The sequence below is a fragment of the Aquila chrysaetos genome, chromosome 13 (genome assembly GCF_900496995.4).
Source record: "Aquila chrysaetos chrysaetos chromosome 13, bAquChr1.4, whole genome shotgun sequence".
Classification (NCBI taxonomy): domain Eukaryota; kingdom Metazoa; phylum Chordata; class Aves; order Accipitriformes; family Accipitridae; genus Aquila; species Aquila chrysaetos.
In genome coordinates, this window is record NC_044016.1 from 17710439 (window position 1) to 17771386 (window position 60948).

The following is a 60948-nucleotide window of genomic DNA, read 5'->3' on the forward strand; positions in this document are numbered from 1 at the left end:
AATCATCAGGCAAGCTTCAAATGAGACTTTCATGTTCACTAAAAGGTTGATTGCATGCAGTAGTAGATAAACCTTGAGCCCAAATAGGCAGCTTTTGTACAGTATGAGAAGGAACCTTTGCCCTCCTGGCTTTTTGGCTACTACTTGTTAATGATTCATGCAGGATTCTGGCCAGAAAGCTGACTCACTAGGCTGGCCTGCCTCAAAATATGACCATCACAGCACTGAAAGCTTCACACTGGAAATGGTTAACATTGAAAATGAGCATTCTTCAGCGCCCAGGGCACTTTGTGCAGCATTCATCTCTATATAGCTACTTTTTCAAGGTTTTCCATGTCCCTTCAACAGTATACTTGCTGTGGTAGGGATCAAGAGGAGTTCACAACTTATCTTTACTGCCATTCCTTTTCATGGAAGTGAGATTGATTCCTCATAACTGCAAGACTGCTGTGCCTGGGGCTTCTGAAATGAACTGGACATGTATGTTCCATCTACTTAAAAAGTAATTACAGGGATCAACATAAGCTCCTTGCTTTTTATGGAACAACATTTGCTCTTATTAGTGAAATAGCATTTCAAGAGAGTCAATAACTACAGAAATACATTGGTTGTGGATACTGCTATATTCTGTAACTACATGAAAGTTTTATGAATTTGAAATCAACAAACAATTAATATGCCTGACAAATTACAAAATTTTGCTCTGAAATATCTGCTATAACAGTAATGGTTTGAGTTAAAGTAGCATGTGATAGAGAAATCTCCTTCTAGTGCAAGATATCACTTGCTTAAAAAAAGAAAATCAATACACTGATGCTTCATCAACAAACAGTTGAATCTTTCTACCCATTATACATGGGATATTGACACAAGGGATATTCAAGAACATGCTTGTATGCCCAAGAGGTAACAACATATGGTGCATGACTGCAGTTAATGTTCTAATCTATGACAGTTTGGAGTTCTTGGGGGGGGGGGGGGGGGAGACAGTCTTGCATTCCCACATCATAAATAGGGTGAGAACCATTACAATAGAAGCATGAGGTGGTAACATCTTAAGAGTTCAACTTTTCAGAACAGGAAGTCAAGGAAGTTTTGAAATATGCTAGATTCAGGATACATAGACTGAACTATTTAGGTGTTTAGGCTTGTGACTCAATCCTCTGTTCTCAATGCAGCATCTCCATAGTTCTTAAGATAACCCTAGGAGGAAGAAAATAGTGTTTGATATGCAGATGACCTGCCACTGAAAACAGACATGTTTTTTTCTGTTTCCAGACATTCTTATGCAAGTGACTATTTCTGAAGGACAGCTGAATTCTTGGGAAATACTAATTGTTAATAGAAGAGGTCAGCATTTTGCCAGATTAAGTTTTTCTTGGCAGAGAATGGAGAAAGAGGCCTGATATAAATTCTATCAATATCTTTGCTACAGATTACAGAACTCAACTGAAGAATTCCTTTTAGGCAGCAGCAGAAACTTCTATATGCTATTTTCCTAAATTATTGCAGCTCAAATTTAAGTAAAGGTGTATTTCTAACTCTTCATATGAAAGGCCACTTTGTGTCTACTCTTTTGGCCAGTAGCATCATGCATTTCAAAGATGTATTTGTTCTTGGGGTTGTTCACACCAAGTTGTACTGTTTACAAAACAGTATTACCAATCATAACCACCTCCAGCTGAATAGCTTTAAAACAGGTAGCCTGGATACCAGAAAAACACTTGCTAAAGCAGCACAGAACATGCAAACACCTCAGCAGGGTAGGTTACCTTTACCTTTACTTTACGCTACTGCAATTAAACTGCTTCTTTTAACTCTATTTTTAATGAGCTTGGGTGTCTAGTGGGATTTGGGAGTGACTGACTCAAACTGGCCACCCCAATTTTCCACTTCAAAGAAACAAGTCAGAAGATATATTTGAAAATGTATATATATACACACATAAACACACCTACCTGTAAGAAAGAATGCCAGCAGAAGCCACAAACTAATAAACATGGAGCAGAGGTAATAGAAATAAAGGCAGATTTTCAGGCTGAAGAAAGTGGATACATAAAAATAAAAAAGACCACCATAAGTGGGGAAGGAACTACACAAGCAGCTTATTTCCCACCAGGCCTACAGTGCTTAGTACTCCCAGAATGGAAATACTAAAGCTGGTTGCAGTCTTACATGGACAATTTTCTTGCAAAAAAAGTCAGTCTTACTGAAACAAAAGGTAAGCATCAACTGCAGCACGCAACTTTCATTTTTCCTATAGGGCAATTTATAAAAACAACTGACTTTCAAATGTTGTTTCAGAGTGGAATTTCGAGTGGTTTCCAGTAAAAGCTAGCAGTAGGCTCAGATACCTATTTCAAAGAAGCATGTGTATCATTCCAAAGCTCTCCACTTTGAAGTTGTTGTTTCTCTTCTAAGTTGTACAGGGCAATGTGTGCTATCTCCTACATGGACAGATGTACAATGACTTAATATCACAGGCTAATGCAATGTAAATTCAAGTATACATACTGCTTTCCTAAGAAATGGGGACATATGCAAAACAAATGCAAAAACTGGGTTTAGAGAATTACAGTCACTTGAAGTTTGTTGACAGGAACAGCAAGAAGCATCTCGTGAAGTTTCATAAGTCCAACTACTACCTCATGGAGAACACGTTGACATGGGATGTTCCACAGCTGCTAGCCACCACAGGATACTAACAAATGGCTCCAAGTGAGAATGCAGACAGATGCTTTCATCCCCAGTCTTTGTAGAAATCATCTGTCAAAGCCACATGCAAGATCACTGCAGCATACCAAGCAATCATCCCAGCATAGCATAGGTCATCCTCTGGTATGCGCTAGGAATAAAGCTGAGCAAGGATCGTTATTTTTTTCTTGTCTCACAGTGGTACTGCTTCTTCCTCTGTTGAACCAATTCTAAGAACTGCAGGCATCAGTTCAAAGTACAAACAGAAAAGGTTAACATCTAGTAGCAATCAATGTAGGAAGTTGAGCAGCCAACAATCTAGGGCAATTAAAACATTGCACATTAATCCTGCAGAAGGTCAATGCTACTGTCAATACGACAACAGCATTGTGGAGGGATTGCAGTGTTTTCTTCAGCTACTGCTTAGAAGTGTTATTTGTGGGTCAGCAAAAACATTAGAAAAAAGCGGTATCTCTGCTCATTCTTTGCAACCCCATTCTTTGAAAAGGTTAAAACGAAGGAAGAAATAAAAAAGAAATTAGGATAAAACAAAGACTGAGGAAGAACCAAAGTTTTGGAAGAGTTCCAAGCAAAAAAAATAGAACCCCTTATTAGGAAATGGTGGCCAGTGCTGCCACTATTGTACACAGGACACACAATTACTGTCTTTAAGTAGGAATCTAACCCTGACTACAGGCCTGAGGCAGGAACTCTGGCATCTTGTCCTCACAAGCACTTCATTGTCAAAGCATCCTTTGATATTTTTGTTTTCTACCATCATACTTATCTACCTTAAAAGACTGTGAGGCAGATTTATTGCTTGGATACTTGTGGATTATAAGATACTATAACATGAAAGGGGCATAGGAATGTATTATATTTGCAGCATAGAGCAAATATTTGTTGTTCATAAAGCATTAACATTATAAACTTCAGCCACCCAAGTTTCCTTCAGTTTGAAGACTAGGACACTAAAACCAGTGACTGAGGAGATCAGTGATCTGTAAAAAAAACCTACACGCATAAACTGGTAACCACACAAATACAGTCTGAGTAACTGTGTACAAAAGTTACCACATCCAATCACCCTAAAAAATATCTGACCATAACTGCCTGCAAATAATTAGTTCGTGATTTAGATAAATTACATAAAAATACTGCACTTCACCTACCTAACAAAGCCTACTTGTACAGACATGGGTGACTAAGCAAGCACTGAAAAAATGTTCACAGTAAACCCGCCTGCTTTAAGTGCCACTTCGAGGCTCAAATTATTTGTGGTACACTGATGCCACCTCCTGGCCATTTTGATAACTCGCACACAAACTTTTGTATCTAGTGCTGAATTTTTTTTTTTTTTTTTTTTTAAAGGGAGAGACAGCAGTTCGTCTGAGTGCAAAAATACTTAGCGCCATTAAAATTTCTCTATCACCAACTAAAAATAGAATATGCAGCACTGTATGGGAACAAACTCATGCCTGGCAACTGTAAGTATGCGACAGCCAAACCCTTGCATGATTCCCAGAGGTGCCCAACAAGGTATGCTCAATCCCGTCTCCACAAGCTGGCTACAAGCTTCAGAGCGTCTCAGTTTCCTCCCAGCCTGCTTCATAGCCTCAGGTCAACATCTCAGAGCCCTGAGGGCATAGGCTATTATTTGTTCTCAACTACCAGATACTATTATAAGAGCTAAACATATGTTTTACAACCAAAACAGATACATGCTACTCATCCCCTGCAGATGTTTGAGCCAATAATTCAGCAGAAGGCTGAAGGCATCCATTTATTCTGAGCCTAGTCTTTGCTGAAGCACCCTTTTCAGAGTTATCACACCCTTCCAGCTTTACAATGGCTCAGGCTGTACCCTAGAAAACCACGTCAGGAAGTCACGTAATTTGAGGTGGAAACCCCAAAATCTGAGTGGTCAGAATACCCAAGTTGAACTGGAATGGCTCAGCAAAGTGTCTAAAGTGTACTCCCTGAGAAGTGGCCCATAATCCCTATGTGGAAGAGCAGAGACAGGGCCCTGGGGGAGCCAGTGGGGCCTAGAATTTCAGGGATGGGGAAAGAGATAGGAATGAGTGGGCTAATACAAATTTCTCCTAGGAGTCGAACATGGCCCACTAGGGTCTAATAGCCCAAACTTAACAGTGTGGCCTAACCAAAGGGGCAACTATCACACCCCCAGTTTTGAGGAAGGCTAGGGGACCAGTAAGCACTCTGTATAGAGCCTACTTCCATGCCACATTACCTCATGCTCAATTACGTGAGTGGAGAGGGTACCTGATGACCAGCTGTATACAAAAGCTGCTAGAATAATCAAGCCGACCTTCGCCTTCCTCTCTTCCTGCAGTTGGCCCATGACTCACTACCGACGAGCATGATGTGCGAACTCTGGAGGGAAATCAAATGCCTCCTAAACACACTGGTCTTCCCACTACCTTTGCAGAGTCTCCTGCTCCTGAGCTTTAGTATGTCTGGCATGCAGGCTGCCCAAGAACTGCTGTCAGGCCTGCTACAAGTTCTAGGTAACTCTGACCATAGCTGTCTCCAAGCTCTTCCTTCTCTATTCTCTTCTCACTTTTGCCTTAGACCACAGTTGTGAACAGCGTGCCTTCCAGCATGGCCTCCCCTTTAGTAACCAACCACCTGAAATTCTTGTGACGCAAGCTTGCCTACCTCCCACTAGACTGCTATATATTTGGAACAAAATCAAGCCAACAAGCAGGACAGCACATCCTTTTTCTCCTGCCACCCTGGGGGCACTTGGCCCACAACGAATCCATGACTGCAGGTTGCCTACTGAACTAGCAGCTCTATACCTGACAACCAAGCCTCTGATACTGAAGTGACTACACAGTGGTATGAGGTACCTTCTCTAGGACAAACTTCATGCTGCTGCTCCCAGGGCCTGACTAAGGAAGGGCAGCCATAAAACCTTTCAGGCTTGCTAGAATGTGCAGGGGAGAAAACATTACTGCAGTGTCAGCAGGTAACTGCCTTTCATTCCAAGTAAACTGACACCTCAACCAGTATTTGTCATCGCTACTATTCACAGGGTTGTGTGTAGTGTCATTAGCTCATACCCTACAGCATTTATGGAAGGGAAGAGGCTGTATTGCCTCTTGAAGTTGAGGAAGGTTACACACAAGCACATGTAACCTCACATGGCAGGAAATCAGCACTTTGAGACAAAATTATTTCATGGTAGATTTCTCCTACAGCTCACAGCCATATGGAATTGCTTTTAAAGGCCTAAAACAGCCCTCCTGCTCAGACTAGCAACTCACTGCCTCTCCACACACTTGCACCCATGCCCTAATTCCAACCAAAGCCTCACATGCCTATCCTTCCCCTCCACCCTAACATGTATAGGAAAGCAGTACATTCACCTGTGTTGAATCTCAGTTGCTAAGAGCACGGGAGGCTGTATGCTCGAGATCTCTTCAGTACCATTGTATTAAGGACACATGCTATGACACCTCAAAATCTGGTTGTTGCCCTCGTCTTCAAGACAACTTCTTCTACCTTCTTAACTGTACACATACCCCAATTGCTAGTCTTCTGGTAGTCAGTGACTATTGAGGTACACAGCCTCCCCCTACTGCTGGTAGGTTATCCAGCCACCAAAGGTTTCAGCCCTCTCATGACAGATTGAAAATGAGTATTTCCTTGCAGCCTAAGGTGCCACCACATTGGAACACCTAGGAAGCCAAAGAGACCTTACCAACACTGGGTAGAAAAGCAGTCAGAAAAGAGACACAATAAAAAAAAAATCAGAGCAACATAAAGTACCACAAAGAAAGGCAAGGATACCGAGGAAAATGTCGGGTAGATTGTGGAACAGTAGAGTAACAGATTTCAGCGTGACTCTTGACAATGTCAGAAGTGTAGATGCCAGTTTGACTTCACACACCATGGGAAGCACTTCAGTGTCACATAAGCTCGTCATGTTTTGATTCCATTCTATTTATCGGTGCACCCATGTGTCACCCATCCTTGCTGGGGGACTTCACAGTGGCGTGTCCCACTCAGTAGTTTGGATCGTTGACACCACAGGCATACACTAGGAGCAATTTTTTTTTGCATGAAACTAAACCAAAAGATCCAATTTGCATACAACAGCATGAGCTCTGCAATCCAAACCTGTACGTGAGGACAATCAGGAGGATTCACTTCAAAAAAACCATATAATTGCTCCAAACTAACACTAGCGCAGATAGAGTGTTTCAAGAGCAACTCATTGTAGACAACTAGTGGAACCTGGCTAAGTATCAAGCAATTCCCTCAAATCAGATCTAAACTCTACAAATCTCTTTTCAACAGTATATGCCTGTGATAGCAAGCCCATGGGTGGAGCAGAGGAAGAACTGCTTAATTAAAAGCAACACAAATTATGTAGTATTTGGGTAGATAAGGTATTAATATTTAATACCAGCTCTATTGTGATAGCATCTCCCAATCAGCTCTCCACACCTAAGCCAGAACAAATTCTTTTTTTTTTTTCCTTCCTATATAGTTATATCAGTTTATATTAGACCTAAAAATACTATTTTCCACCAGTCCTCCTCCAATCACTGGAAAATTATACAAAGAATCCCACCTTACTTGGGATTCCAGAGTGGGGAAGAAACCTGGAAACCTTTGCCCAAGACAAAGCCTAACTTTTCTATGCTTTTCAAGGCAGCTCTGATTTCCCCCCGCCGCCCCTTCAGAATCCTCAGATAATTTTAAGAGACCTCATGAAGTCTGTGAAATTTAAGGGAGAAATCTGTATGTCTAACTGAGGTAAGCCTAGTTTCAATGCAGCAAGATCTGAATTATTATGCAGCCATGCATTCTGGATATATTTCAGTAGTGATCAAGGGATAAGATTTCCACATCAGACAAGTACAAGATAAACATGCAATAAAATGCCAGTTCTGCAGTAACAGCTTTTCATCCACTGGCCTTCAACCACTAGATGGCATCCGCATGCTGGACCAATTCTAACATGAAGAAAATTGTTATGTCAACTGGATTTGGTCTTTTTCATTAAGCAACTGTGTTAAATTCTTGTATAGCATTAGCATAAACAAGACAAACCAAGAAAAAGAATATGTCTTCTTACTCCACCTGGTAAAGGCAAGGCAAATGCCTCTAAGACTAGCATGTCATTTGTTTGTTGTTGTACCTTTAGGTAAGAGCCTTCAGTAGGAAAGAATTAAATAGGGTGTTTGTTCTCCATCACTGTTACAACAGAATGGGACCTTGTGCATTCTCTTAACCCAGCCTCCTGGCAACTAGATGCAATTAACATGCAGTTAAGATGCGCATTAAAATGTAATTCTCATAACATGTTCCCTCTCCCGGCATTTCACAGAAATGATACATGTTCTGTCTTTGTGGAAGATGCAAGAAGCCACTCAGGAATAGCAACCTGAAATGTAAACATAAAATATTCTGGGGTAGCTGGTGGAAAATTACTAATTTATACATGCTCAGAAATTCAATGGGACAATGAAGGACTTATATGAGGAACCATAGAAATGCTTCTAGGAAGTAGCCAGAGGGAACAATGTGAAATAGTTGTAACTATTTTCACATTACAAAACACTTGTTGGGACTTCAAAGCAATGGAGAAAAACATCACATTGGAATATATTTACTTGCCAAGATTGTCCTCTGCATTCATCAATGTTGTGTGCTCCTCTGCTTCATGGTCATGAGCTGCACCAGTTTGTCCGCAATATACCAGTTTTTTTCTGGCTAAGCCTTTTTAATAACTAATTGGATCCATCTACAGCATTCCCTCTTACACCTTGAAGATTCAAACCTTTAAAGCAACATGAGCAGGCAGAACTCTCTACCAAGGAGAAAATCAGTGACTTAATTATTTTGCTCTCTGCAAATATTATTTACTATTTTTGAATATCAGCTATCTGTAAGAGTAGAAAAACTGTAATCCTGCCTGTTTGTTTTACTTCCTCCATTTAACAGTAACTCAGGTCAAATTAAGTTTCAGTGTTTTAACATCTGGGCATGTCTACCCTATTTCAAGAGGATTTTTCAAGTGGTGCTTGTTTCTAGAGCTCTGCTTGAGAGCTTTTCTCATCTTTAACATAAAACTTACATCTCCACCTGAAGATACAGAATAGTTTTTGCTGATCTGTATTAGCAGCGGGATCTAGTTAGCACCTGCTTTCTGATATGGTTGCTTCTAAGACCGAGTCTGCAGTAGGCTAAACAGGAAGCTTGGGCTGCAGATCCTAAGGCAGCAGAACACAGGAAAGGGGCTGCGCTAGGCCACATGCAGTGCATATACACTGTTTAAAGCTCCTCCTGTTCAGACTGTTTCAGGCAGCAGTAAGAGTTTTCCTTGGAAAAAGATTACTATAGCCATGTATTGGCAAGGGCTTGTGGCAAGTGGTTATTTTGAATTATGTTTTTGGGACATAGAGGTGCAGAGATTGCTACGAGTTCAAACAGGACACCGGGAAACAGAATGAAATTTTGTCCTTATTACCAATTAACATGCTGAGATCATTCCTATTTATTTTAACAAGGCACACCAAGATACAGAACAAGTAACCAGACAATTTTGCTGGTTTCCAAACAACTATGGGGATCTGCAAGGAAGATGCTTGGGCACTACCAGTTCCAGAAATCCACGGAAGACGAGAACCTGGCAGACCCATAACAAAACAAAGTAGCCAAACTTGTGTCTTGTCTTGTTAACTTATTTACTGTCCCAACACTGACCTACTGTCACATGGTTTTCCAGTGTGCAGTCCAACACAGACTGAGGTTCCTTCAGCTTTCATCATCTGATGCATGCAGTGAGAAGAATGCTTGATTATAAGCCCATGAGTTGCATGCAGCCACCTGGCTAGATGCTGTCATCAAAACCTTGATCAACCTTTGGAATAAAGCAAGCAAAATCAATGTATGATCCAGGAGAAAATAAGTATACAGCTGCACTGAGAGGGAGCTTGAAAGCTGCTACTGCTAATTAGCAGAAGCAAACAGATGACAGCACAGAAAAAAACATATCCAGGGCTATACCTAAATATCCCAAGCCTGGTACTGATTCATTGAGTTCCTTTTTATTGACAAGAATGACTATGTGCATGAACTTCATCGCAACTCTGTTTTATATTAAAAAACCCACACTGCTCTTTAAAGCTTATTATTAGCCCATGTGGACTCAGAGACAAAGAGACATCTTACTGCGCTGTAGTCATCTCTGCTCCAGCATAAGGAGACATTCTCTCACCCTTGCTTTTTCACCAGTTCATTTGAAGTCAAATATTCACATTTATCCTCACATACATTACAAAGCAGACAGATGCCAATCATGAATCAAGTTACAATTCAAACAAGTTCAAAAGCAATACAATATTGACAGTATCACACCATCTCTGCTCTTTGCTAAGCTGTAATGTTACCTGCCAGGTTTGTATAAAGTATCTTCATCTCCAACAAATGTGACAGCAAGGGAAGTTCCAGAAACACCAGTCATGGATACAACATTGACAGTTTGCCAGGAAGAATTTCAACACCCAGTTAAAGACTAGGTTTTTACAACTATTATCTACATAAGCCTCTACAAAGCAGGTCCCCTTTTCTGTTTACCTTTGAGCTTTACACCAAAGGCCAAGCATGGGATATTTGTGTTTGTCATCTACATATTCTGAAAATTCCAGCTATCCAAAACAGTTACTCTCAGGTCACCTTCAGTTCAAACATATTTGATAGCAGTAGTGTCTTTTATATTTCCATTACTACAGAGCAAAAAACATGTTTGCCAACCCCAAACTAATCACACACAGCTCCAGTAATTTAATCTGACACCTTCCACAGTATGATGGCAATATCCTCTTGGACTTAGCAAAAGATAAGCCACAGACAGGAATACTTCATATAAAAGATACCTTGCTGCTCAGCAACTCCTACTTCTATCTTTTGGCAGAAACACAGCAGAGAGGATCTCTTATCTACCAACAACCTTAAAACAGGGATCTAGGCTACTAACAATAAAAGCAACTTTCTTCCAAAGATCTGAAGAATTTCCCAGGCAAGTAAGTACACAGCAATGCACTGCACTAGGATACTACAAGCTGTGTCATACATACTTATGAGCTCCTCTCTCAACAGAGAATACAGTACAACTGCAAATTGTCTTCGTAACAGGATCATGAAGCTTCATGACACCTAGCAGCAGTACACTTGCAGTTAATCACACTAAATTAGAAGCAAGACCACCAACTCAGATTTCAGTGGCCACAAGTACTCTTATGTGTCCAGATGTAGCAAACTGAATACAATCCACTAGTGTAAGACCCATTACAGTGTTTTCAGTAAGTCTATTTCTACAGCATTTTTTGGAAAGGTATCAGATCACTAAACAACTCTACCTAAACAGAAACAGTGTCAAGGTATTAGAGCAGCACAATAACCACAACTATATGAAACACTATTTTTTTCCCTCATTTAAAGCAGCACTTATGAATATTCCATCCATAGAAAACACTGACCACTATGAAGCATTAAAAAAAAGTGATGTAAAACAAGAATCTCATATCAATCAACACAAAAGACACCAAAGCAGCACTCCTTGCCACTATATTTTAAATTAGATTAAAGCAGGTATTTCTCTAGTGTTTGGTAATCACAATATGCCTGTCAACCAAAGAGGAACAAGACAAGAGGTTACGTGCCATGTTGTACTCTACTATGAAATCAGGAATGGATATTACTGTCAGATAAAAGGTGTGGGGGAAGAATATGTAAAAATATCCCTCAAATGCTGTAATGTTTTATACCCCTCTTAACAGCTCGTTTGAGAATCCTGTTACTTCCCAGTACACTAACACTGTGCTATTTAGTAGCATTTTAGGCTTGTATGGACAAGATGTTTACATGGAAAAAACTTATTAGCAATTAGACCACTAGCGATTTCCATGAAAGAAAGAATTAATTTTATAGGATGATGAGGGATGTTAGCAGACATCTCAACTCGCCAGAAGTCAAAACAGCACTCAAATCCTTTGCAGGTGATTGCTGCTATATAAAAATAGCAGTTCTTCAGAATACCACCACTATATCTGGTTTTCCAGTGCTACAAAATAAACTAAGAATTTCCTATTTCTTTAGGACACATAAGAAGGCCTGAAGACTTTATTTTTCTTTTGACATAGCATCTGTAATACAAGCGAGCATGTTAGGTACTCACATAACATACAGCTTTACACCTGGACATTTCATGATACAGAGGACATTGTTCCAGAAACTAAGGAAAAAATGGAGAAGTGTTAATCCCGATGTTTGGTAACGTGATGCTGCTTATTATGGAGGCTGGCACTTGGTGAAACCCAGCATTTTCAAAACTTGTAAAACTAAACCTCAAGTAAGCAATGACTTAGAGCAGGAAGTTATCCTGTCAAGGCTTACAGAATAGATTTCAACAGTTAGCTTGCTACAAACTGAAGTTACTCTCACTTACACAGCTCTCATCAGTGACTTTCAAGAACAAGTGTCTTTGTGAGCAATACCAGAAGAAATCTACATTTTATTCTATGTATTGAAACTCTGGTGCTTCCTTCAAGGTGGGGTAAATTAAACCACTGTTCAAAACCAAAGAATCCAATATAAATCAATAACACATATATATGCTGTAAGTTTTGTTTGTTTGGGGTTTTTTTGTTGGGTGGTTTGTTTTGTTTTTTTTTTTAAATAAAACCAAGCTCCACACGTCTGGAGTAACAGTAAGGTATGTTAAAATAACCAGTCAGACTTCATTCAAATGAATTAGACAACTTTTACTAAATGAAAAAACCTACATTTAAAATATGCATTTAAAACAAAATGGAATTAGAAAAAAGACTTAAATCCATTTTAAAGAACTTGCTCACTGTGTCAGAAATCAATATATCTCTTGCATTATATAATATGTGCCAGTTCATAAAACGTAAGTTACCAGAATCCTCAATTTAACATTTTCAAAGACAATACTGAAGTCAAGAGTTTTACATCTACTGATGCACGTTTAGAATGGTATAAATCTGAAGCCTTCCCCCAAAGAATTTTACAAATTTGACGATATTCAATAAAAGCTTTTGTAGTTATATCCAATAAGTATCGCACCTTAAAGCATCACAAATCTGTGCCTTTCATTTATCCTACTATAATTTATGTATCTTCTCTGTATCTTGCCATTTGCCAATGTTAACTCTTAAGAAAGGAGAGAACTGAAAAGAAATACTGCATAACTCTTGATCATGTACAGAAATTATTGCTACTAAAGTACACTACAAAGCAGAGTCTATACAACAGTATATGAAATTTGATCATGAAAATCCAAAGGATATAATCTTTAGTGACATAAGCCTTATAATCATGTTGGACATTCCTCTAGCATTTTCTGCTCACCACTTGTCAGCTAGCCTACTGTCCGTTGATGAACATCCATTTAAACACCCTCTTATGAAAAAGAATGTCAGCTTTCAAAGGCTTAGCAAATAAGGATCTTCATGTTCTGTGGAACTATGCAAGATGAATTTTGATGCAGGTAGAGAGTTACCTGGAAGCTAAGCATGCCAAAGGTGTTTCATGCTAATAAAACTAAAGCCAAGGTACCACATAATCAAGTTACCAACTAATAGGCAATACCATTTTTGTCCTAAGTTAAATGAAGTGCCATAGCACAGTGTAACATCAATAATTTAAAATAGTGTAGTGCACAAATTCATTGTGTGGCAGTTTAAGTTAAAAAGTCAAGACAGGTTTTTCTGTCTCAATTTATGTGGGCTGTCAAGCTGTCCAGTCTGGGCTTTTTGGACTTAGTTTGCCTTTTAATCACTACCATACTATAAATTTTGCATTATAATGGGGCACACATTTGAGCAGCATTATTATGAACAACAAGGGGCTAGGGGGAGGATACGAGATCAGGAGCTGTTCTAAAAAGCCCCTTCCTTATTTCAATTTCAAAGAGACAGCTGGGAAATAAAGACTAGATACCGTATTTGCATCATTCTAGCTACAAAATAACCAAAGTAAAAGCAATCAAGCTACAATAAGACCACATTACACAAATGGAACATCATGCTCTCATCTGGTTTAACTATTACATCAAGTTTTAACTGGGATGTTGGTCAACTTTAAAAACCGTGGTAAATGTGAATATGTAGTTGCAATAGTTTTTTCCTAATATTTTTTTTACTCTATGCTGGATATTAGAACTTGGAGCTATACTTGTTACAATACAGTGTCGCACATCTTTCTACTAGAAAAAATTAATAAAGAACCTTTACCCGTCTCTTTAAGTTAAACGTGTGACATCATAAAGGGTGTCAAATGGCTGGATGGTTTTACAGTGCACACTTATTATATACTGTAATATGGAGTTTTGTCCTTGACAGATCTGATGGTGTTTCTACATTTTTCCTTTCTTCACCTCTTCTTCGGTGGATTAGCTGTGCGAGGTGGAGTGACTGGACGCCCAGAATTCAGTCCACCATACTGGTACTTGGCTTTCTTTTCAGATGGTTTCAATATCTTAGAGAAAATAAAGAAGTTCTTTTGAGTCAGTGACAGCTAAGAACATTTCAAATACTGTTAAGCCAACATGAAATCTCATTCAGCAGCAATAAGAGGGGTGAGGGGGGAATCAGATCACAATCCTACATATTTCTTAACCCTACATAAAACAGTAAGCCTACTTCTAAATCCTTCTAGTTCTACCACTATGTTGGGGTGGGAAGGGGAAAGAAAAGGGGCTTAAAACATGTCCAGGAAGGAGTAGGGATTAAAATCTGATCAGAGTAACCACACGAAAAGGGTCTCAGTAGTCCAATTAGTCTGCATAATTAGCTACTCTGATCACTAGGTTATGACTAAAAACAATCACCCAATTAAACTTTGAAATGAGCATCTGAATAGAGGGAATAACTTAATATGCAGGAGTTTGGAATATAGCAAATCCCACACAGTTCTCTGGAGAACAGTTAGTTTGCAGTTTTAATTGTCCAGAAACACCAGCCTGCTGTGCAGTACTTTCTGTAGCTGAAGTATATTGCCCTAGACTAACCATAAGCATGTCAACAAGCAGCCTAACTCAGTCCATATAGCCCAACACCTAAAGTAATACTTAATGTACAAATGTATCATACCTGAAAGGAACACATCAGAGTTTCATCCACACTCATCATGCCCCCTGCATTGTCAAACTCTCCACAATAATTTGGAGCTGAGAATAGGGTGACCAACTGCCGTTTAGCAAAGAATTCATATCCATCTTCAACCACCTGTCAACACCAGAGAAATCAATACAGCTCACACACACACGAAAAAAAAATAATATAAATTTTGAAGAAAAAAAGCCAGTCTTGAGGCAAATAGGACTTACATTAAAGAGATGACAAGAACTCTTCAAAAAGGTACTTTATGTCTTGGCTTTCAGATAGGACAGGTTCGGTCATTTTGTCTTATCTGGACACTGAATGCCGAATCAGGTAGCTTAACCTGTCTGACGCTTCTAATGTTAAATATACATCAGCTTTATTGTTCAATATTTTCATAGTTGAAGTCTGATTACGCGCTGCCAGTTTAAGGATTCTCAGCATTTACAGCTTAGACACAGAATTCAGATGTTTGACCTATTAGTTTGGAGCATACAAGGTCTGGGCACCATCTTCATTGCAATTGTAAACATTAGGTTTCAGTTACACTGGTGTTGATCGTACAAACCTCAAGTGTAGGCTTTTTTGTAATTTTGATGCTCTAAAAAGCAAAGTGGTTCTGCTGTATTTTCTCTAAGAGTATAATTCACCTTTAAAATAGTGCAAGTAGTATGATACATCAGCTATGGTTGTTCCCTCTTCCCCAAAATAGAAGCCTCATGTTATAATGTAGTGAAACTAGTGCACCAACTGCTCACTTCAGTCCAATCACCATGGTCTTTTAAAAGATGTCATACTTCTTTTATAGAGAACTGAAGTGACTACATGAATACAGGAAATTGGTAGCAATCCTGATCAGCAGTTAAGAAATCTTAATATCCCTTCCACACACTGACTAATCTTCTCCAACGTTTTAGCAGTAAAATTGCAACGAGAAATGTTCTGACAGTGTATCCAAGCCTAACAGTGACACAGAATAAAAAGCCTATTTTTGTTTCACAGCAAGAGAGTGCTTTTAAAATTGACTAAATAATGAAACTGAAATGCTATACAGGAAATTGAAACCTGATGTCCACCTAACTAGGACACTTGCTTCAAGTAACAATAAAAACTGCAAAAAAAAAGTGTACTTCAAGAGTGACAATGCCAAAAATAACCTTGCTTTCTGCACATTTCAGTAGGTCAAACAATCTATGCTGAAGTACTCTAGATAGCTGAACAAAAATGAAGGCAACAGTGAAAGCTTTTGTGACTTGTTTGTAGAAACATTCAAAATGCATTTAATACTTCCATGAAGTGAAGCAGAAATAGTCTAAGCCACAACTACCAGAGAACTGACTACTACTAAAATGGAAGAACTCTGAAACTTCAGTGTAAATCTCAAATTCCAGTCACTTTGCCACTTTAAACCTCAATACTTTACCTCTGATGTTCATATACAACAGTCTAACAGTAAACAGACAATACTAAAGAAAGAGGTCAATGGGGAAATCTAGCGTTAGTATTTTACTTTGCCAACATTAGACACTCAGTTCAACATGAGTCAATAGAAGGACACAGCCTTCTAGTCCCTTTATTAGGAAGATTTTTTTTTTCCTAGAAGAAACACAATGTGAAGTAAGTTTCAAATATATCCTACTGATAAGCAGCACCAAAGAGGCAGAAAGTCTAGGAGGAGAGGTTTTAAGAAGCAACAACAGCATAATTCATACCTGGTGAGCTCGACAGATCAAATCCAGATCATGACGATTCAGAAATTTACTGACCACATCAGCACCAAAAGTGAAAGAGACCCCACGATCATTTTCACCCCAACCTTGCACATCTTTGTCTGGGTCAGACCACAGCAGGTCACACAGCAAGCCTTTGAAAGATAATACAAGTGAAAATGCTAGTCTTAGGAGATATCACTCTATAATGTAAAACAATTTTATTGTAATTACCAGAGCAGCTCTCCTAAAGAAAATAAGCCTTAGCAACAAATTCAGCAATACTTAAACTGCGACTCAGACAAAAGATGTTCTGTGTAAGTCTGGAGATTTTTTCCCCCCTCACCACTAATAGTACCTTGAGATTAAACAAGTCAGAGCCAAATAGTTCTCCAAAACAGTATTTAATTGCTCACTGTAAACACAAAAACTACATCTGAGGAGTTTGAAAATACTGCAGCGGGTGCATTTTAAAAGGCAACCATCAATTTCACAGCTCACCAAGAAAGCTTAGGTTGAAAGCTGCAGTAAATTTTAAAATCCTATGCAAGGCCAGTCATAAATACACCAAATAAACTTGTACCACAAGCTTCTGAACATGGAACAGCTTTGATTCTTACCTTTCTTACCATACATGAAGAACCTTATGTGACTAAATCAAAATTTAACATGGCAAAATTCTGATATATTGTTTCAGGTAGCACTTTCGGTTTGCTTGGACTGCTGTTGACTTTTCAAAAAGCCTCGTGCCAACCAGTCTGGAATCTAAATTAAAACAATAAACCTCTCTGGCATTTTAGCACTGGTCAAGATTTTTTTCTGCTGCCAACAAAAGGTCACCTAACTCTGGAGTTAAAACTGGGTACTAAAAAAAAACCCAACTCAACTTTTCTAGATCAACTGCAACGCCTTTATACACAGAACTTTCAAAGCGTTTTCACATAAGAACCAGGCCAACTCAACTACAACACAAACAAAAGAAACAGTATTCAAAATATATTTCATCATAGTTTTCTGTGAAAATTGTACTTTCTTCACCTGTGATGACTAACCTGTAGGCATTTAAATACTTAAGAGCATTGTTTCACAATCTGAAAGAGATGCCAGCAGGCTCCTTTATCTGGCACTCAGAAGTTTGATTTACAATTACATCTAGTTAGTTGCTAAACAAAATATTGAAGATGCTATTTCTTAAATAACAGATCCTTCAAGTTGTAATCAAGCAAAACTAATGTCTGAAACCTATTGTGCAACTAAACCATTTTGTATTTACATACAGCTATCAAATGGTCTTTGGTGCCGGTCAGAGTTCCTCTCTAGCAGAGGCTAAGATTTTATTTGTTTTTAGAAGACAAAGAACAGAGCAAGCACAACTGCATTTTAGATAAAATACCTATCTAGAAATAAACTACTGAATACAGGCAGCATATGACAAAAAAACTTACTTTACTGAAATTTACTTCTATATTGAATAACATGTTTTTCAAAACAGAATAGTTGCACTGCAATCCCTAACAGTTTCTTATCATGAATTTCCAACAAGTGACAGAAGCTGCTTGTCTCAGCTGCTTAGGAAGCGTTTCCTTCTCTATTCTCTCCCCCAAATCAAATAATCTTTCAGGTTATACACAGCAATAGGCAAATCTGTCCTATAATCTTTAGCTGTGGTGTAACAGAACCCTGCAACAAGTTTGTCTAAACTAAACTATGCTGCCCAAGTAGGTTTATATTTTAACATGCAACATCTACCATTGCAATAGCTTAGGTTGACCAGGAGCACACCATAAAACAGCTGATACAAGGCATTGAAGATTACACAAAAGAGGGAGTTACAGTTTCCTAATAAGCAAATGGTTGGCAATGCTAACCTAAACACATCATTTATACCTTGGCCTCACAAAATGCAAGTACTTTTAACAGTTACTAAAGGCAAGTGATTTAAGTTGGAATAGAGAGTCATATTTGAGCAAAGAGCTTCCAAACCCCATAAAAATGTCACCAAAATAAGAGGTCTTTAAATTGCAGTTGAGGTTGAAAAGGCTTTTTTTTCCATCAGGCTAGAAGAAAGCATCATAATGATCTAACCTTCTTGGCACAAGCCACACTAACATCTACCAAGAATTTCTGTATCAACACAGACATTCACCAAGTGACATCCCTCCACAAAGAGATAGCTTTTAAGGACTTGCAACTTTCACAGAAGCGAGACCACTTCAGTTTATTTTTCATTTTTCCAAAAGATTTACTTCCATTCTGTAATATCGGTTGCCAAGACCTTTTATGTCACTGTAGCATACACAGACATGCCTCGGATGGGACATTTCATTTTACCTCTGCTGGTAAACATCCAGCTATTGCTTCTGAAAGCAAAATTAAGACTGCAAACCACTTCGTCAAAACACCACTCTTAAAATCTCTATACTTATTTTTAGGAAGTCCTAAGAATATGTATGATTTCAGCGGAGTGTCCATGGAAACCAGAAGTACATTCTGCAAGGGCATTCCTGAAGTGGGGGTGGCTCAAGCAGTAGTATTAGCCTGTTGAATAGAACTACCTTCCCTGAGAGCTCTGATAAATGTAAAGATTGAGTCGCTTGTACTGACATTTATTTGGTTATGCATTGAGTGAATAAGTAGCATAAAAGGAAGAATAATGTAGTAATTTGTACTACAGAAACACTCATTCACCAGTCTAGTAATGCTTCTCAGCGTCAAGTGCATATATATCAGCTTGCACGGAAATGTTGCTGTTTAAGGGACAGTAGATATATTGATATTAGTCCCTGAATCACTCCTATGCATCAGCACTGAGGAACATCACAGGAAGCAGAATTCTCCTATTCCAAGGTTTAACTGTAATTGTATCTGTCTTTCAAAAAAAGGTTTAGATGTGATATCTCCTTTGAAAGTTAATTTTAGACCACTTTGAAATCAATACTTTAAAAAATATCCAATTGTACTGCTTGACAGTCTTTTCAATCCACTAGTAACCAAATTTGGAATAAATGGGACACTGAGGAAGATAATTAAACCATTCAAAAGAATATTGTACAGAAAGCACTGGCAATTTGCATCCAACACCTCTGTACAAAGTATACATGTATTAGTAAAAGAAAAATTCACAACTAGTATATTGATGCAAGCAATTGAAATCCCAGCTGCAATGAAGTAGGAGCTGTACTCGACAAATTCAAAGAGGAAGGAGACATGGCTCCAAGAAGAGAGAAGCCCAAATACTTTAAATAACACTCAGCAAGCTTTAAACAATTATGTTCTTCAATAGACTGAAAGGTCTTGCCTAATCAAGGCAAGAAAAAGAACTAGCTGTTTAGTTTCATTTGATCTTTCATCAGATTTCTAAGTTTGTTTTAAGGCAAACTTGTGGATAATGTATCCAAAATTGGATAATGTATCCTACTCTTATGACAAACAATAACAACATGGGCAATAGCCCCTAACATATCAGATAACAGCTGTCAGGAGGAACAAGACTCATGCCCTACACAGACATCACAGAATACTGTACTGTAAACAGAGGTTGTGTTAAGTCACTGCATTGCCTGTACAGAAATTGATTAAACCTCTTTCATCATTAAGACCTATTTAGAGTAAATTCCATGTCACTCACCTGTGTCTGGAACATCTGTAGGTCTCATAATTCTCCGGATCTGCTCCATTGACTGGAGGTCTGGAGACAGTCCTGTAAGTACAAGAAAACAAGTGACTTATCTACATATTTTACCTGTAAAAAGGGTTCCAGAGAACACACAATTAGAGGTTCAAAGTCATACAGCATCCATTGTTTCCACTGTAATATAAACAAAAGACAGTTTGCTATACGACAATTAAGTTCCTGAACAGAGGGAGAGAGAATAACAAAAGTGAAATTAGCAAGGGGTTTTAATTGTTTTCCTACCATCCTTTTAGCCACACAGCACAAAACTCTACAGTTAAGTATGTTCACTTGAACAGCTTACTAGAGAGAACCAGTGAAGGACAGCATTCCCATTATCTAACACAATTATACTGGGTGCAGGTGACCTTCTTTACACCCATCTTACTTTATAAAAGCTGAAGGAAACTCCCCTACCCAGCTTTAAAAGACCACAAGCCAAAGCAGCCTGCAGGTGTGACTGGAATCTTAAGTCACATCACTGTATTTCAGTGTTTTACCACAAATCAGCTGAGCAGCAGTCACTGGAATGCTGTGAACGAATACTAGACCGTGCAACTGCAATAGATAAGGAGCACACAGGTAGTCATCTACTATAGCTCAGGTGCTTAGTCATTTATAAAACCACAGTACTTGATTACTAAAAAAATCATTTATCACAAAGACACAGCTCTTTTTGTATAGTTTTACCATATTAACATGTAATTACAGCCAAAGCATGGGATTCCAAAGGCCACCATTTGAACAGTTTAAGCACACACTCCAGAACTTTTCTACTTGAGGCATACAGGCATGAAAGAGAGCCTACTAGATGCTCTAGCACCTTAACATGTCCTTAAATAAGGGTCCTGGAGTGACTTAAATGACTTAGGCCAAGATTACCTAATTAAGAAAGTTGCAAGTTTGGAAATACAGCATGAAGACCTAATTTGTGATGAAACATATTTCATATTAACAAGCCATATATCCATTTCACTCGGTCCAGAACTTTGAACATGAAAGAACCGAACAGAAGAAAACCTATCATTGGAAAGGAGTTACCATGTAAAATAATTCCAGCTGACACCAGAGTTTGCACAGTGGCAACGTATGTGTTACAGGAACAATGACTCCAGTGCATCTGATGTAAAGACTTGTGGAACTTTTCTTCAAGTATTAAGATTTTAGATTATTTTGAAGCAGTCTTAGGATAAAAGCCTTCTATCCTCATTAGCTTGTTAAACCTGTCTTCACAATATTACCTTGAGGTTGTGAAGGATGGCAGAAATCTTACATACAATAGCGTATCAAAGGAGTTTTAGTTAAGTCTACTTACAGAACAATACAGGGATACTAATACAAATTCAAGGAGATAATCAGCTTTTAAACCCTGACCAACCTACCACTCCCCCAGATCTGATGTATTTGCATGCAGAATACATTAGCACAAAGGCATGTGGATTCTACTCGTGATTCCACTCACCACCACACCCCAAGATAGTAATGGACAATATCAGTGAAATAAGCACCACCAGTTTGTGACCTTCTGCGAGGTTACAGCTCTCAGTGTTTCAGGTTGCACCCAAAACATGAATTTCTTTAGAAGAAAAAACGTCATTACATGGTTTGCATGTCTCAACCCTGTAACTGTTAATTTTTGTGCTATTTTACACCACTGTAAATAGCAAAAGCCCACAAAACTGCCTGCATGTTTGTAGCCTTCTTTGTACCACACAAGAGGTTGTCTTTTCCCAAGTATCCTCCTAACTCCCCCTGCACAAAAAGAAATAGCTAATGTCTCAAATTCAGATCTACAAGTTGTAGATGATCAGCATTAATGAAGGAAATAAGAATGCAAACACAGGCTACTAAAGCTTACTGTCAAGCTGTCGCCACTACAGTGATTGCGGCAACCTACTGTGTACTGAAAGAAAACTGAAAAGTACACAATTGAATTAAGTTACCTTGTCACATAATGACAGCTAAGCACAGAAAAAGTATCTTTCAGTATACTATCTTCTTGAGGCATAAAAGCACCCCTTCCCTAAGGGAAAACAGAAAATGACTTGTCATTAGTCCTGGTAGACTCATCAAATCCAGGCTCTAGATTTGAACCACTCCCTGATCAGGTGGAATTGATGGTTACTTATTTTCATAGTGTAATCCAGGAAGCTCTTCAAGTCTCTTTGGATACTATCTAAGATTATCAACTAGATTTTGCCTTCAACATACATTTCATTGTCATTAATGTCAAGAAAAACAGAACTCCAGAGGCTTGAAAATATTACGTAAATGCAGTAGTCTACTAAACTAACATGACTCCCATCTCAGAGCTTAAATCCAAGGTGATAAGACCAATGCATTCCACCAACATGACACTCCAACATGGACTTAATTTATAGAAACTTGAAAGTAATCACATAAGGTCTCTGAAGATTAGAACTAGAGAGTAGTGTCAGATAAGAGGACAATACCACACAGAATACAAGGCAGAGCAAAAGGGAGAAGTCGGAAATGGTTATGGAATAAGCTTTAATGAAGCAAGATAAAGAGCAAAGTCAGAAGTAAGTCGAGAGGACAGCCTTAAGGAAAGGCCAAAATACAACTTGTATGAGCAATGTGGAAAGACAGGGAAGAGAGGGGAAAGTGACGGGAAGGATACAATGGAAGATCCTTTCAGCAGCATGAGCATTTATTGGGAGACAGGGATGGCAAGAGAAGTTTGATTTATATTGTGAGATTGAGAATTCAAAACAGCAGATGCCCAGAAAAGTCTAGGTAAAAAAGCTGACTCAAGCTTTTAAGCTATTGTAGATAGCCTACTGGGTTAAGTTAGGTGCCTTTTGTTTTACTATGTTATGCGGTTTTGCAAAGTTTTATATATATCCCAGAGGACAGTATTTTTAAAATAAACTATGCAAAAATGCGCAATATAGTAAAAAAGGCACCTACCTTGTATCTACAGCCTAGCTTCAACCTCCAGCAGAGTTGAATGGTTTGTGTTGCGGCCTCAGTGTTTATTAAAGTAGTAACATCATGAAAAGGCGTTGACAGTCCATGACTTCATGGGATCTGGAATGCAGTTTGGATAGGATTGGAGAAGAGTGGAAAAAGGGCAAAACTTATTTATGTGCTGAATGTCCACTTTCATTTATTAGAAACACACAGCACATTTAGTAATCTTTTCACTTTATTTCACAGCCGCAAATCAGTTGTGAGTCATGGTAATTTCAGTTACAGATGAAGCCTGTAGAAGTTTAAGGGACCATTAGCATTCAATAGATGTAAATATTGCTGTTCATAATAGGATCCTTAAAGTATGTATGCACAAAATAAAAGTTTTCCTACTTGACTAAACAAGAGGTTAATCCCCCCAGTACATTTATAATAAAGCTTTAGGGTTTTTTTTCCTTGAAAAATAGCTTTCTAGACTTCTTGTTCATAATTCAGGTCTTAAGTGCATATACACACAAAACTAACAGTTTTGTCATAGAATATACCATTCTTCCTGCTAAGCTTCCTTGATTACCTTCTACCACCTACCTAAGCTTAATTGTTTGCCTGAAACACCACAGTATTTTGTCACCATTCATTCTCTACTGTTTCCCAAATAAAACAAAATTCAAAAAAGTATAATGATAGTAAGAGTAATTCCTTTGCCAGCTTTTTTCGAAACAAATTTATTACATTATTTCAGCCACTGATAATTGGCTACCTCAGTGCAGAAGTGATTTTGTATCTCACATTCTTAAAATTCTGAGACCTAGCTCAGTTCTTAAAAAGGAAAAAAAGACACACCACCACACTGATTGAGAACCAGATGAAAAGATGACCTGTGAGAAAACAAGTACTTTCTTTAACATGTCAATGCTACCTAGAGACCGGCAGACTCAACTGTCTATCACTGCATTAATTCTGTATTCAGATACATGACAATACCTCAGAGCGTATTATGCATAAGACACTGGTAGCTTATACTAGCAGGCACTGAAGGAAGAAGCTTTCAATACAAGATGCAAGAAGAGCCAGGATCATTTTTACAGCACATTCCATACAGGCAGAGCTCTTGCAGAGATACCTGTAATTAATAAAGGCAGGATGGCAGCTATCAGTACAACCTCACAAAGTCTGGAAGTGTCTGCTCAGGAATTTTGGGTGCATGCTATTTCTAATTCCAAATGGCGCTGTTCAGTCAAACTAGAGGCTTCTGGAGTGCTCTCACTTCCACTAATCTCTAATTATCTCACTGACAATCCCGGTGTGACACCTACCAGACCATCTCTGGATCACTCAGTGCAAGGCATCAAGTTGCTTATCAATGGAGGTAGTTGCAAAGACAGCTGCAAAAAGGCAAGATGACTCTTACAAGTAATTTGAAATTGTTGTCAATTGTTTGACTCTGCAAGGTCCTGAAAACCTGTAAGCATCGTTGCCTGTAAAAACATGGGGAGTCCCCTTCTACAAAGAAGAGTGTCCAAGTAAATTCCAATATTCAGACAAGTCACAAGCTTCCATCAGATCAACACCAAACTTTTTTCACTACAAGAACAGTGCAGTGCTGGGATAGGTGCCCACAGAATGTAGATTTTTCCAATAGCAAAGGTTTTACGGAGTCAGAGCAAGCCATCGCTGACCTGCTTTGATGGTAACAAATGTCTTACTTGAAGCAGCAGGCTTGACTATGTGATCTTAGAGGTCCCTTCTACCAACTACAATGAAACCAGCTGAAGGGGCCAAGACTATAGAGCTGGGGTTACTTGTGAAAGCTATTCTTTCACTTCACTGCTAAGGACGCCAATGTCAGCTAAGGCTGCACTGATAGATGGCAACAGCAACAAGTCATGTGGCAAATTAGGCAAGAATTCTGGCACAGTACCCTTCAGAGAGGAACATACTGATGGGAACATACTTATAGACGCACTTGCCCCTCAGGCAGAGGGCCATGTGTATCAGGTAAGAATGATATCTGTCTGCTGCCAGGTGCACAGGAAAGCACAAGGCATAACAGCAACTTTTACAGACAATATAAGGTTAAACGTCTCCAGCTAAGTATCAGGTATGCACATCCACACTCCATTTGGTAGAGCATTAACCCAAAGATCAGTTTAGATACAGCCTCTAAAAGCAGTCACCAGCTTACCTCCATGACAACAGAAGATCTTCTCATCCACAATGGCTGCAATAGGCAGACAGTTAAAACAGTCTGTGAAGGTCTTCCACAGCTTAATGTTGAATCTCCGCTTGCCTACAAGAACAGTGTGTGCAACATTAGGAAGAGAAGGCTTTTGTTTTCTTAAAGCCAACCTGCAATACATACCACAACCTGACCAAAAATGTTAGCAAACTGTCTTCACAGGGCTTTATTTCTGTCAGTGTACTTAGGTTTCAATCTCCTGCAACAGCATTTCAAGGACAGCAGAAGAGCAAATAATAATTCTCTAGAGTGACTTTAGCCTTGGTTTGAAATGTACTTTTAGAAAGTTTCACAGGAGGTTCACAGAATATTGAAATCCTTGCAGTACAAGAGTCACTACCTAGAAGTGTCTCCAAAACACAGTATCAGTCTGTCACAGTCTTTCAAAAGAAATATGTTTTGCTTACATTCATCATAGAATCCATAGATCCGATTGATGCTAGCACACTCGTGATTTCCTCTTAAGAGAAAGAAGTTTTCCGGGTACTTGATTTTATATGCCAGTAATAGGCAAATTGTTTCCAGAGACTGTTTGCCTCTGTCTACATAATCTCCAAGGAAAAGATAATTAGCTTCCGGTGGGAATCCTCCATATTCAAATAATCGAAGCAAGTCTGTATACTGACCATGAATATCACCTATATAAGAAAATGTTTACCAAGGATTAGTGCAACAACAAAGAGTACACAAATCAAGAACTTAAGTCAGCTAATCACTTTTTTATTAATTGATCTTAAAAAAAAGCATTAATATTTCCTTTAAAAATAGACTGGCAATAGGTATCAGAAAGGTGAGAACTGTGTTAATTTTACAAACTGAAGTACTCACTAAATGTAAACAACCCACAGTATTTGCAGAACTGTTGTGTCAGTTATGAAACCAATCTGAAAACCAAAAGCTACAGAAGTCTTTGCAACTAAGCATAAGCTTTCCAACCATGCTCTAATTTGTTCAAATTAAAACAAGGTCAGAAAGACAACCTCTCATTGAACAGTTACATGTCCAGAAAGCCAATGTATTAAGAAAACGTTAAGTCACATTATTTACTGCAAAACCAGATCAGTAAAGTATCTAGATAGACTGGAGAGAAACTGAACATTATGAGGGCAGAGAGCACTTAACTTCAAAGGTCAATTGCTTGTCCTCCCACAACACTGCTGTATTAAGACTCCCATCCCTCAGCATTTAGGGTAACTCCTCCTGTGGTGCAATTATTCATACAAAACCAGTACAGAGACTCAAAGACTGATAATCCGTACAAGATACTCAATCCGGCAGGTATATCTTCGGAAAAATAACCATCATATTACTCATCGCACTGTCAGCTTTAATTTTAAAAAGGCTTTCCATGAAACAGCTCTGTGTGGCAATTACAACACCACAGTGTATCATATCAGACTAGCCAAAGCTAACTCTGAGCTGCCCATAAGGTCAAAGAAGATACCAAAGCTGCTCTACAGTAACTTGTAGAATACATGCAATGTATTCCAGCTGATTGTAGAATTCCTTACCAAAGTAAATGAATGCAAAAAAGCTATGCAAGAAGCCTTCAGTACAAGCTGTATGCTGGTCCCTTACACTGAGCATTCCATAAATGCATTTTCACTTTTGCTGCTTGTTCAGTAGCAAAACCCCAACTTTGCCAAGCACAGCTGTTCTCCAGTAGAATACTAGCTACTATGGCCTTAAAGAAAAAAACCCAACCCACACCTCTCTACAACTTTTTCCATAATCTTAAAAAAGGTTCCCAAACCTGTATGCTCTCCCATCCAATTCTTAAAGCATACACTGATAAGAAGAGTACATAGCTATATTCCTCTCTACTCTTTCCACGAGAAATGCAACACTTCCTCCTTTAGGTAGCATTCTTCCGCAACTATTTCTCACTCAAGAAGAGGAATTGCTTCCCAATTTTCTTCTAATCATGGGGAACATTATCCACTACCCAATTCCAGACACAATCTGAACTTTCACCAGCTAAAATAATTTTCACATATGTTGCAACAAGAACAATTCCTATTCTACTTGATATTTACAGATCTCCAGGTCACAACTGGAAGAAAACATGGAAGACTCCTCAACAAGTCATTGCTATGCTGAGTCTAGTACTCCAGAACAACATTATCAATACACTCCTCAGGCTTTGCCACCACCAGAATCAGCTACCAAGTAAACATACTACAGAAAGAATATAATAGCATTCATTGTCTAGAACTACTTTCAGTTACACACGAGCCAGAGGGACCAAAACACTTAAAGGTAAAGGAACATTTTATAGAAACAATTTTGTAAAGGGATCAAAGCCTTTACAATTCCACAAGTTGAATTGAAGTCTCCCAGATACAAAGCCTTACAGTAAAAACCGCATCTATTTCAAATTGGACGTTTACATAAGAATATCTTTCGTCTTTCATTAAAACACAACCATTCAACATGTAAAAGCTTATTTTGAACTGACTCGATTACAAGACAAGACAATCCTATAATGGTTCCTCAGGCATTGCCTGAACATACTAAAATAGTAGTTCAAAGCAGTACAGCTGCATATTTTGCTTTTGGTGAAAGCGATCATCTTTCTTTCACTTTTATCTAAATGCATCTTTGACAATTGCTCTAATATTAAATTTAGATGCATCTGATACTTCCTGGTGCTATCACTGTGTTTGGAATCCAATTTAAAAATAACAAATGCCTTATTTAACTGCATTTGCTACCCTATTATTGTGCACCTAACAGTCCTTTCAACTGTCTCAATTTAAGCAAATGAGAAACCAACTTTGAAGGAAACTAATTATACTTTGTACACATTGACTTATGTACAATCTAAATATTTGAGTTTTCATTTTTTCTTTATCTAGGAATAAGATGAGACTAGTGTAGTCTTTCCAGTGTAGCATAAACACAACATGGTAAAGCTGGATTTTGCCTTCAACTTTGTCATTAGGCAAGCTGGTCTGGTTTTTCCTCCCCACCCTACCAAGCAATTAGTCATTTAAGAATGACTTTACCATTAGTGGTTTGGGTTTTTTGTTTGGTTTTTGGGTTTTTTTAATTGGTAATATCCTTTCTTAATGTAAGAAACATTGCTACATTAGGTCTGTCAGGAGTAAGGCTAGGAAGAAGCTAATCTATCTTTGAGCATGTTAGTAATAACAAATTCAAAGACTGCTTCCATTTTAATACTATGACACTTCAAGAAGCCCAATTCAAGAAATTTTATGCTTTCTAAGACTGTGTCTGCTGTAATAACTTGAAGGATGATTACAAGCCAGTATATACAATACTTTTGTAACAGTTTTTTTACAAGCTTGCATACCTATTAACAACAGCATACTTTTGAAGAAGTCTAGCATCTTATAAAGGCTTAGAGAGGTAAAGAACACACGTTTTAGTTTTATCCATATTTGACAGTAATAATGAAGTTTGTTAAAGCTTGCTGTAAAGCTCAAGGAATTTATTACATGGTAACTAAACCTAATTTAACAGCCTGCATCCAGTTATTTTTTCAATTGAAAGACTTAACAATGCCTTCTTCAACACTATTTTTGAAGTGTTCCATTTCACAACATGTAAAGAACTTTGTTTTGCTTATGCTTTGAAGAGACCAACTACAACATTAAACATTTGCTTTTTTTTTAAAGCAGCTAACTGCTTTTTGAAGTAGTGATCAAAAGAGTAGCAGCTCTGTGCAAGCAGTCCCTAGTTAAGTACAAGGGACAGGTTGCAAAATTTGCACTAGACAAGGGCACAAGCAGCTCTTATTGCCAATGGAACTTGCTCCTACATAGTACCGGCAGCATCAGCAATCTACCAACTGTTAGCTGCCTTTTCTCGACTTAATCCAATCTAAGCTGAAAATTACATCTAAGATTGCAAAGACCTCTAATCCATATCACTCAAGTCAAGGTCATTTGCCTATCTCAGTACCCTTCCAACCCACCTAGCATACAACTAGATTAAAACACCTACATGAAACACATACATATGAAGTCTACATACCACAAATTTTCAGAGGTGCCTCTAGTTCCAGGAGAATAGGCTGGCTAAGAAATATTTCACGTGATTTTATGCACAAGCCCCGAACTTCTGCTTCGGTCATCTGAACAATCTTTCCAGGACGACATCCTCGTACTGAAATGAGATGTTTAACAATTGAAGGTAACTATCACACAGATACACAGCAATAGGTAAGTGCAAATGAGCTGTATTTGAAATCTACATTTGACAAAAAGCCAGCAGCACATTCCAATATACTTACCAAATGTGTTGGAATTATGTATTCCAACGAATTCCAAAGTTAATCTCTGATACTGTGGTAACCTGTGCTTAAAAGTCTGTATGCAATCCTGTTAAATCAGACCCTCAGAAGAGAACAATTCAAGCCTTGCTTTCATCCACATTTGGATAAATAGCAACTTCAAAAAATTACTTCTGTTAAATTAACAATCCCATTATGCTAGAGTATTCACAACAGGCAAAAAAATCCTGAGAATCAAAATCCTGAAAACACTTTCACATTAGCACAAAATAAACTTCTTTAAGACTGTTGAGTTCAACAGTGCTAGCTAAATACAAAGAAAAAACTACAAGCATGTTTACACGTTTGGCAGCTGAAATTATTAGGTACATCACACTAAAAACTATGAAAGTTTGATGAAATCTTCATAATGGCTCTTGAGTTATTGGAACCTTTACATCCAAAGACATTCTAATTAGAATGAAACTGAATTCCTAAACCAGTAAGTCAGGTACTCAGACCTATATTTAGCACTAAGTTTTCAAAAACATTCACATGTCATTGCACTCCAACCAACATCCTCTGGCAAATTTATCTGCAGCTGCTTCTTTCCACAAATTCCACTATATGATTCCTCTGTCAGACAGAGGCTTTAATGTGTCTTTAATGAAGCAGCAAAATAGAACAAATGTGTCTGCACTTTGGCTGATCCAGTTCAGTCCTGCACCTCAGCATAAACCAAACTTCAGAGTTCAAACTAATAAGCCAGGATATATCAGTGTCTACAGCAGGTGAACATCCTGTTCTGCCATCTGCTTTAGATGGAAGCAACATTCAGCATTAAACCACAGTAGTACCTACAAGAGAAGGTGGTACAAAACTTTTGCAGTTCAAATCCAAATGCTTTCAAACTCAAACATAAGACATTACTTTACAAAAATGTTAGCTGCAACTTCAGGAAGTCTAATAAGATAGATTTGTGAACAGAATAGCAAAAACTAGTTCTTCACACATAAAATGAGTTCCTGGCTTGCCTGCTTCCCCCCTCCAAAACAGAAAAGTAATCTTGCACCTTTTTAAAAAAAAAAAAAAATAAATTAAAATAACCTCCCTTTTCCTTTTATTTCCACTTAGCTCCTAGAAAACATACTTTACAGAGGAGATCAGTATCATTATCTACATTGTACAACGGGGAAAAAAGGATATGAGGGGAAACAGTTTGTCCTAGGTCACCTAGTACTACAGTCCAAAGTGTCAAGCTCAAAAAGCTCTGCTCTGGTTATCACTGCATACTTCTCCTAGTGTAACTGCACATCTAACCATTCCAACACTGGTGTTAATAAACACCAGACACACTTGTTAAACTGAAGTTAGGAAGCAGCCACAGGAACATGTGACAAGGCAGAAATGAAGAATGGTTTTCTCAAGCAGGTAAGAGGTGTGAAACTAGATCGTGGGACAGCCAGTTTGAGTGCCAAAATAGCAGGAGGGCTAGTCTATCTGCAACAAGGATACACTGGAAATACTTCACTCATTAGAATCCCACAAGAACAAGGCTGTGGCATACAGGACTTCTTCCAGTTAAACTCTGAATCAGTACCAGGTGATATTTACCATATGGCAAGTCACACTCCTTTTGCTAATTAAGATTTCAACTATACTTGAGAAAGCAAACAGCTCTTTAGTAACACTTTTGTTATTCTTCATGCATTAAGATGTTGGCTTACATATTAAAAGAATACAAAGGCAGATATTAGACACTATCAAGGTGACTAGAAAACAATAAATGCCCACAGGCTTCTATTTCATCATATCTCAAATGTACTAAATGATGCACTTACAGATACATCATCAGCCCCATGGGGATTATTAGCAAAAAATAAAAATCTCAGGCTTGACAGCTTTGCACAGGACTTGACTATCCAATTTGTGAGGTACCAAAATGTTCCAATAAACTCCGCCTTTTCAAACACTTGCATTCTGGTAGCTTATAACGATGCCTTTCAGAGACCAGAAACTCATTTTGATAGGCACAATAAACTGTCACTATACATAAGAAAGCTCCCACCTGAAAGAACAGAGTCTTAGTATCACAATGGCTATCATTTTATTGAAACAACTGTTATATTTTAAACGTATGGCTTACAACATCAAGGTCACACCAAAGGAGCATGCAGCACAACTAGCTTTTCAGTCTCATTTTCCTCTCTACAAACTGTGCATTCTTTTAACCTGTTTTGATAAGCAATTAAATTCTCCTGTGTATTTAGCTACTTTCATAATGTTTTGCAACACCAGAATTAAGTCATGTCACTTCTTGGTTTTAGTCTATGTGAAGTAACTGCACACTTTTTACATCCACTCTAGTTTCGGAACTCAAACCCAGGAAAGCCCACCATACACAACATTAATGTTACCAGAAGTAGTGCCAGACCAAGCACAGAGGCCAAAATTGAGACAGCAGTTCAAGAAGGGCACTTATAATACTTAAAATAACTTCAAGCCAATCAATATTTCTTAGCACACCAGCCTTTAGCTCCCTTTGAAACTCACATGGAGGTTTAAACTTGGAACAATTGCTTTATAGGATTGAGGCTTTAAGCACTGCTGGATTTTGGCACTAGAAGACACAATGAACATGCAGCTCCTGACTTCAAAATTAACTGCCTGCCATAGTCAGTGCATCCAGTGTCTTGATGTTGGTTCTTCACTCATTACAGTAGAGCCTTAAATGTTGCAAGCCCTTAACAAACAAACCAACAGGGCAGTAACTTCTTATCACACTTTGGATTCTCCAGATAAGAGAAGTTTCTACAACTATGGTAAGTATGTCACTCTCAGAAGAGGAGACAACACACACCTAATGACTGCAGTTACTTCCAGCCCTTGGGAAGGGTATAAATCTGGGTCACTGCATCTTTGCAAAGGCACTCTCCACCCTCCATCCAAACAGTCAGCAGCTCTGCATAGGAAATGTGTAAGCTCAGTTTCATTTGAAGAAGTACAAAGCCTGGGGTTTCATGAGGAATAATGGTCAATAATATAGTTAAGAGAAGAAGTTTTCTCCCACAACCCCCTGATCATCAGTAAGGGTACTACATATTGAAAAAATGAGAAGCTACTGTGACCCTGGAAGCCTCAGCACTTTAGTGAATTCACAAAGGCACTGAAAGGTTCGCCAAGTCGTCACCTGGAACAACTGTGCCACAGCTGTGCTATGTACAAGTACACAAGCAAGACAAAGCATATCTTTCACCACCTTACACTACAACTAGAATTTTGTTCAAGTTTCCTTGACTCAGCTGAGCACCGTATGGATTGTAAACATGAGCCTCTCTCACCACATTTAGTTTTTCAAAAGCCAAATCCTCAAGAACAGATTTAAAAAGAGGTTATGAGAATGAGATCAAGAGTGTAAGTGATGTTTTTCAAACTCATTTATGAATTACTATAGCTAACCATTCTTAAAACATGCAAGTCATAGCTGCATGCATTGTAAAATCTGTAGCTCAGAAAAAGCCTTTAACAGCATTGGGAAAACCCATCATTTTTAATGGTTGTCATTTACCCAGAGCAGAAACAGCATCTCAACATTAGACGTAAATGAATTCTCTTTAATCTAAGACGCAGATGCTGTAAACAAGCTTTGTTTTACATAAAAGTCTTCAGTAGGGATAGCAATTCCTGTTGTAATACACAATCCCACGTGCATAGCGCTATGCCAGAACAAGCCTGTGCTGCAAGGAGCTTAAAGCAGAGTTACATAGCAGGGAATAAAGAGAATTAAAAGCAAGTACATGCATTGTACTGTCAGGCTATTATTTTAGCACAATAGATCCTATAGTAATCCAAAAGCTGCTCTAATCAATATTAAAATGGCCTCTGCATCTACACCACCTTTGATAAGCAACCTTAGCAAGTGTAGTAACAGCAATTGGTAATCCAAGACATGAGTTGCACAGTGGCAGGAATGAAAAACTTCAGCAAAAATAGTAATTTTTTTTTTTTTTTAATCCCTCCAAATTCATGCCAGACAGTAGCAGATTATATAAGGCAATACTGGAGAGGAAGAAAATAAATAACACTAAGGAAAGTGGGTCAAGAACTGGCTGTTCGAAGTTCTATGAGCACCACTTTTTGCCGTATTTTTTCATAAAATGGAGAAAATACATTTAACCTATTCTGTCACACTGTTTCGGGTGTGCCTCTCACTCTGTGCTGCTCGTTTTGTGGCATCACTTACAGAAGTTTCTTCAATTACCAAGTCAGCTGTGGTATGCACAGCTGTCCTAAGCATTTATACTGTGTTCTCCAATACCACACATGTCCTGTTTACTGGACAAAACACACACAGTTTTAGCATAACATTAAAACCCAGTCAGACTTCTAAGTCTCTCAAAAAATTGGGCCAGCACTATTGCTAAGAAGCAGCCTCCTTCTTTCCCTACACTCTGCTTTTTTTGCAGGCATATGCATTTATGTGGCCACACAATAAACTGCATCAGTGAACTAATCTTTTCTTTCTAATACAAAGACATGACAAAACAAAAATGTAATCTAGACAGTTCCCCAAGCTGGAGAATACATTCACTGTGAACTTGGGCTAGGACTAGTGAAGGAATAAGCAGCTGGTTCTGCTTCTATTCACAGCAGCTCCAGCCAAGCTTATTTCTGAAATTATGGCTTTAAAGATCTATTTTGCCAGAGTATGTATATATATATAAAAAAAAAAATTCACAAACTACAACACAAGACTGCAAGCATGCAATTTTACAAATTGCACACAAGCAACTCCCACAAGCTTACACTCCCTGCTCACATTCTGTGGAAAGTTTGGTTATTGGTGATTAAAAACTACAACATTTAATTTTTTATTTCTTGTACTTCAAAGTACTTTGGAGTATTTGATGAATCCTGAACAACCTCTCAATAGTAGGAGCAGTATGGATTTGGAAGCCAAAGGTGGCATTACCTATGACTTGGGAAAAAAACAAACAGTCCTTATACTGATTTTGGAAACATGTTCTGAATTTATCTGCTCTCAGCATTTTTAAAATCCAAGTTCTATATTTTCACAGTTTTAAGTCAGGAATCTGACATTGGATTTTAGAAGCGTCTTTCATTTTGGAAAGCAAAACTTCTACTTCCTCAAAATATTTTCCGTTATTTAAATTGTTCAGCTGTCATCCAGAAGCAGCCACTCCCTATCTTGCAGCAAAACATTGAGAGTTAAGCCAGCAATACAGGTTTTCAAACTTTCAGAATTACTGTAACAGAACTAAGCTTAGAATGGTTTTCATTCATGTGTTACACTGATGGACAACAACAATGTAAATAAAGCCCTGACAGAGCTTTGCTCCATTCAGTAAGAAGCATACTGCTGAATATACAGCTCCCCTCCATGGTGTATGCAGCAAAGCCCTGTACCTTTCCTAGGGTACATGAACCAAACTTCACCCTAAAAATAGAAGAATCAGCCTTCTAGGGAGTTTGTTCCTGAAGAACTGTGCTTTTATATCCAAGTTATCTTAAAATCTTAATAAATTTCCCTTCACTGGATGCCCTTGATATTACGTATTTTGCTAAAGAACACAGCGGTTGCCTGTAAGCTCATTTTAGCAGGACTTATTTAACATCAAACACAAATTCACAGCAGAGTAAGAGACTGCTCAAGCCTTTAATTTCTAACCAGGAAAATAACCAAACAATGAAGTCATGTTCTTCTACCCAAACTTGCATTTACATTCCTAAACTATATACTATGCAGCAGAATTAATGCTCTTCGAGAAGGATTTTCATTAGAAACTAATATGTAAAGTTGCTTCAGGGGATACCCAAATAAGGCCATGAAAACACGCAAGTGTCCCTACATCAACCTTCACCCATATTTGCTTTTCATGGACCACCTGCTTCATTACACAAAGGTTCCATAAACTGACAGTCTCAGTCATTCTGTACCATGCACAGTTCCAAGAATTGCTGAATTCGAGGTTGAAGGACAAAGATCACATTAGTTACTCCATTCTGTAAGTAAAATGTGTAACCCTAATGTTTGTTACACTTGAACCTAAAACTCATGCAACTAGCAAAGCATAAGGTAGAAGCCTCTCACTATGCTGTATTATGTATTAAGTGGTAGCAATTCCTGTTCTAGTCCACTTGGAAGGCTAACCTAGCATAAAAGTCTCATGAAACAATGAATTTCAGCTTCCTTCTCAAAGTTTGACTTACTTTTCCTCTAAAGCAGTGCTAATGAAATGCCTAAAATTCGAGGAAGGCAGAGGCAGATTACAAAGTTACTTCATAACTCCTGAGAAGTACCAAGGAAAGAAGTTAAGTTGTAATACAAAAGGATTTTAACATGACTTCTGCACGGCTTCAATTTCTCAGGTATTTAACTAATATGGTTATGTGGGATATACACACAAAAGCTTTGTATCAAGCCTGGTGTTAAGAAACCACAAAACACACAGAAGATGGTGCTGTGAAACTAAGATGACCTAGCCTATGTACTAAGACAAATCACACAACATTAAGAGAAGGCAGTAAACAGGTTCATTTCTATGTACAAATTATGGACCAGATACATACCACACTAGAGGCACCTCAGGTTGTAGTTAAGAGTAGATTCCCCTATACACACACCCACCCCCTTCACCAAGCACAGCATCTGACCTTACTGAGTAATAGCCAAACATAGCATGCTTGACTTCACAGTGCTAAGCCACATATTGTGGTGGAATTTTTTTTTAAAAAGTTACATACCTACATTTGGTGGTCACTAATGAGCATTTAATTGCAACTATCAAGTATTAAAAATCCTCTTATATACATTAAACAAATGTTTTTCTCCTTTTATGCTGTAATTTAGCTGTACTGTGAGCAAGACACTGAATGACTCAAGTAAAAACTGTGCTGCAGAATATCTAAATGAAACAGTTATTGAAACACATAGCCTTCAAGTGGCAAAATAGCCAGACAGAATAAAGGAACACCACCACACATTGCCTGACACTGGGCTCTTGGCCTTCAGTGCAATTTTTCAAGCCAACTATCCCATTTGTCATGCACTTATAAAGCTAAAGATGAACTGGCTGATATCTACACTGCTGTACAAACCCAGACACATAGTTCTTCTTTCCATCCCTTCTCCCTGTTTAATACAATACCTACCCTCCTAGAAACATAGGAAAACTGCCTATTTTCTTCCTCTCTCTAAAGACTATTTAAAAAATACATCCTTTGCAAGAAATTCCTTATTACGTTCTCCTTGTTTATTTTTTTAATAGCAGATTATCCAGTGATTTCACACCAAACCAGGTAATAACCCTTGTTTATTCAAGGTTCACCTTCATGGTTTGTTTATATTGTTCTTCAACAGATCACCAAGGTCTATTTTTCTTCTCTACTACTCCCTCTCTTTCTCAGTTATCAGTTACAGAGCCTGTGGAACCGCAAGCACTACCACTGTATTGTACCACACCATCATGCTGGCTGGATATGTTAATTAGTTAAGACACTAACCAAACAATAAATACATTATTGACCATAATACATTAGGCCAGTAGCTCTACAGCATTTAAAACTAATAAGGAAAATAACAATTATTTCATAAGCATTTAAAAATCCAACTTCCATTTGAAAAACTGAATAATACTCAAATTTCTATCTTTATCACAACCTGCAAGATCTGTGAAATCAGAAGGAAATGAAGGCTGCAGCTTTCCTAGAAGATATCACATGACATGGTAAGAACACTATGCAACCAGCTTTTATTAAGGCAATCATAAAAATCACACTCTGAGCTGAACATTAAAGCAATAACCATTCTCCACATCTACTGGAAGTTCGACAACTCTCTTCTTGGATAAGTATTTCCAGGCTTTCTTGTGGATCAGTACTATCAGAACTAGTAGTCCTCCTAGACTTCCCAAAACCAAAAATAGTTTTGTTTTAGAGCAGATCCACATTCAGTTCTATCAAATTAATTTAAATTGTTTATTTTAAATAGGTTAGCTAGATTTAGGCAAGCAAGGGGTCTTGCCTAGACAAGGTAAATTTGTTTGTACAGCTATATAAATAAACCTTCTTCACAGAAATCCAGCTTGTATTTAAAGCTACTGTATGTCTAGGTTTCCCCAACTACATCTTTTCTTCCATATGGTAAACTCCTTAGTGTTTACTAAGACAGATACCTATATATTTGAAAGTGCAGAAAGCCCAGTCCAGCTGGGCTGCCTTATAGGCAGAAATTCTAAGAGACATACACCACAGAAACAGGAAGCCCAACACCCAGACAGAAATAGGGCAGTCTTACTTAACACCATCCACAGCACTCCTTACAAGTAAGGTCACACCTATTCCAACATCCTTGCTTTGATATAGAGGGAACTTTTCCACACCTCACCAACATTTCAATTAGCTTAGAGCCTGGCTTAAATGTAAGCCTGATGTATCCATTTAGCTCAGCATTTTTGCAAATTTCAGTGCACTACCCACAGAGGGATACATGGTGTGCCTAGATGGGGCAAAACACAACACAAGTAAGTAGCAATTTCAGCTGCAGAGACTAAGAAGAAAAACTGTGTTGAAAGAAGAAAAACTTCTCTATTCGTCCTGGAGAAGAGAAAGCTCCAGGGAGACCTTATTGCAGCCTTCCAATACTTAAAGGGGGCTTAAAAGAAAGATGGGGACAGACTTTTTAGTACGGCCTGTTGCAATAGGACAAGGGGTAATGGTTTTAAACTAGAAGAGGGTAGATTTAGACTAGATATTGGGAAGAAATTTTTTACAATGAGGGTGGTGAAACACCAGATTGCCCAGAGGTGGTAGATGCCCCATTCCTGGAAACATTCAAGGTCAGGTTGGACAGGGCTCTGAGCACTCAGCCTGATCTATTTGAAGATGTCCCTGCTCATTGCAGGGGGGCTGGACTAGATGACCTTTAAAAGTCCCTTCCAACCCAAACTATTCTACAATTCCATATTCGACATCTGCCACACTCATGGCAGTCTTGTGTGCATACTGCTCTCCTGTCCGCAGCTAGAATGGACTGGGAAAATCTATCCACCAGATGGCATAGCTGGGAAGGTAGGAAGAAAAAAAATCCAACACAATAAAAGTCCGCACACTGAAGCAAAAAATGAGGCTATCATCTTTTTGTGTACCATAGTGCAACTAAGCCTAACCCATGACTAGAATTCTGAATACCAGCACAAGAAGGAAACAGTCTTAAGACTAATTTGGCCTGCTCACCTTTATGGTCACATCTCAGTCCAAAAGTGTTTTAATGAAGCTATGGAATTTTGTGTTTATGTGACCTGTAAATCTTTGCAGATTCACTTATGAGCGATTTCTTTATCAAAAGAAATCTTATAATAAAGCTCAAAGTATCTCCAAGATCAGTCAGGCACACATCTAAGAGCACTAGCATCTCCCTCACTCTTCTAGTAAAGAAATAGGAATTGGAATTTAAGTCTGGAGGTAGAAGAAATAAGAGAAAGCACTGCTACATTCAGAGTTTATGCATGCAGTACACACTTTAGTTTTACTTTCCCCCAAACACAAGTTATTTTTAAAGTATCACTGACTAGTAACTAAGTACTAGACAAGTTGCAAGAGAAAGTAAATTCAAAGCAAGCTCTTACCATTCCTAAATTCAGCACTTAACCAATGAATAAAGAGGATAAGAACTTGGTATATGCAAAAGAACATGGAAATTAAAAGCTAATGTCCTAGAAGACTATCACCATACATTACACTATGGTTCAGTTGAGTCTTTCTGAAAACTATCCCCAATTTAACTCAAGAGTTAATCAGTCTGGCTTTCAGGACTTAAAAGATCTCTAAAATAAGTACACATTCAAGATAAGCATGCATGCACACGTGTTGAGGGTTGGGAAGATGTTCTTGATGAATTCTCTCAAACAGCCTGGCTACAGGCCACTTCATATTGACATCTTGGAAAAAAAGGAAAAACAAAACAACACATGGAGGGCAAGACAATCTAAGTAGGTAATTCCAATCAAAAGGCAAGTTAATGTGTCATATAACTCAAAAGATACATAGTCTTGAGCAACAAGGATAAAAACAGTTAGAGTAACCTAATTCAAGTAAGAGCAAGAACTCACGACAGCTAATACCACAGCCTGGAAACAGGTGTCACTAACCAGCAACCCAATGACAGCAGGGAAGTTTCCTGTTGCTGTGGCTTTTGGTATGTATTTGCTACCCTTTAAAATTTACGTGCAGCAGCCACTGAGAGACAATTGTAGACTGCCATTCAAACTTAAAGCTATCCGTTTCACTTAAAGTAACCAAAAGGACTAAATACGTACTGCATGACAACATTTCCTAAAAGTGTCTTTTTATTATTTCGATGTGCATTTTTACAGCTCAAAAGCCACGTTTCCTTATCCTTTAAGTCAAAATTGAAGTGTAATGGAGCCAAAAAGCTTGCTTTAAACTAATTAATTGTTCCAGAGGTAAGAGTCAATACCAATTTTTCTGTGCAAGCAGCATGGGGAGGGATTCATACTCACTTTACCAGAACAGGTCAGCTAAGCAACAGCAAGAGCTCCAGCACGTGAGCTGCCAATTGTACAAAAAACAAAGCTTCATTGTGAAACACTACTATTTGAACCACAGCTTAAAACATTATATGCTAGCAGTACAACAAATAAAAGATGTTAAATGGAAGCAAAAATAATTCATACACAATGCGTTCTTTCAACAGTTTTTTTTCCCCAAATAAAACCTGCAAGAATCTATTCCACTTCAGATACAAGATGTTGTACAAGGCACTCCTACTACTGTTAGTAAGTGACAAGCAGAGAAAAAACACCGCATTTACCTTAAGAATCTTCCTAACCTCTGCTCAGAGAGAAAAACAGATGAAAAATTATAAGCAAAGCTCGATTCAGAAGTTGCACATCCATATCCCTAAAGAATAAAGTACCACAGAATACAATACACAGATTAGGTTGCTTGGACACGAGGCACCCAATCATAACCCAAAAAGCTAGAAAGTTGCAACACAAGTATTTATGGTGTATGTGTTCAATACCATTTACATATTTTAAAAGTCTTAGTTAAAAAAGGGATAAGCAGGGAAATATTTAAGGTAACAGGGAGCAGAACAATCCAACAGGTTGCATACCAAAACACTGCAGAATCCCCTCCTCTTAAAGCAATCTGTGTTTAAGTAACTACACTGATGAGCAAACAGTACCTTTCAAATAGGTTTTTTAAAGTTTGTCTCAAAAAACCCACCACCACACATATACATACATTTTGATGTCCTGAAAAACTCTGCACTACAAAAATCAATGTTTACTATGTTACTCTTTGGTTTGTCTTAAAAACTTATCTGCTAATCTGGGTTTCAACAGCCAGAAAAAGGGAGTTTTATCTGTATTAGTGATCAAAGATAAACTTCTACTGACGATACCTGCAGGTTTCTTCATACTATACTACACTGCATACCTTAAATCACAAACATAAGCAAAATTGCCCAAAGCCTTTATGTATTTTAAAATATTGATTTTATTGTTCATAAAAGTTTCACATCTAAAAAGAACAGATAGCAACTACTACAATAATCCTCAAAACCCTAAAAACTCTGCTTTGCAGTAACTCAGCTGAACAAAACTTTCAGACTTACAAAACTTGTTTCAATTCCAGAACTGTACATACTCCATAAATTCCTTTCTATACGCTTTCTGCAAAGTGATCCAACTACCCAGGAGTACAGCAACCAAATAAGTGAACAGCACATACCCATGCATGTATTCTCATCTCCTACATACCGGGTATTTGTTGAGTGTGGAATAAAAGATTAATAGAAGAGGCCTAAGAAGACTAAACATTCAAAACATAACTTACATAAGAAAATGCTAGCAGTAATTCCCCAGCTTCTCCAAAAGCAGGGAAGTAAGTCAGTTTCCTCCTTACTCTAAAGGAAAGACTCACTATTTATATTTAATACACACAAAACCCTTCATCGCTTTTATTAGCCATCCATAACAGCCACTTTTGGAGACTGCCCCGTAGGCAGGCAGAGGAATGTCAGCGCACTAAATCCCTCTGCTTCCACTGACACTCACGTACATACAACTCCACACCTGACGCAGCTTGTACACACTATTTTAAACGCGGAAGACTGCGACTAACCCAACCAGAGGAAGGGATAAAGCCGCCCGTAGCTCAGCTGGCGAGGCTTCCCCAGCTCGCCCCTCAGCCAGGCAGCTGCAGCGGGGTGGAAAAGGGAAAAAGGAAAGCGAGGCTTCCCCCCCCCCCCCCCCATTTTAAATAGGAAGGCAGCCACCTCACTTAAACAGGGAGGACGGACCCCCGCGCACACCAGCGCCGACAGGACGCTTAAATGCACCCCTCCTCCCTCCGAGGACCGAGCTCGGGGCACCGGCGACGCACGCCAAGTCCCCTCCCGGCCGCCACCCCGGGCCCGTGGGCGCTGGAGGAGGCGCTGCCCCCGCTCCCCTGGCCGCAGCGCGGGACGAGCCCGCCCCGCCCGCTTCCCCCCACCTAGCCGGCAGCTCCGGCTCCCGCGGGGAGGCGACGGCGCCCTCTCGCCCTCCGCGGTACGCGCGTGGGGCGGCGGGCAGGCGGGGCTGCCCGGCGCCGCGCTCACCTTCCAGCAGCCGGGTGATCAGGCTATCCACGTTCAGCTCCCCATCCGCCATTTTGTGGCCACCAGACTCGGTCCCGGGCGGGGAGAGGGCGGGGTAGAGGGCGCTTCACGAAGGAGGAGGAGGAGCAGGGAGCGGTGGCGGCAGCTACAGTGGCTCCCCCTACCCCCCTCCGGCAGTCCCCTGCGGCCACCCGGCCTCTCCCGCGCTGGCAGCCGAAAGCGCCGCGCCCGCTCCCGCACCAGTAAATGGGGGGAAGCCGCCACCCCTCCCCCCTGCGCCTCCTCCCCGCCTCAGAAGCCGCCAGGGCGCATGCGCCCCCTCACCCCTACCGCCGCGGCTCTGCCGCTCCGCGCTCCAGCCACCGCGCAGGCGCCGAAGGTGCTGGCGGGCTCCGGGGCGCATGCGCAGAGCGTCACTCACCAACCCTCCCTCGTTGCCCGAGGGTCTCCTGGTAACTGCCCCGGCGCGCGGTGCTGCGGGAGGCGCTGGGCGGGCTGGGTCGGTCGGGTCAGCCGCTCACCTGCCGGCCTGTGGCCCTCGCAGGAGGGAGCTGCCCAGCCCCTGCACTGGTCTTCCCTGGCCTGCTTTCTGCCCGGGCCGGTCCTCGGAGCCGCGGGGCTTCCTCTGGGTCAGCCCCTTCAGGCTTCCACGGAGCGCCGGGTGAGGAAGCCTTTCCTGTCACGACGCCCGCAGCGGCCAGTCCTGAGGGGTTGGGCTGCTCCGCCGGCTGTTTCTATAACTCGGGGAGCAGCTCCGAGGACTTCATCGTGGATGTGGGGATACTCGGCACTTCTCATGGCGCTCCACTTCCTTGTAGAGTGTTACAGCAGGAACGTGGTAGCTTTGCCTTAAAAAGAGGTTACACGTTGGCAGCCATCACTTATGCACAAAAGGCAAGAAATTGAGACTTAGTAGGCTGCGTGTAACCTGTGTGTCACCTCTTCTTCTACTGAAACTGCGCCTGTGAAGGCTCACAGTTTATTAAAAAAAATTTGTCGGAACTGGAATGACAAGTTGTGCTCTTTATAGCCCTCTAGCACAGTTGTCAGAAGAAACTCCTAACCAATGTGGTTTATGTTTCATTGCAGCTGGACCTGCTCAGAGTACTTTTTTGGTGATTTCTGAAACGTTTTTAAGATGAGCTTTAAAGACATGTTAGTTTACATATTTTTGTCAAGATGCTTGCCTTGCTTGTATGGACAGAGAAGTGCTTTAAAATGTAGGTGGTGAAAATTTGTGAACTGGGACAGCAGACAAATACATGTGTGTGACAAAATAACAAAGTGCAGATGTAGAAAAAAGAGGCCACTTATTTACCTAAATGTTGATGTAGAAACTTATCTCTGCGAGCTCAAACTTGAATTTTTCCATCAGTCCATATAAGCCAGCAAAATCCTGTCACCTTAAATAATTTCAAAACCCAGTTCTTTATCTCTTGATGAGGAGAAAATGAGTATGAGCAAAACAAAAGCAATTAGGACAAGGCAGGGCAATGATTAGGCATCAGATGATGCTAGGTGTCCAGACAGTCAGGTAAAAGAACACTCCTTTGAAATACCTACACAATGATAATAAAGTTTCGCTTGCTACACTGAAGGAAGAGGAAGAAACTCCAGAAAAGAAAATTGATTTTGTATCTCCATTTGTAGGCAGCATATATGGAAATGTAATTCCAACTCATCTGCTGAAAGCATACACAGCTATTCTTTCTTATTTTTCAAATTCTGCTAGTAGTGAAAATCTAAATTAAAAAAAAAATCTTAAAATGTTTTTCTTTTATTTTTTGTCAAACTAGGAAAAATGATTATTCAGGTTTTAAAAGGATCTTCCTTATCCCAACTACTTTATTGCTGCCAAAACTAATAGATCCACAGTCCCTCTTGAGCTTTTAGGAATTGTCCCAGTTTCATTTCATACAACCAAACTGCCCTGAAGGTTATTTTAAGCCATCGCAACATCAGGTTCAGACATAATAATATTTTATTATCACAGAATATTCTGCACTGACAACAAAATGGGGATATGAAATTATCTTTCACTGTGGCATAAAGATACAATTAATATGTCTTCCAAAACTCCAGAAGATACTAAACTTCCAGATACACTGAGCAAAACATAATTCCCTAACTCTTTTTACTAAGCATGTCAGCATGTTCCAGAAACAATTCAGCGGCATATCATAACAGCAAAATAATTTAATAAGTGGAGATGCTATGGAACAGAACAAGCTCCAAGAAATACATCACTTCTTTCCTTGTAGATTCTGTGCCAGTGCCTTATTTTATTTTACCACATCACATCTGAACCCACATTGACCAGTATAACTTGCAGTATTGCATTATTGAGGAACTCCGGTAAATACATGAAGCTTGTTTTTTCTACTCCATTTCACTATTTCTCTGTTTTCTCAGTTCTCTGAAGGATAGCATCACACTGGGTCATATGATGAGGAAAGCCCGGTGGTGCTGCCCTCATGTCCCATGACACCTCACGGGACACCTCTTGGTTCCCATCACGGCTGCATCCCAGCTTGCACACCACAGCACGCCTTCCCTCTTCCATCGGCCCATGTGGTGGGAATGTGGCTGGGTGACAGAGTCACTCCCCAGCTGTATGTATGTGATGGTCACCTCAGTGTGCTGCATAACCCTGTAAAGTTTGCTCCCCGCCCCCTCCTTGTAGCTTGAGCAGGGAAACAAGTACGTGAGTTTTTCCCTCAATGGGTAAAACTTGACAGGTCCTGTGGTTTATGTTGGCATAATCCCGGTACAGTAAATAGAATTAAAAGATCACAGAATGAGGCCCATTGTTTTCTGTGATTCAGAAAGAAATAGTTATTGTGGACTGGATGCATTTTCTTTGATCAAGGAGAGATGCTCAGTAATTTTTGGCATTATACCATACACAGATACAGGCCAAAGATACCTAACGGGTGATTCAAGTAGCAGGGGGAGCTGAACATTGCTGATACCTGTGGAGAATTCTTATTAATAGCACTCAACTTTCTAAACTTGCTTTCAGTTATTTTGAAATTTCCTCTTATGTCCACCATCATGGCTTTGCTTCTAACTTTGCCCTACTTGGTCTCAGTGTCATTTACCCTAAATACCCTGTTGTCTCAACTTTCCTCTCCTTATCCACATGCCGTCTCAAGGTGTCCTTTAATTTGCACTGCCATTCTGCTGAGTTTGTAAGATTTGAAGGATAGAAATTTCCAAAGAAGTTGGCAAAAAAAATTACATGTTAATAAGTGTCATACCCTAAACTGTGGCTCTCTAGACATGAGTTCTCGCTTATGCTGCTGCTGCAAATTTGAGACTGTTGCATCCCCAGCTACAGAGCACTGTCTCAGCATCTCTGATGTTACCTACTCTTTCCTAGTAACCTCATGTTGGTTCAGCCAGTACTTCTGCTACTTACTGCGCTTTAAAGTTAGTGGACTACATGCACTTTTAACCTATTTACTATGTCATTGTAACTTTCAAAAACCATGGCCCAGCTACATTACCATCAGTTACCCGCTAGACAGCACACGGCTGTATTTTACAGCATTAACCCATCACTTTAGCTTGTTTCTAATGTACTCCATCACCTCTGCCAACTGTAACTCAGGGCTGACTGCAGCTGTTGGGTGGATTGGAGGAGGAAGCTGGGAGGAGCCATGTGATTAGTTTTCCAGCACGTAATTAGGAGCATATTCTCCCTGGACTGTGATAGCTGAACTACCGCTGCCTCGTCAGTGGCCTTTTTCAGTTTCTGACTTGAAACAGAAATTAGTGATCCAAACTGGCAATGTATTTTCTTAGGATACTTTGTTTACAAAACATTCACAGGTCCTGTTTCTTTAGTCAGAAATGGCAAGAAACTGTATGGAGGTAACCTCAAAATATACAAAGACTGCAGATAAATTATCACTGTTTTGTCCCAAAAGTTTAGATGCAGAGGCAGGTGCAGAAAACCAAACAGATGCCACCCCGTAGCACTTTATGGCCCTTTTTTGTTTCTCAATATTTGTACCAAAGCTGGGTAAATAGTAGGTTTTGTTATATCCTTTTAAGATTAAAAAAACCAAAACCATACTACTCTTCTACACTGAGATAAAACCAAGACTTTATCAACTTTCCTGAGAAGTTAGAGAAGGAGGAGGAGAGTCCCAAACCAGCCAGTGGTTTGGGTTTGGAGGCACATACCTAGGATGTGAAAAACTCTTCTTTGAACTGCTACATCCAAGGCAGGTCTCTTGGTATCACTGTTTGGAACTGCAACACTTTGTACAAATAAATAGCCACTGGGGCAGGGACTTGAGTCTGGATCTGTGTTGAGTGAATGCCCCAATCATTCAGCAATAGAGCTGCTCCATCTCTCTTGATGTAGCTATTACAGTTTGTAGAAATAATTAAATATTAATCCAACCAACGAGACAGGGTATTATTAAGGTAACACACTGTAAATACTCTACATACATTTTACACTTACTCTTTCCACTTCAAAGAGCTAATAGGTAAGTCAGATTCAGCCTCCCCAGATTCTTGTCATATATTTGCTCCTCATCACCTGGGAAACTTTGGTGAGCTCTCAGTTTCAGTTCCCACATTTATAAAATGGGAATAATAACACATGTGAACCTTTCCAGGGAGTGAAGAGACATAACTGAAACATTTGAAACACATTATGAGATCTTTGGTTGATACACCAATGTGTTTGCTATAATCATCAAAGCTTTAGTAATAGTAGTTTTTGAAGAACAAGATTTTTTTTGTAGATTAATACTGGCCCTTGATTACTATGAATGTAGTTCTGCCCTCATTGCCTGTTATGCATACTTAAAAGGCAAGGCAGGTCTAGATGTTCCCTTATTTTCACTGGAATTAAAACATGAAAACAGATTGTTGATGTCAGGAACCAGTGCTGAACCAGTAAAAAAAAAAAAAAGAATAGAAATTTCAATCCAGCAAGTGTGACTTGAAAGTCTTATTTTGAAAAGAGCAGCTACCCCTGCCCTATCCTGATAGCTCCCAGCTGGGTTAGAGAGCCTGGGCAAGATAAGTGCTGCCTTGAAGGTATGAGAGAGCATCCTGGGAGCCGCATGCAAAACAAGGACAAGGTGAGGCGTACCCAGTGGTACGTATTGCAGATTACTTCATCTCTTGGTGTCAGAACTATTTAAATGTGTGAGGAGGGGTTTTTTTTAATTATATTTATTAGCATATGATACAATCTCAGCTCCCCTGGCAGCCTGTCCTACTGCCCACAAACTATCAGAAATACTCAACACCTGCTGTGGCATTATTCCCCAAGCGAGAAAGGGGGAAGGACTTCTGAGGCAAAATAAGGCAAATTATTTGGGCCTGCAGGATCTGCAGTTTGGGGAATGTCAATCAAGCTTACTAGTCCTCTGCATTGGAGAGAAAAATTTTCTTCTCCTCCTGTTTCCCAGGAAGGAACAGCTGCGAGAACTGAAAGTGTCTGCATCCATTTTCCTAAGTAAACACGGGAATAATATTTAGTTTCAGCAAAACCGGATGGTTTATGCTCTGTGAATATGCTGGCATTTGACACCAGCAGCCAGAGTTTCACAAAATGTGTGCAGAGCATTAGAAAGAACTTTGAACTCAGGGACCCAAAACAAGAAAGGAAAGCTATGAAGGTAGTAATAATAGACTGACAAAAAAGCCCCAACCTTTATCCAGGGATGTCTAAGTGCTCTCTAAATATTATTAATCAGGCTACATAACAGTCCATGAAGTAACTAAATTTTGATACACACTTCTCACAGAGGGTTATACCAAAGATGAGAAGGTAAATGAGTTCCTCCAGGGTATGCAGCGAGTCATGGTCTAATCTCCTGCGTGCTCTGATCATCCACATGTCTCTTTTCTTGCTAATGCGTCTCTAGTGTGCTGTGTCCTCAACCATATTCCCAGGACACGATTTTTAAATGTGAAACCATTACTGTTAATAGCACAGGGACAGGATTGCAGTGTATGTGGCATGCGAAGCCATAGCTGGGACATCTGAGTGCTCTATGGGGAATTTATAATATGCTAAAGAGATTTGTGAACAGCCCTCAAACCTCTTGCTAATGGCAGTTGCAATGGGTATTAAGTGTCTGAAGATGCTTAATTATTTGGTGATTTTTATTGATTTGTGTCATTATTGCTTAACGTAACTCTGTAGTAACAAGACATCTCTGAATCAATCTGAAAGTGGTTTTCAACCACTCAATAATTAAACTACGCGATTCTGATAGGTACACTGTTTTGTTGGACTACTGGGAGGCTGATGTGGTTTGCTCAAGATTACTCATAGCTTGGAGAGCAAGGCTACAGGAGCTTCCGGCCTCGTGGTCACTGACGGCTGCAGCACGTATTCCTGAGCCAAATCCAGCCCTGCTGACTCCCTGTCATCTGCTGCATGTAAAAATAGGCTTGGGAGGGATTTCTTTTTACTTGCAATTTCAGAGTGAACCTGCCCACAAAAGCATGTCGGTTTTCTGCATCACAGTGAAATGCATGTTTGTTGTGAATCACTAGGTACTGCTTCTAAGTGCTACAGCTGTGCACCCTAAAGTGTGTCCTGGTTGCAGGACACAGCAGAGGTCTAAAGCGTCTCCTTGGATGTTGATTTCCTTTGGTTTCCAGGGGAGAAGCTGTGTTGTGCTCTGCTTTATCCCATCGTTTGCATGACGGAGGGTGTGCCACTGAGCACACCTACCCTGCAGTTGAGGCAATGCTATAATTTAATATACTTCATGATCAGCATTTTAAGAGTTTGAATTTGCTATTTCTCCATTATGTAATTACATAATAATAGTAATGATAATTTAACTAACACAACGTACGTGGAGTTTTGCTGTTGCTTCTTATGTAAATTAGACATATTTAGCAATATGTTACAAAATGGATATATGTATTTCAGACTGAGATGTAAGTGGTTACTTTGACTCTGAAAAAATAAGAAGGAGCTGTCAGGAAAACCTATTTTATAAAGAAAGAACTATTTAGTTATAACTCTTCATCCCGTGGCTCATTCACTAATGTGGAAACTGCAGAGCTTCAAGGTGTTTAAATTAAAACAAACAAGCCCCACCATATTTACTGCCTTTTTAGAGAAATTCAGATACTTAATTTAGATTCAAAAACTGCAATGATATACAGGTGAGGAATTTAAGCCTGAATTTAGATAAAGTAACATGATTCACTAATAAAACACTGAGGAAATAGCTAATCTTTAGGTACAAAGGAACATTTATTTTAGTTGTTAATCTGCCCATAAGAAGCACATACTCTCTATATTTGAAGTACACTCCAGAAGAATTAAAAAGGAATTTAAAGTCAAATTTAGGTATCAAAACGTGTCAGATACCTTGACTTCTACCAAATTGTAACACATGCTGCTTATTCCTATTAACTTATGTGGTATTTTTATTATCTATCAAGTAATCCAATTTATCCTCATTATTCCAAAAATAGTTCATCTGCATACAGTATGGCTCAGAAGAGCAGGAGCTGGGAGACCTCACTTCACTGTGAGTAGTAGCGATAGGTCATGCTGACAGGTTTAAGCCTCAAGTCAGCAAAACCTAGACTTTGAAAACCTGGGTGGGCTTGGCTAAAAGGACGCCATTAGCTGTTGTTAAGTGGGTTTTGGGGGGTCTACACTGTGGCCCCCCAAAAGCATACCCTGGCTCCGTGGAAACACACATGGCCAGGGCTGGCTACACAGCGCTTTCTTGGTGGTGGCTGAAGGTGGTCTCTCCAAGCTCCCGCTGTCCCTCCCAGCTATGATTTGCCATCCCTGCAGTCATGCTGGTGTGTTTGTGGGACTGCACTACAAGCCAGATGTCCGCAGTGATCCAGATGGATAAAAACTCCCTCTGGCTCTCCAGAAAGCACTAGCTTTAACCCATGTTGCTTTGAGTGATCTGGTGTACAGCACATCTCCCAAACACGCATGTCTCAGCCCAACTGAGAAGACCAAGGACCATGGTATGAGGATGAAAGGGGCAGTGGCAAACCATGGAGGGGGACTGGCTGAGCAGCCTCCCAAAGTGATGGTGTGGTGTAGCTGTACCTGGCAGCAGGCTAGCGGGGAGGCTGCAGCCCCGAGCTGCTGCTCTCGCATCCTACTGAGTCATCGCATGGCTTCAGAAAAGCCATGTGCTTTATTGTGCCTCAGCCTGCCATCTGCAAATCAGTGATAACAAAATTTAAATAATTCAGAAGAATGTAGCAGGGCTTAACTGAGGTTTGTAATATGTTTTGGACTCCTTACATGCTCCAGTAGTGCAGCATTTAAGGTATCATTGTTATGGAGCGTGTTGCTAGTAGTGCCATCTTCCTTTGATATTCTCTGCAAACCTGCTCTCTTCCTACTTTCATTATCAGCGCTCAGCTTTGGTGTCAATGTGTTGCTTGGACACCTTCTAATTTAAATTTCATATTTTGATTCCTGGGTGATAACTTCAAACACCAATTTTCTTCTGCTACGGTATACAGCCTTTTTCTCATTTTAATGAAACCTAGCAACCATAATGTAAATTGGAAATAACTACAGCCCATTAGACTATTGAAATCTCTGAAGATTTGAACTATTCACTATTAACAGAACTTGTATAATTATAGGTTAAGATACCACTTAGGCATTTAGCATACATCAGCTCCACTGTTAATTTTTAGCTCTTGATCTGTATTAGTAACCTCAGCTTGCTAAATTAAAGGATATGCCTCCAATTAGCCTAAATTTAACATTCAAGAGCACATCTCTGGTGGGACGATGCTTATAAGTTTAGAACATCTAGGCACTTTCAGCTGAGCTACTGAGGCTCTATTACAAGTGGAAGAGAAAACATTTTCTTATAAACACTTCCATGACTTTCACAGAGGCAGAAGTAAAAGGACAAAGCTGCATTTTGTATAAGGCCCAAAGCCAAAAGGGTAATGGGCATTGCAGTCCTCTGTCCCTGTAACGACCCCCAAAAAAGCGTGTACTCAGGGCAGAGACAGTTGGGTCATTGAATGAGACTCCTAGAAACCAAAATACTGAGTCCAGAGCCGTCTGACTCGGGCAACAAGAAAATATTGAGATACATGTAGAGAGAGAGAAAAAGAGTGAGCGCTGATATAGTTAGTATTCCCCCCCCCCCCCCCCCGAACAACCAACCAACAAAAAGATCTTACTTTCCCTAAGAACCTTGCCTGTGTTTAACATAGCAGGCCTGGGTAGGACACTTCTGTTTATACACAGTATGTGTTAGGTATGTAGTACAGTGCAGACAATTACAGCACCTGTGTGATACATGGTCCTTTCAGAGTTTGGTGGTCTATAAACAACATTCTTCACAAGACGAGTTTTAGAGTTAAGCAGTGTAAATCCCTCATTCAAAGCTGAGCTCCTTTTTGGAGTTGTCCCCAGGAATTTCAAATATTAATTACTTTCTTGAGCATCTTCTTTCCAATTAAATCACCAGAAAACTTAGTGTGACAGATGATAGTTAAAATTTCATATACTCGTCCATTAAAATAAGAGCACTTCCTTACCAGAATAAACAGTAATTGGCTGGTTAGTGATCTTGACAACAGGCTTTCAGTAACCACTGGGTAGTTTTAACTCTTTCCTGGGCATCAGAAATACTGCTGCAGTATCTTTGATAAGACTCAGTGTTTGTCTTTTTCTTCTGAGAGCAGCGAGCTGACTTTCTGTTTGCTAAAGTATAAATTAGCTCTTCTGTTTTCTCTCCTATTCCACCAGGAAGGAAAGATTCCAGGTAATCATCTGTGTATTTTTCATACCATTTGATACCTACTTTAGACAATTAGCTCACTCTGCATAATCCTAGGTAATCACAGTTCCACTTGTGGCAAGCCCTTTTAAAATACGTAGCTAGGAAGTGGTTTAGGGTTTTGTGCAGGTGATTATGAGTCCATTCACACATGCTGGTCAGAAGTTGGACTGTAATCTTAAAACTTTTTGGTCCTGGCCAGAACTGAGAAAAGATACAGCTTTTGACAGTGTCCTCTCATACGTGCATAAATTCAAGAAAATAAATTTCAGTAAACATCAGTAAGCTTATTAATGAAGAGAAATGCAGTACACTTGGTAGCTGTATAACTGTGTCATAAGTATAATTCAAAAAATGTTTGCTAATATTGATGAGTGTCTCCACGGGAAAGCTCTGGGCGGTAAGAAATCCTCTTGCTAGGAAATCTTCTTATAAACTTATAATGGCAACCATTACAGAGAAGGGAGAAAGCACTAAACTGGAAAATGCTATTAAAAATTGTAGTAGAATCCAAATTATCCAAAGCTTAGTCACGACTCTCATACAGCAAAAATTGTCATGAAGTATGGATTTTATTGGAAACAATGGGAATCGAAAGATTATACTACTAATACCCGACTTTGTTATACTCAGAACAAATGAAAAAGAAAAAAGAACATTTTCAGCTCACAACACACTGAGGATTTTTCCAGTTTTCTTTCACCTAGGAGATTGAACTCTATCATATAAAACCTTTTGTCATGTAAAACAGTCACTATAGCATGTATATCTTTATAGTTAGACCTCCAAAAACGTGTAGGTGCCTCAGTCTTAAACAGTTCCTTCTGGCAATGCCAGATTCGAAAACCATGATGCCCATAGTCACCCTATCAGCCTCTGAATGAAGGCTTTGGTTGGTAAATCTCAGATTTGTTATGTCTTCCATGTGCTTGCAGCCCTGTTTCTGAGCACATCCTGGGGTGGTTCAGCATGGGCAGTACTGATACCTCAACGTCTCTGTTTCATGAGGATCCATGAATTTATCATTCCTTTGTCTGTATTGCCTGTCCCTGATGCCAGGATTATTTGTGTCCTATATAAAGAAGATGCCATCTAATACAAAATCCATTAACAGCTCTGAGAGTAAGGACCAAAGCTTATGTGCCCTACTGCGTGGCGCGTTGTCCTAACCGCTTGTCTAAGACTCTGGCAGCCCAGCTGCCTACAGGCCAGCCTTACTAGCAGGAGGAAATGTTTCCCTCTTTCTTAGACTATGCCATAGGTTGGGGATTACAGCGTGCCCTGGGCAGTGTCATATATCTTGATCACAAATCCCATTTCCTGGGTGCATGCTTTAGCTGATAGGTCATTCTACAAAACTGGCCATCACCACCACAGCCTTGTTTTAGAGTAAGGAGCCAGACCTCCAACCTCCTGAGCAGGACAAGAATTCAGCAAGGTGCCAAATGCCTGACTTAAGCTGGTCCTGTTTTGAGCTGGGGGATGGACCCAATGACCCCCCACATCCTGTCCAGCCTAAATTGCTCTCTGCACACCTCTGCATATTACTACTTACAGACTAATTCAAGGCTGCTCCCTGGTTAGCATGTGGGATTTTTCATTCACTCTTTGGAGGATGCTTATTCTACTCCTTGGTTGTAGGGGATGTCTGTACGCCTGCCTTGAGTGCTTTGAATCACTCTACATGGGCAGGAACCTACTTCTCAGCCCTTGCAATGCCTCAGTAGAGCTGCATAAGCAGGCAATCTGGCCTCATCCTCTGCCTCTCCTTGTGCAGGTTTACCTCTGAACCCTTGCAGATTTCTCTTTAAAGCTGTCAAATGTTTAGGGAGTTTGGATTTCTCTCATCTACTCTGGAATTTTACCTTTAATTACTGAAAACAAAGACTTTTCCCACTCTAATTAAACACCTTTTGCCTCAAGTGTTGACTATTTGTGTCTTTGCATGATCATTTACTTTAAAGATATTAAAAGCATTTTCCCTTGTGCACTCTGGATGACTTGCTAGTGACAACATTCATGCATTTAGTTCTTTTCTCTCATTAAGCCTGTGGATTTCCAAAATATTTCTGGAACATGATCTTACAGTTTTCTCTCTCTCTCTCCCCGCCCCTGCCCTTGCCGTTTTCAACCCAAATACAAGAAAAAGTACAAAATAGGTGTTTCCATGTGTCCTGGTTTTGGCTGGGATAGAGTTAATTTTCTTTCTAGTAGCTGGTACAGTGTTACAGTTTGGATTCAGTATGAGAAGAATGTTGATAACACACTGATGATTTCAGTTGTTGCTAAGTAGCGTTTAGACTAAGTCAAGGATTTTTAAGCTTCTCATGCCCTGCCAGCAAGAAGGCTGGAGGGGCACAAGAAGTTGGGAGGGGACACAGCCAGGACAGCTGACCCAAACTGGCCAAAGGGGTATTCCATACCATGTGACATCCTGCCCAGTATATAAACTGGGGGGAGTTGGCCTGGGGGAGGCGGATCCCTGCTCAGGAACTAACTGGGCATCAGTTGTCAAGTGGAGAGCAATTGCATTGTGCATCACTTGTTTTGTATATTCCAATCCTTTTGTGATTATTCTTGTTATTTTATTATTGTTATTATAATTATTAGTTTCTTCCTTTCTGTTCTATTAAACTGTTCTTATCTCAACCCACAAGTTTTACTTTTTTTTTCGATTCTCTCACCCATCCCACTGGGTGGGGGGAAAGTGAGTGAGCAGCTGCGTGGTGCTTAGTTGCTGGCTGGGGTTAAACTGCGACACAATGTCCAACTTGAATTTTTTTGGGTGGGGGGACAGTGGAAGGGGTAAATGCAGACCTCATTAAAATAGTGATGGCAACAGTCAGAAATACAACAAGCAGGTATGGTACTGCCCAGTTGCTGTAATCCTTTAAATTTGACCTTCTGCCCAGTCTTCCTGGGTACATCTGCACCATGAAGTGGAAGAATGAGCCAAGCTATCAACAACCTGAGCTGGTAAGGCTTCCTCACACAGCATCACACAGATGCAGTCTAGCCATGCCATCCTGTCCGCAGACAAGAAAAAAGTCTCCTGCGGCTTGTTATGGCAGCCAGAGCCAGCAGCTGTATCGCATGAAGGAGAACCTGCTCTGTGCAGGGCACAGCCTGCTTAGTGCCCAGTTAGCATCTTACACTGTTTTCTTAAATCCCTTTTGTCCTAGCTGCACCCATACACTGATTAATAAAGAGGTTAGAGCTTGACACAAGTTAGTTGGGGAAGTGTGAGGTCATACGAAAGTGTAAGTAAAAGTAGGACAAGGACTAATTTTCTCATGTTTTTGTACTTCCCAGGGCGTTGCTTTTCTCATTATACCACCCTCTGCTAGTCGGTGAATCACATTGGTGCAGTCTTTCTCTAAAGGAGCAGGCCTGATCCTCCCTCTCCAACGGGCTGGCGTCCTGCTGCTCATTTCTGAGCTGGGTGAGAGTCAGACCCAGTGTGTGGCTGGGGAAGGGGAGGTTTTGGAAAACAAATTATACTTTGTTAAGTGGTTAGAAGACATACTGACTTAAATAAGCACCTAGCTCCTGTTTACACTTGAAAGTTTTGTCATGCTGGTGTAGTTATGCCAGTAAACTCCGCCTACATAATTAGAGTGCTTTTTGCCTGTAAAATGCATTCCAGTTTGGCAAGCGATATAAGCCATAACATCAAAACCACTTTTTTTTTTTTTGCTGGTATAATTGTGTCTATGCTAGGGCTTTTGTTGACGTAGTTATGCCATAAAAATCACCCTACACAACACAAAGCTTTCAAGTGTAAACTGAAATCTTCAACCTTGTCTACCCAGCCAGATGTTACTGTGCTTTAACACAGTTATGGAAAATCAGGGTAGTTTTGTTAGAACGTGGTGACCACAACTGATTAGTCAGCAGAGACAAAGTTAAATCCCATTCAGCATCATGTTAGCTAACCATGTATCCAGAGTGGTATAATCTAATTTGATCTTTGCATAGCTGTGGTTGAACAGGAACCATTCAACCTGCCTTAAACTATATCATGTATTAATAGGCCCAGGGTGAAATTTGCTTTATTTCAGCTTATTTTTCACTAGCTTTACTGATGTATTTCTTCCGACGTACGTTACTTTGGTTGCCATCTCACTTAAGTGTATTAAGAGTCATTCTTCCATTTAGGCTTTTCATATTTGTTTTGCTTTTTTTTGATACCATGAACTGTAAACATATCTAACATACCGATGAGAAAGAAATGTCTGCCACTGCGATGGATACTCCACTGGATCCTTAAATAGACTCCTTAAAATTTTTTTAATCGTTTAAATTAAACTATTTGCAAGCATTGACATAGTGGATTATCAATACAAATGAATTTAATATATCTTCTTAGCTGAGTATCACTTTCTAAAGGATGTCATTAGGCACGCTCAGATTAGTTTTCCCCAGTAGACTGTAATTCAGTCTTGCGTTTCTAATAGTCTACCACATTTTAATTATTTTTCTTTCATATGAGCATTCCTAGGTTTCCTCAAAAATGCAAATGCTGCCTTTCAGAAAACAATGACACACATTTTTATAATGGACAAGGCTAGGACCTGAAGAAGTCACAGAAAGTTACTTAGTAGATCATGTGGAAAAACAATACTATCTTAAGCATACTGTGCGACTTTCACTCACTGCAAATCCAAAGTCCATCTGCTAATGAAGGACTGGAACCAGATTTGCCCTGGAATCAGCCACAGTTTGTTACCGAATTCAGAGGAAGTAGATTTACGCCTACACTAAATAAAGGAGAAACCTCATTTATCTCTGAGATGCAATTAATTCTGCAGTGTGACGTGGACCTGTTCAATCAGCTCTGCTTATTTTACAGATTTTGAGAATGTCCATGATCATGCTTTAAGTACTAGCTAACAGCGTGATAGCTGAACAGTTTGTTAGCAACAGCCAAAGCAGTAAATGCAGAATGCTACATCCTGGTGATATCACTGGCAAACATGACGAGACAATGTAATTACCCAAGCTGGAATTAAATTAGGGCATTGTATCTTTATTACAGAAAATACCAGGGGATTCCTACTTGCCACGGATAGGGTTTGTACCTCATCCCAAGCAGGTACTGTCACTCATTATGCGCCTGTACAGAGCCTGGCAAAGAGAGTCTGTCGTGTTACTGTGACCTGTGTAGGACTTTACATGAAAATAATCTTCTGAGAGATCACTGCCACCAGCACTGAAAGCTACGAAAAGGACAAACTTAAAGGCCAAACCAGGGACCAGGTGTGCAGTGGAGCCTTGGCACACACTTTCGATCATGGGATACACGGTAGACGCAGTGACTGAGGCTTTCAGAGAACTAGGAGAGGTCAGACACTTTGATATATTTTAGTATTGTTTTTTGACTGCAAGAACAGTAAAGGACTAGTGGCTGCTATTCCACTTCAGGCCACAGAGCCTCCTATTAAAATAAGGAAATTCTTGCTTCACTACTCAAGCCAACAGACCCAAGAGCATTTTCTGAAAAACAAACAAAAGTGATGCAAATGCAATTTTAATGCTGGCACTCAGCGTACGTGTGTACTGCGGCCATTGCTTTTGCTTTGGTGGCGGGCTGAAATCCAAATATATGTAGGCTACATATCTGTTTAAGATCAATCCTGCCAGGCTAACAGTAGGGTTTTCTCCAACCACCTATTTACCATCTCTCAGTGTCATCAATATCACCACAGGAGAATATCATCTCCTCATGGCTATAAGTGTTTGTTGTAACCCTCTGCAGCACCAATTGATTTCCCAGTACAGATAGTAATAAATAACACCAGTAATATAATGTACCTGCAGCTTTCCAGGAGAGGACATAAAGAATGATGCCTGTGAAAAGCAGAAACTTTCTTCTTCACAGAATACTGTGTAATTTTGGTAAATAGCCTTAAAAAGTATAATTTAGGTGAAGAAGTGGGAGCTAGGCAATTCAAAGATTCATTAGTGGTTACGTATCTTTTACCTCCAGGCTCCTCTGAGTCTAGACCAGGTGAGTAGTGACTGAAAGTTGCTACCACCTGGCAGCCAAGGGAAGAAGTAGTGGTGGTGCTTCCCACTCAGATTTTTCATGAACTGCCGACCACAATACAAAGACCCAGGACTGAACAATGTACGCAGATTAATCATCTCTTTCAACTCTGATCTGGGAATAATCTCTTTTGATCAGAGTGGAGAAGCAATTGCCCTGCATGGGAAGCTAGCCTCACCGTTGCCAATTCTGTACCTATCATATGAAAAATGAGTACAAGCAGACCTGCAGCCAGGCCAAATTGTCAGAGTTTGGGTCTTTGATTTCAGAGTAATTACCATCACTTACACTCCAGAGGAGTCAGGCCAAGAGAGTTTATATATGTTGATGATTTTTATGAGCACTACATATATTTCTTAAACATGACTACTGCAGATTAATTGCCCCATCTTTTAAAGTTACAAAATATGCTTCTCAAATGCATTGGATTTTTTCCACTCTCTTACTATATCAGACTTCAAACTTCCACATTAATTTTACAGCACATAAGATCAAAACACATATGTTTAGATTTTTTACAGTGCTTTATGGCATTTTTGCTGGAAAAGTATTTTTAAAGTTGGGGTTTTTTTTCCTCTTTTCTCTGCGCATGCAGTCATTAATCCAGTCTCAAATTCTGGTATTTCTGTCCTTCTCAACCTTTGGTAGATATGAACAGGACATACTGCAGTACTCACAGAATTCCCATTTCACTGCAGACTTATAACTTGCCTCTATAAATCACATAACCCATTCTCCTGCTAGTGTAAGGTATGTTTCCCCAACAAGTGACATACTGGATATTAGTGGTATTAAACTCTAAGACAAAAACCTAAGAAAAACTACACCTGTCGTTACATATTACAAGACACGGACAGAACACCTTTTTTAACTATCTTGAAGGAAGAAGCATGGTTGTAGCCTCGTTGCATAATAACAGTTATTTCTACTGTTCCACAGCACATGAACTGCAATGAACAGACTGTGTGATTAATGAAATTAACTAATTAAAACCTTCTCCAACCTTATTTGAGTATTAGCAGTTGTTTATTTCCCATAGGACAAAGCAACAGAGGTTACTATAATTAATTAAAAGTAATAGCAAATAATTTGGAGAGTATGGGCTTTATGAATGTTCATTGAATGTTTGAACAACAGACTAAAAAAACCCAAACTCCTCCGAACACGAATAGAACTCCATGTTTCCCTGCCCTTAGTTTCTGGTTGTGAGCTGTAAAGCCCCAGTGGTTCAGGTCTGCTCTGGTGTGGGTGAGAGGAGGGGATGTGAAACCCGTGTGTCGGGGGCCGCTGGCCAAACTCCCTGCTTGCGGCACACCTCTGAAGCACGCACGCCGGCAGAGGTGTGGGGATGTTTTCAGTGCTGTAGGGCACCCGAAGACAAGCTGGGGGAAGAGCCTGGGCAAACAGAGGATTTGCATCTCCCTACGGAGAACATGAGGTGATGACAGACCTGACGTATCCCACAGCTCAAGGCTGGCTTGTGGTCCATGCTGTGATCAACCTGACCACCACAGGTCAGCATGGTAAACAGCACCACGTCTGCCTTTTGGTATCCTTAATCAAGATGATCCAGCATCCTTTTTCCATCTCTGCAACTGCCTTTACTATTTCATACTAATGTGGTGCCACACATCTTTTCACCTGCCTAGAGGCTTTAACACACAAAACATACAAAATAAAAACCCAAAGTGTCTCATCCTAGCCACAGTGGTAAGCAGTTTCTCATCATTTACATGGTATTTTTTCAGCAAAGAAATATTTCTTTGGGGGAGAGGTACAGCAACCTATTGATCTACTGATTTCAGTGTCAAATAATCTGACTGATCACACTTAACCTCCCAAAAGCTTGTCTGTTGCTGACTGCCCTACTTTTCCAGTAGCTTAGCAGCCTGGACTCCCGATGGGGGATTTACTCAAGTAATGTGCAACTTTTCCAAGTAGTGTTTTCTCTTGCAAACACCCATCTTGTTAATGAGAAATTCCATGCTTATTAGCCACTCTGGCTCCACAGTGGACCAAATACATGCTTTGTGTACTTTAAGATTTGGTGCTTTTGACTAGACCTGCGAATAAAATTGGCTGAAACACAGAACTGACTTTGGCTTCAAGGAAGAAAGTTACCCAACTAAGTTTGATGATCATAATGGAGGTGAAAGAAAATTTTGCCTGGGCTGAATTTCAGCTTGGAAAGAAAGGCAAATAGAAAACATGCATAGGATTGAAGAATATTCCATAAACCAAGAAAAGCTACTTTGTCAGATAAGCATTCACATTAATTTTTTATCCAGTCTCATTCAAAAGAAGTTAATTTGTTTGGTGCCAACAGATTGTATTAAGATTGGTTCCGAACCTCTGGAGAATGTTGTGGTCGGCTGTCTCTGTTTCTGAGCTACGACTGAATCCGCAATGAGAAGAGGAGGACAAAAGAGGGATTTTGCAGCACAACAGTACATGAGTGAAGAGCCTACAATCCTGTGAGGGGACTGATAGAGGGGCAGGTCCCAGGAGAAGCAAAGGCATCTCCAGTTGCCTGTCAGGGGAGTTCTGAAATGGAGGAACAACAGATCTTTCTTTCAAGGTTTGGTGTGAACAGAAGAGCCTTACAGCCAGCTGGCCAAACACTTAGTGCAGGGAGCTTCTCTTCCAGAAACAGGGTCCTAGCTATGGCCTCACCATAAGGAATACATGAAAAAGTAACAGGAATAGTGGGGAATATGTATGGGGATCAGGGAAGATATGTGATACAATTCTGATTAGCTTGTCATTTTATTTTATTTTTAACTTTGCTCTTTTCTTGAAGTTCTCCACTGTTTTTCCTTCT

The 60948-nt window shown here is 39.7% G+C and overlaps 1 protein-coding gene and 1 long non-coding RNA gene across 3 annotated transcripts; one reads left to right on the plus strand and one right to left on the minus strand.

Annotated features, from left to right (window-relative positions):
- Positions 1-12479: 12479 nt before the first annotated feature.
- PPP1CB (protein phosphatase 1 catalytic subunit beta) lies at positions 12480-42620 on the minus strand. Of its 2 annotated transcripts, none has more exons than XM_030036166.2 (8): positions 42297-42620; positions 29410-29541; positions 25818-26048; positions 25357-25461; positions 20193-20264; positions 16568-16719; positions 14847-14981; positions 12480-14232 (listed from the first exon to the last, which is right to left on the minus strand). In XM_030036166.2, exons 1-8 carry the CDS (start codon positions 42346-42348, stop codon positions 14128-14130), a joined length of 984 nt encoding a protein of 327 aa, XP_029892026.1. In that variant the 5' UTR covers positions 42349-42620; the 3' UTR covers positions 12480-14127. The 2 variants fall into 2 exon arrangements, with proteins under 2 accessions (XP_029892026.1, XP_029892027.1); XM_030036167.2 differs by lacking the exon at positions 42297-42620 and adding an exon at positions 29669-30707.
- LOC121233733 lies at positions 40529-58924 on the plus strand. The gene is made up of 3 exons (XR_005933794.1): positions 40529-40703; positions 56668-56670; positions 58914-58924. It is a non-coding gene; the product is annotated as an uncharacterized LOC121233733 (long non-coding RNA).
- Positions 58925-60948: the final 2024 nt, after the last annotated feature.

Coding starts and splice junctions, on each gene's coding strand:
- PPP1CB (XM_030036166.2), bottom strand. CDS start 42,348: ATGGCGGATGGGGAGCTGAACGTGGATAGCCTGATCACCCGGCTGCTG. Junction 26,049..29,409: donor GGCACCTCTGAAAATTTGTG/GTATGTAGACTT, acceptor TTTCTTATATAG/GTGATATTCATGGTCAGTAT. Junction 14,982..16,567: donor TGATCTGTCGAGCTCACCAG/GTATGAATTATG, acceptor TGGTGTTGACAG/GTGGTTGAAGATGGATATGA.